This window comes from Rhamphochromis longiceps, linkage group LG9 (genome assembly GCF_057381845.1).
Source record: "Rhamphochromis longiceps isolate RC_006_pf linkage group LG9, R_longiceps_female_GT1.1, whole genome shotgun sequence".
Taxonomy (NCBI): Eukaryota; Metazoa; Chordata; class Actinopteri; order Cichliformes; family Cichlidae; genus Rhamphochromis; species Rhamphochromis longiceps.
Window position 1 is genome coordinate 35712806 of NC_140565.1, and position 71034 is coordinate 35783839.

The window sequence follows — 71034 nt, forward strand, 5'->3', positions numbered from 1 at the left end:
AAGCCAATAAAGTTGTGCGAACATAAGAAGAGGGCAGCAGCAGCTCGATGCTTTGTTTGACGCCTCAGGGTCCAAAATTAAAGGTGCATTTAGTTATTTGTGGCCACTAGAGGGCAGAAAAGCCCAAACATGCTGATGGATAAACGGGTCTAATAATTACAGGTGTTGGTTTTTATTATCTTTATTCAAATTCCCTCTGACATGTGTGAAAATGCAGATATGTCAAAATACAACGTGAAACAGAAGAGAGACTTCACACAGCTTTGAGCTGCATTCACTCCTCACGCCCAGCGTCTGCTCCTCACAGAACTTAGTTTGAGTTCTTTGCATGTTTCTGTGATTTATTGAAGGATAATCGATGTTTAAAGACAGCTCAGAAAAAACGTTCAAAATTCAGCTGAGACGTGGTGACCTTTCTTCTTTAGAACCTCTGCAGGTCTGTGCATGCTGAACATCAGCCTCTGAGCCAACCGCTGACTGATGGGGATGCCACAGCTCCACGCTGATCACAGGTTTCAGCTTTTTAAGCACTGACCACACCACAAACATCCTCGATGACCAGCCTCTCCCACAGATCCAGGAGCGTTCTGGAGTCTGTGCATTTTCCAGCCTGATGGAGCGCCGCGTCTCGAGGCTAAACTCAACACTAAGCGGCTCTGAGATCAGAAAATTAACAATTTGCATCCGAGGCCAGGAAACTCCCCGGTCTTTAATCCCATTGAGAATCTGTGCTCAGTCCTTAAAAGGTGACTAGAAAAGTCTGCAAACTGATCATCTGGGTTTTCTGATGAAGCAGGAGTGGATCCAGCAAACCAAAAGATGTGTGGCCACGACCGTGGGAGGCAGCTGGAGCGCTGCTGGTGTTCAGAGGCCAGAACTATCTGTTATAAACTTAACAGAGCTGCAGCAGACTCAGCATCATCCCTGTGACTGGTCATCAAACTCTCACCTGCACCATAAGGAGCTGGTGACAGAGCTGACGTAGAAGTTAAATAGTCTTTTTATTCCATTTACACTTATTCATATTTTCCAGGTTCACTTCCTGCCCCGCTCAGAGCAAAGCGAGCGTCACTAACAGCAGGAGATCAGAAAGCATTAAAGGGGAGGTGGGTGGAGGTGGACGTGGTTGCAGAGCAGCAGCACCTGTATACAGGCTGAAGAAGGTTAAATAATCTGAGATTAGCAAACCTGAAACACACAATAAAGAAAGCTGAGCTGCTGTAAGACGGCACCGAGAGGCTCCGGTGATTTATGTTTCATATTTTTATAAAGCACAACCACCACTAACTGAGCTGTCCCTCTGAGTCCATCAGAGGGACAGCTCAGAGTCAGACAGGCTGAGATGGAGGAGGGAGGATGGTGAAGATGGAGCTGCCAGGCAGGAGGAAACATCTGACATCATCTACTGGAAATGCTGTCAAACCTAAACGACGACTGTTCTCAGCGAGTGACAAAGTAAATCTGTGATGTTTGTGCTGTTGCTCCTTTAACTGAACCATCATATATCTCCTGAACTGAGTTTGCAAACTAACCTGAAGTGTTACTGAGATCTTCATCATTCCTTTAAATAATCGCTGATGCGCAATCTGAATGTGAGGAAGATCTGAGCTATTTAAACCAGGTGACACATTACATCAGGTAAATCCTCCAATCAGGACACAGAAAGCGTTCTGATATCAGACTGAATGATCGGCTCACTGCAGTCTGACTCAGAGGGGAGGCTTAAATGGGTCCTAGCAGTGTAAACTCACTACACTTCTATCAGAAACTGATGCTGAAAGCTGAAAATTGGTGCCAGGTGTGGAAAGTGCAGCTCGTCACGCTCAGAGGAAATCCGACAAAACAAAAACTAAACTTTATCCCAACTAAACCTGCAGGAGAAGCCCAGCAGAGCTCCGCGTCGCTCTAATTGCCAATTAGACCTGCAGGCTGTGCAGCCTCTGGCACTCCATCTCAGCTGAGCCTCCTTAATAACTGCAGCAATTACCCGAGGCCTGCTCATTAGGCCCAGCTTCTTAACTCACAGGTACATCCTCAAAAAGTTCATGTCTCAGCACATTTTAACCTTCAGGTTCAGGTTTTGTTTTGCAGGAGAGAAGAAAAAGAGAAAGTACCCACGCTGTTTAAACCAGGAGGGACGTGGAATAATCGGCTTCACCTCCTGCAGCCGCCCTTCAAACGCTCCCTGAATGCATCACTGAGATCATCTCCGTCTACACCTTGGACAGGTCGCCTGCTGATTACTGGAGATACAGATGTTGTGTTGCAGCACCTCCTATTGGTCAGATACGACAGTCACAGGGAGTCTGCGTCCATATTCAGAACGATTCTCCCAGTTCACCTAAAAATATCATCAAAGAGCTCGAAACCTTTCCCTGTGTGAGAGTGTCAGAATTAAAATGCTGTTTAATAATAAATAAACCTGTGATATGTCTGAACGCGGTGATTCACCTCGTGCTGGGTCACCTGAGCAGCAGTTTGTTCCTCAGGTGTGATTGGATCTTTGTCTGGAGAGGAGGAGGATCCTGCAGATGGACCTGAAATCTGCTGTCTGTTATAACCAGGCTAAACTTTAACCTGAAATGGTTGAAAGCACCTGAAATATCTAAAAATACTAGAAGATTCTGACCTTACAAAGCAAAAATACAAACAGATGAACGTCTTTTCTTAGCTGGATCATCCGTTTGCTCAGACTCTGGGTGTCTCCATCACTGTGAGTCAGCTGCTCTCACAGCCTGTTCTTATCATGAGAACTTATCCCAACAACCCCCCTCCTCCTCCTTCTCCTCCTCATGATTTAAAAGTAACAAAAACTAAACAAAACCAGCTCTTACATTCATTTACCTTCTGCGGGCAGTAACAGAGGAAACCGCTCAGCTTTTATAGATGAAGAAACCGCCGTCACTCTTATTTATTAGATCCCTCTGCTGGTGAAGGTCAGACTCATCACTGCTGCCAAACACCTGCACTGTTATTGGACCGGAGACGTCCTGTGACCACGTTTAAAGTTTCCACGTTAAACAAATAGAAAGAAAAAACTAAAGTGTTGGATTTCAGCTGCAGCAGCAGAAATATTCCACACGATCAAAGACCCACAAACAACACATCACGTTTACATTTACTCTCATTATAAACAAACACAGATGCAAAGGCACGTCTTTAAAAATGTTCATGAGAGAAATCAAAGTCCACGGAGGTGTGAGGAGCTCCTCCCCCTCACGGACAGGCACAGGTAGGTGGAGGAGGGCGGTCCCTACAGTCTCCTGGGTGATGTCATGATATGAATAATTGAGCAGAGCCAGGCTGAGTGCAAAACTGCTCACGGATGATCTGAGGACTCAGCACGCTGATGTTTCAGGTGACGCGCCGACTCTGCTGAAACCCGGTGCAGACAAAGAGCCGCAGATCCACAGACACGAAGCCTCTTTGTGCCCGAGCGCACACGGGCGCGGCGGCTCTGCGAGCACAAACAGAAGTGCTGGGAAATCAAGTCTCGCACACAGAGCGCCGGCCCCGGAGATTAAGCGGCTCATCGGTGTTTGTCTGCACGGCGAGGCCCGCTCAGGTCCTGAAACAGCGACGCGCACAGTTTTGGAAACAACAGCTGAGCGAACCATCGCTGATGCATTACAAGTCTCACACTTTAAAACAGGCACCGGCGCCGTTCTGCACTTCTTAAATCAACAAATGTTCATATTTTTATGTAGAAATGTGTAAAATGTCATTTTTTGGAGAAAAGATAAACTCTGAACGCCCTTCACTTCCCCCTGGGCCTGTTCAGGTTCAGCTCTGCTCCTGGATCCAGGACCTTCAGCAGAGAAGCCAACAGTGACGGGATTTGGGAGTCTTCGTTCTCGTTTAGCCACCACTAGTGAGCCCACTGAAACTATTAGAATTTAAAAATACGCTCATGTAAAGTGTTAAAAATAAGTCGTGTAAAATGGTGATTTGGTGCTTTATAAATATTTCAAATAGGACAAAATGCTGATTTTACAGCAGCAACATTATTGTATCTCTAAAGTTTAAACATTTAATAAACTTTGTGTCTGCACAGAGTGGATCAAACAAATTGAATCATCATAAATACTTCATTTTATATTGATTACTTTATTATTATAGCACCAGGAATACATGACAAGGGGAGTATTCTGATGCAAACTCGTGGCTGTAGTATAAACAGTATTCTGGAGATGGTACAAAACGATTACTCATAACATTGTGCTGTAAGGACACGAGGAGGAAACAGGAGCTGTGTGAGGCTGGATTAAAAAGAGCACAGGCCTCAGTGACACAGGTTGTGGCGTTGCAGAGGTGTTCAAGGATAACAACAACACAGCTGCAATGTTCTATAACATTTTTCTCTTATAACTTTATTATGGATTAGGTGCAAGAATTTTTAAGTGTGGATGATTAAATAATACTTTAACGCAACAGTAAACTGTGCCTTGTTCTCAGACGGGCAGCAAGTGGAGAGTGACAGATGAGATGAGGAGACGAAGGAGGAAGAGAGGCACAGAGTGAGTCACAGAGTGAGGCACAGAGTGAGTCACAGAGTGAGTCACAGGGTGAGGCACAGGGTGAGTCACAGGGTGAGGCACAGAGTGAGGCACAGGGTGAGGCACAGGGTGAGTCACAGAGTGAGGCACAGGGTGAGGCACAGAGTGAGGCACAGAGTGAGTCACAGGGTGAGGCACAGAGTGAGTCACAGAGTGAGGCACAGGGTGAGGCACAGAGTGAGTCACAGAGTGAGTCACAGGGTGAGGCACAGAGTGAGGCACAGGGTGAGTCACAGGCAGAGCCCAGTTTATTTTCTACAGTTTTTTGGTTTTTAAAATTGGTGAAACCACAAGGCAACAAATCTTTGCATTTTATTATTGTTCAATCAGCTCCTATTTTAATGTCTGCAGTCTCAGATCAGCACAGCCCCGCCCTGCAGCACCATCAGCAGCAGCAGCAACATTGTACCCATCAGGTGAAACACAGGCTCCGCCCACACTCGCCTGGATACGTCTGAAAACGCTCCGCGTCCACACTGGTGTTTTCAGTCGTTTTCACAGAGTTGTGCGTCCACGTCGCACTGCACTCTGTCCTCCTGCGACGTAAAACTTTCATGAACTAAGATGAGCTTTAAACAACGGGGCTACGTGCGGTGATGCTAGCGTTAGCCACGTTACCTTCACAGGTGGTCAGGCAGGTGCACACTGGGAGGTCCAGCTCTACGTTTCACTGCACCTTCATTCTTCACATGTCCGCGTGGAGCCCAGTGTAAATCCCGGGGCTGAACGGCCTTTGTACAAACACAATGAGTGGAATCGCCCTTTTAAGTGCCAGAAACCATTTAACTCGTTTCTCTTTTCGTGTTTTAACAAACATCTGTTTTTAATATGTAATTCAAAAACTGTGTTTGAGACGAGGTTTTCAATGTTTAATTCTTCTTTTGTGAAATTCATTTTCAATTTGAAGTATTTATTAATGGATTAATAATTCATTTTAAAAATATATTTAAAAATAATGTTTTTATTTAAAATAAAATTATTAAATAAGAAATTACTTTAGTAATGTTGGAATAAATAATGTAAAAATGAATTCATGAATGAATTTACAAATGCAGAATTTATTGTACAATTCATTATTTAAGCACAGATTTCTTTATTTCGATACGTGTGGCTCTTGTGGTCCTCCATACTCTTACTCGTTGATCTCATCCTCCTCGTCCTCAAAGTTCTCCTCGCCGTCGTTGGCGGTGGCTTCCTGGTACTGCTGGTACTCGGACACCAGGTCGTTCATGTTGCTTTCCGCCTCCGTGAACTCCATCTCGTCCATGCCCTCGCCGGTGAACCAGTGCAGAAACGCCTTTCGGCGGAACATGGCCGAGAACTGCTCAGAGATCCGCTTGAACAGCTCCTGGATGGCGGTGCTGTTGCCGATGAAGGTGGCGGCCATCTTGAGCCCTCGGGGAGCGATGTCGCAGACGGCCACCTTCACGTTGTTGGGGATCCACTCCACGAAGTAGCTGCTGTTCTTGTTCTGGATATTCAGCATCTGCTCGTCCACCTCCTTCATGGACATGGGCCCCCGGAAGACGGTGGCCACGGTCAGATAGCGTCCGTGGCGAGGGTCGCAAGCCGCCATCATGTTCCTGGCGTCAAACATCTGCTGGGTGAGCTCGGGAACAGTGAGCGCTCGATACTGCTGGCTGCCCCGCGCTGTCAGAGGAGCAAACCCCGGCATGAAGAAGTGCAGCCTGGGGAAAGGAACCATGTTCACGGCCAGCTTGCGGAGATCTGCGTTGAGCTGTCCGGGGAAACGGAGCGAGGTCGTCACGCCGCTCATGGTGGCTGACACCAGGTGGTTGAGGTCGCCGTAGGTGGGGGTGGTGAGTTTAAGAGTGCGGAAGCAGATGTCGTAAAGGGCCTCGTTGTCGATGCAGTAGGTCTCATCTGTGTTTTCTACCAGCTGGTGCACCGACAGGGTGGCGTTGTAAGGCTCCACCACTGTGTCCGACACCTGACGGACCAAAGACAGACGGGACGTGAGAAGAGGCGAGTCGGTATTTATGTTTATTAAGCATCCGAACAAACACGTTGGGAAATGTGGGACAGACGGACAAAATTTCCTCCTCCTACCTTCGGTGAGGGCATGACGCTAAAGGTGTTCATGATCCGGTCGGGGTACTCCTCCCGGATCTTGCTGATCAGCAGGGTGCCCATCCCCGAGCCAGTGCCCCCTCCCAGAGAGTGAGTCAGCTGGAAGCCCTGCAAGAGAAGTTTCGTCTTACAGTAAACGGTGAGGAGACAGACAACCGGTGCAAGGATGGAGCTCAGTGTCATGAACAAACATGCTGTTCACAGTTTATCCTAAAGGCACCATCACTAGAAAACTGACATTCTTGAACAACCCCAGAAGTCAGTCCACGTTACCAAAATTTCACTAATGAGACAACGGATGGTGTCCTGGGGGGCGTCCTCGCAGATCAGAGCATCGCTGAACTCCTGCACAGTCTGAGGTGTGACCTGGCAGCGTTGCAACGACCGAAACATAACGTCCCAACGGTCTATACGTTATATTTATGATGAAGAACTGAGACTGGATAAAATATTTCCAACATCATGCAACATGAGTCCAAATAGATTTGTTAGCATGTAGCGCTAACGTGAACTAAATTCAGCTGAAATTTGAGTCCAAATCATAAACGTGAATCTGCCGGTGAGGAAAAACACAGTCTCGAGAAAACTTTAATGATCCTGCATCTTGTTGTTCAATGAATCGTAAAAACTAAAGCAGGAACGCTGAAGAAGAAAAGGTTTAGCTCCACCCACTGAGGTTAAACTCAGCCAATAAGGCTGCGTCGGTCACATAAAGATGACTCACCTGGAGACAGTCGCAGTGCTCGCACTCCTTCCTCACTATGTCCAGGACAGAGTCCACAAGCTCCGCCCCTTCCGTGTAGTGACCTTTGGCCCAGTTGTTCCCTGCACCTGTCTGACCTGCAGACAGCCAATCAGAAAGGGGAAAATGCATCTGTGAAATGTAAACTGATCACTGCGACAGATGGACACACACACAGTTGCTGGTGGTGACCCATTTCTCAGCTAGTGGACAGTAGGAGTGTGTGTGTGTGTGTGTGTGTGTGTCTGAAACCTCTGCTTCATCTTCTGCTCAGACATAGTTTATATAAGAGACGCTGCAGACGTGTCAGTCTGTTTACTCGGACGATTTAATGCTGGAAAGTTTCGCTGCAGCTCGCCGAGCAGGAATTCTGTGCTCGGCCTCGTCAGGTGGGTCAAACACTGCTGCTAAATAAAGACCCGCAGCTCTGCAGGATCAGGATAAAGGATGAGACTAAACTACTTCATAAGTTTAGAGCTGATTGGCGTGTTCTGATTGTGTCTGCTGAGGTTACCAAAGATGAAGTTATCTGGTCTGAAGAGTTGTCCGAAGGCTCCCGAGCGCACGCTGTCCATGGTTCCCGGTTCCAGGTCGACCAGCACGGCCCGGGGGACGTATTTATGCGCTGCACACAGAGGGGAGTGGTTACCTTTGTGCACCAAAGTTGAGCAGGAGTCTAAGTGATCTCATCACCCTGAACGGAAGGTGACTCACTCTCCTCTGCACTTACAGGAGGCCTCGTTGTAGTAGACGTTGACTCTGTCCAGCTGCAGACTTGAGTCACCCACATAGTTCCCTGCGGGGTCGATGCCGTGCTCGTCACTGATCACTTCCCAGAACTGAGCGAGTCACAGAGAGAGAGAGAAGCATTGGTGATTCAGCAACTTCCTGACTCTGTGGTGCGTTCACTGACTCACCGATGTCCAAGGTTAAATGTTTGCTCTAAAACCTTCACAGCTTCCTCCTGAAGGCCAAAAAGTTTAGTTTATAAGAACATAAAAGCTGTAAGAAACAGACTCTCCCACATTTTACTGAAGCCTGAATGCAGCACGCGTCACCCCCTGATTTTAACCATTTCTGTAAATTAAACGGACTTGATCTGACACCTCATACTGCAGCGTGTGAAAACCACCGCAGCTAACTCAGAGCTCTGTTCAATGGGAAGAGGGCGGCTAAAGATGTGTCAAGGACTTCAATTTAATTTATACAGCATCAAATCACAACAACAGTCGCCTCAAGGCGCTTTATATAGTAAGGTAGACCCTCCAATAATACATACAGAGAAAAACCCAACAATCATATGACCCCCTATGAGCAGCACTTTGGCGACAGTGGGAAGGAAAAACTCCCTTTTAACAGGAAGAAACCTCCGGCAGAACCAGGCTCAGGGAGGGGCGGGGCCATCTGCTGTGATTGGTTGGGGTGAGAGAAGGAAGACAGGATAAAGAAATGCTGTGGAAGAGAGACAGAGGTTAATAACAGATATGATTCAATGCAGAGAGGTCTGTTAACACATAGTGAGTGAAGAAGAAACACCCAGTGCATCATGGGAGTCCCCGGCAGCCTACATCTATTGCAGCATAACTAAGGGAGGATTCAGGGTCAGCTGGTCCAGCACTAACTATATGCTTTAGCAAAAAGGAAAGTTTGAGGCCTAATCTTGAAATTACAAATAAAATTAAAATAAATCTTTACTTATAAATGAGCACAGGCTGTGATACCTCTCACCTAATGAGCTTTGTTTAATCAGTCTGAGGTTCTTCGTAGGTTTTTTTTTTAGCTTTCTATGCACTAAAAACCCAAAACAAAACAAAAGAAAGAAGAAAAACACTAAAAAAAACCCACTAACTCAATCTGAGGGACTAACTCGTCCCTCAGATTGAGTTAGTGGGTCTGATGGAGATTCTGATGGAGGCTAAAAGCTCGGATGGCAACAGGGAAGGAAAGTGTGAGAAAATGAAAGAACAAGCCAGTAAATTCTAAGGAAACTGGGAGATTTTAGAGAGTTGAGTGGCTGCACTGAGGTGAGAGCCTCACGCCTTTAATCTGTTGTTTTCAGTGATTATTTTTGAAAGATTTTCTGAGGTTGCTGTCAGAGCTGCAATCGTTGAATTGAAACTAGTTCAGAGTGCTGTAATCCTGCTGTACTCCACTGGGTACCAATCCAACTGGGACAGTTTATCTTGTTCAAAGTGTCAGACACGTTCTAGCGTCTCCGACTCGATGAACGAAGCTGCCGTTCTTTGAGTTACAACCTAACCTGGACACCTTGTCAGTAAGCTTACACAGAGGTGGAGGCTTTGCTCCGTTATTGCACCAACACCACCCTGTTACACATCAGTGTCTGTGCTAACAGGAAGGAGGCACCGGCTTGTTGCAATAAACGAACAAAATAACCAGGAAGAACCACAAAAACTCCACAATTTACCCTTCACAGTTTTAACGAACTCAAAAAGATTAACAATCTGTGCGTGTTCATCTCTGACTTCCAGCCGAGAGAAGAGTGTGTGTCTGTGTGTAAGTGTGTGTCTGTGTGTGGATTCCTTGAATAGTCTCTGGGTGGCTCACAGAGTTCACTTCTCTCTCCCTCACCACATGTACTCTAGATGAACTTTTATTATTCCCTCTGTATTCTACTCTGCACTCTACTGCAGCGGGTTCCAGAGGCGCATCCCACTCGCTGCTACGTTTGAAACATTTTACTTAAATAAAAAGTAACGAGTGTGATTCACGTCTCCTCTGCTGTTCCCGCACTAACCCCACGGTAGTGATAATGTACGTGAAGCCCTCGCGGTGTCTCTGATTGGTTTGTTCACAGTCGTTTCATGACGCCCCGCAGGTGCGAAGCTGTGAATCAGCGTGGCGCGGTCCCTACCTTGGTCCCGATCTGGTTCCCGCACTGTCCCGCTTGGATGTGAACGATCTCCCTCATGGTTCCTCCGCGTGTGTCCGCTGAAGCTCTGCTGCGAGTCTGCGGAGCGGGAGCGCGCGTCCTGCTTCATCTTCTCCTCCTGTCAGGCGCGTTCACGTCACCACGCCCTGGGGGGGAGGAGTGGGGGTCACGGTCCAGTTTGTCCCAGTCAGCATGAACCTGTGTCCAGCAATGAGCTCACACTCACAGCAGAGCCCACTGCGTTTAAAACACCACCCGTCAGGTAAAACACGCGGACGCTCTCGGGCAGGCTGTGATCACTGTGGACAGTCTGCGTGAAACAGCTGGAGTGACGGAGGCTCCTCGTGGTTGTTCAGAAGAACAGCTGATAAAGGGGAAAGAATTTAAACTTACTACGAAATAAATGGCAGGAATTTATTTTGAAAATCTGACACTTTAACGCATCCTTGCGCATCTCTGTAAACTGCGGCTTTTATTTTGTAACTCCTACAATCTGATCACGCCGGTGAAGTACGTGGAGGATTTCATCCGGATATCCTGACATTTAAAATCATTTTTAAAATTCTTTTTATTGTGAAACTCTGACACGGCTGCGCAGATGAATTATCGTATAATTATTTTGAAAATCTGATACATGTTCAACTTTAACATATATCAGGTTTTCAAAATAATTGCTTTGACAGTTAAAGCAAACACTCATGAGTAAACAGGTGTCCGCGGAGCTGGAAGCTGATTGAGCATGCGCAGACCGTCTCTCAGAGTGGGATGATGATGATGAAGCACGGTCAGCTGTTGCTGAGGCCAGCAGCAGTGTCAGTTTACAGCAAAGGCTGTAAAACAGGAGCTTTGCTCCGTGACCGATCCTCCTTCAGACACAGTGGCGGGGAGGAAGAGGAGGCGTGACCTACGTCACTCAGGAACCTGCAGCCGCATATGAAACAAAGAAAAGTGTCTGCACCACAGCCTCCACACATCCAACTCTGAAGGTCTCCTCCAGCCAACATGAGGCGCTGAGAGGTTTGGGTGTGCTGCCCCCTGCTGGAAGACTCGGAGAAACACAGGGAGCAGAATTAGCAACAGGAGACATTTTCTACATCCTGTCTGAAAAAACCAAAGTAAAGCTGTAAAAATGAACATAAAGCCAAGACAAAAACGGGAGTTCCTCTGATGTCCAGCAGAGGCAGCAGTGAGCCAGTCCTCAGACTGCCACGTTAAAACTTTACAGCAGAATTAAACATGTTTACAGCCTGATACACAAACTGTCCCCTTTATAACACCTGTGCAGTACGAATGCTTTAATAACTCACCTGTTTCAATTGGAGTTTGCATTATTAGGGGCGTGGCAGCTCGATAACCAGGTTCACCAGTGTTACCATCACCTCGGAGTCTTTGTGGAGGGTAAAGTTCTCCTTCTGAAATGCGTCTGGTGAGATTCGAGGCTCTGTGGACTTTGGAACAAACCTGATCAGGGACAAGCAGATTTCTCCTGGACCCACTGATACACTTAAAACAAGCCAAACTGTGACAGAATGATGGAGGGTGGTTTCAGAAACCGTCCCATCCATCACAGCTTCAGACCTGCAGCAGACATGCAGCCTAAAATGTTTATACTTCAGTTTTTATTTTGTCACTTTTTAAAAAAGGAACTTACATATTCAAACGTTTTTATTTTCAAACACTTTTAATCAAAAACCGTCGAAACGTCTCACAAACACAGACTCTTTATCTCAGCGGTCCAAAGCTCCTCCGTCCTGCGTCGCCTCCAACACCATCACAGGTCAGAGAGGAGAGCCTCCGTCAGACGGAGCACAGGCGCGCTCAGCTTTGTGTCCATGTGATGAAACACCTGAAACTGTCCAGCTTTACTTCCTCAGACTGGCGCCGAGCAGAGCGTCTACGCCACGGCGGGGATAAAGTACTGCAGCGACATGTCTTCATGCAGCAGAATCAGGTGGAGGACGCTCTGATGGACGATGTCTGAGGAGGACGAGAGAGAAATGTGTTAAACTGTGACGTGGATTAGACCCCGGTGGGTTTTGTCCTGAGTGCGAACATGTGAGGGGAGACTCACTGCACATGGCCTTGCTGGGGTTGACCTGCTGCCCCACGAGGAACTGCTGCAGCCTCCTGATGTCCACCCTGGCCTCCACCATGCTCTCCGGGTCCCTGCTCTGAGACGGGCCGCCATCCTGGGAGGCGTCATCGCCTGGAGGGACGGAGGAGCAATGTATGAAAAGTATGGCCCACAGCTGATACACTGACAATCAGTAATTATTAAATATAAACGAGGCTCTCAGCAGCAGGTGGAGGGTGAGACTTTAGGCCCCGCCCCCCAGAATTAACTGGTTATCAGGGATGTGACGTGATGACTGAGCTCATCCGTCAGCAGGTCTGAGCTGCTCGTGGAGCTAAAGCGTGTTTTTACCCCACGGAGGGTTTCCCAGGTCTCTGAAGTGAGTCGTCACGGAAACCAGATCGGTCTCAATCTTCAGGTTCATCTCGCCGTTCAGGTTGGCTTCGATTACCTGACACACACACACACACACACACACACACACACACACACACACACACACACACACACACACACACACACACACACAATAATGTTCAGGCGTTGGTTCTCCTGAAGATTCAGACGTTAAGGTCTCTTTAAAGTTGATTTTTCATGTCTTTGAAGGTCATCCAGTTTTGGAAGAAAGAAAGTGACTCTGTTGATCTGATTGATTTGGTTTCATTCTATAATGATGGACTTAGTTTTCTATGAAGGTTTGAACTTTGTTTAAACAAGAGAGAAAATGTTGATGCCTGCTGGAGAAAAGTGTATAAAGTGTGCAGTGAAACATCTATAATAATTCACTGCTACTTCACGGATTTCACCTGTCACGGGTTATTTTTAGATCGTAACTCCCGCGATAAACGAGGGGCTGCTGTATTTCACTAATTCAGCGCACAAACACTAGGTGGCAGTGGTGTTTTCCTCTTGGAGTTGACTCAGTGTCAGAGTCACTGCTGGAGGTGTTTATGAAAGCTGAAATGAGGCTTCTTGAAAAGTTCCCATTGGTCACAGCGAGGATTTAACACAGAGCTGTAACGCCTGCTGACGTCTTAACACCTTCACTTCCTGTCCGACTGCAGGTAAAGAGATGAAAACACTCCAAATATTTCAGCATATTTCATCTAAACATCTAAAGCGACATAAGGCTTCAGGTTCTGTGTGATCACCTGTCGCAGGTAACACGAGGTTTAAATATGTAATTATTTTCATCTGACATCTTGGCTTCTCGGGAAAAGATGACATAAACATCGTGTTCACATTCAGTTCAATATTTCTACATCGAGCCGGGCGGAGGGCTGACATACAGGAAGACGCCTTTTCACGTATTTCAAAATAAAGGAGTTTACCGTTATGCTAAAAACATGCCGGACAGTTTGTTACACAAACGCGGCGACAAATGTGACTGAAATGACCCAAATCCAGAGAAATAAAGCTGCAGCTCCTCTCTGCATGAGTCCGTGTTTGATCTGAACATGTTTAACCTCCTACCAGGAAGTTGGAGAGGTTCTTCATCCTGTCCACGATGTTCTTCATGGTCTTCAGGGGAGGGAGGTAGATGCTGACCTGCAGTGACACAACCGTGATGAAAAGGCAGCTCTCATAAAAAGGATGATTTGGTGTTCGGCAGCTTCACTTACATCAAAGTCCGGCATGCTCGGCTCTTTGAACTCGTGCCACAGTCTCCGCGGGATGACGTCAACGGGGACGTCGTGAGTGACGACTCGACTGACGCTGGACAGGGTGGGCTGGGCGGCACAGAGGAAGAGGGCTCAAGTTTCTCAGATTAAAGGTTCAAATGAGTTTTAAAAGCAGCTAAAGATGAGCCAGTATGAGCTGTCTTGGCTTCTATATCTGACTCGTGTTTAGTTTCCTCTCAGGGTTTGGGCGACACCTCGGCTTTATTGTTTTCTGGCCTTGGTTCACACTGGAGTGCCACGTTTCTTCATGACTGAATGATTAATCTAACTTTGATAAACCTGTGGCTGGATTCTGGTTCGGAGAGCCGACCGTAGATGAATGTATCCCCAGACGCAGCGCATCTCCTGATGTTATGAATAATAGGCTAAAATTAAACGTATGATTCGAGCTGTGGCAGAGACAAAGACGTCTCAGGTGAACTTGTTGCTGACTGTGAGTTGTTCTCAGGCGCTCTCACCAGCTCGGCGGCGATGGTGAGGCAGGGGCAGTGCTTCTTGGTCAGTTTGACTTTGACCGCCTTGGCGTTCTGGACCGTCTTCAGGGCTCTGGACAGATTCTCCGGAGTCACCTCCAGACAGATCTCGTTGTCCTCGGAGGACACGCCCTCCATCTGGTACTCGTCGAAGAAGTTGGCCTGCGCGAGGAAGGACGGGATCAGGGTCATTTATTACGGTCCTGATCATCTCAGACTCGTTCCTGAGTTTATTTTCTTAGCAGCTGGAAGCCGAAGCGTCGGCTCTCACCTGTGACAGCTCACACCACATGCTGACGCCGCCGTTGGCCACTTTACCGGACAGAACGAAGAACAGGTTGTCCGGCGTCAGCCGCAGGACGCACATCTTTGTCAGCTTTGAGATGGTGGTGACGACTCCTGGTGAGAAAGATCAGAGGTGTGAATCAGGAGAAATATTTAATCAGTCACACGCAGACTCGGTTAGTTTTAATAATAGTTTACTTCAATCAGATCTCTGATCTGCACTTCTGAAAAACTTGATCGCGATAAACACACTAAAAACAATAAATCTACAGTTAATATTACAACTGTTGAAAACTAAGTAAAACTAAACATTTCAACAGTAAAACTGACTTTAAACAAAAATTAGCTGAAAACTTGAAGTGGAAAACTTTTTACAGAGCCGGTAAATAACAGATTACTCACGCAGCATAAACATATAGCTGATATTTTTGTGGTAATTAATCATGACTCATTAGGCCTGCACCAGACTCCATGTAGATTTTGTTAAATTTAGATAACAGTAACCAGTCTGCGGCTCTTTGAGCACATGCTGTAAGCCGAACTACAGACTTTTCCTATTATGTCAGAAACGCTAAAGAAAGAACAAAGTCCCGCATCGGGAACTTTTAATTAGATGTAATTTTATTTTTTACAGTTTGTGTGCAGCATTTGGAGGGAAGCTAACAGCTTAGCTTCGGCTCTCGGCACAAACAGATGTTTCACACTCACGGGTGAAGTGGTTCAAACAGGCGATGTCGATGATTTTCCCCCGAAACTTCATTTTTTCGTCCCGACAGCAGAATTTAATCTTCCGTTTTGACTTCAGGCGGGGAACTTTTTGATTTGTTTGGTCCGTCTGTGTCTACGGTCCGGCGGAAACAATAGCCACCTGGAAGCTGTTAATTGTTCCGCCCAACGAAAGAAGAAAACAACCAGCAGTGGCCCGGGGACCACAACAGGACCCCTTAAATGGTCTGTACAGAGGCAGAAAACTGTAGCAGAGTCACCGGTTCCTGGTGCGCTTTATATTTTTACTTACATACTGAAATCAGACATTTTACGCTGTTCATCATCTTTTTGTAACTGAGCTACAAAATAACTTCACAGGCATGTTTGGCAGCTTTCACTTAATTTCAGCTTTTTGGTGAAAACTTTCAGAATGTTTTTCACACAAAGATATGATGTCTCGTTTTTATATGTAACATTTATACACCCTCGTTGTAGACCAAATAAAACACAAAAAACCCTCAGAAATAGCAGCCTGTGCATGCTGCGGCTCCTTTTTACTTTGTGATGTAATATTAGGATCTTATCAAAAAATTATACTCAGACAATCCTGTAAAAAACAGGCTTTAGAAGTTTAGGTTCCAGAGAAAAAAGTCAACAACTTTTAAAAACCTTATTGTGGGCCAAAAAAACAAAACAAACATTATATATATATGGAGTGCTGCCAGACACTCCACGAGCGTCTGGCAGCACAAATGAACCAGCTGCTAGTTAACGAGAGACACCCGGAATGGCTAACCGAAGGTCGAACGGTCCTGATCCCCAAGGACCCCAAGAAGGGACCGGTCCCCTCCAACTACCGACCAATAACCTGCCTCAGTACTACATGGAAGCTCCTGTCAGGCATCATATCGGCTAAGATGAACAGGCACATGGGTCAATACATGAGCGGGACACAGAAAGGAATTGGCAAGAATACCAGAGGCGCAAAACACCAGCTACTGGTAGACAGAACAATCAGCCGAGACTGCAAGACCAGACTGACCAACCTGTGCACTGCCTGGATTGATTACAAGAAGGCCTATGACTCAATGCCCCACAGCTGGATACTGGAATGCCTAGAATTGTACAAGATCAATGGGACCCTAAGAGCCTTCATCAGGAACTCAATGGGGATGTGGCATACAACACTAGAGGCCAACTCCAAGCCCATAGCACAAGTCACCATCAAGTGCGGGATCTACCAAGGAGATGCTCTGTCCCCACTGCTGTTCTGCATAGGCCTGAACCCCCTCAGTGAGATCATTAACAAGACTGGCTACGGATACCGACTACGGAACGGAGCAGTTGTCAGCCATAGGGATGGGTATCGAAAACCGGTTCTTGTTGAGAACCGGTTCCCACTGTTTCAAATCCTTGGAATTGTTTGCCATTTTTGCAAATGATTCCCTTATCGATTCCAGTCGCCCCGAATGACGTCACCACGTTGCGGAGCGTCATTTACCTGGCAGGAAACACGGCGCCTAAGCGGCTCAAACGCTCAAAAGTTTGGTTATACTTTACGAAATCGGATGACAACAGGGCAACTTGCAATACTTGCAAAGTAGATACTTCATTTAAGGGAGGAAACACTACGAATATGCAAAAGCATTTGCTCACAAAACACACGATGACCTTAAATGAATGTCGTGTTTTTAATTCCGCTCCGGACTCGTGAATCTCAACCCAGCAGCAGCGGTAACGTTTGCACGTCCTCTCCCGTTAATGCGGCAGGTAAATAAGATAAGATAGATAAGATAAGATAAGATAAGATAACCTTTATTAGTCCCACACGTGGGAAATTTGTTTTGTCACAGCAGGAAGTGGACAGTGCAAAAGTTATGACGCAAAAATTAGAATACAATAAGAATAAATACAGTACACAGCTGTACAGAATAGAATAAAATAATATACTAAATACAGTAGAATAAAATAGAATAAAAATATACAATAAGATAAAAATAGAATACGAATGCTATATACAACTGAGTAAAAATACAACGATGCCAGAAAAGATTATTGCACTTAGTGTTATTGCATATGTATGGATGTGTGTGTTTGTTCAGTTAAAGTCTTTGTTGTGGAGTCTGACAGCAGTGGGGAGGAAAGACCTGTGAAATCTCTCCGTCCCACACCGTGGGTGCCGCAGTCTCCCACTGAAGGAGCTGCTCAGTGCTGTCACAGTCTCCTGCATGGGGTGGGAGATGTTGTCCAACAGGGATGACAGCTTAGCCGCCGTTCTCCTGTCACTCACCACCTCCACTGGGTCCAGAGGGCATCCTAGAACAGAGCTGGCCCTTCGGATCACCTAATCAACTAACAGTGCATATTATGTTAGCGCAATCTGCCTTATTACAAACCTGCCATTACTGTGCATTTAGTGACCATGATGAGAGAGGCAGACAGAGTCTGGCTCAGATGCTGGCAGTTCTCGCTGCAGTCTACCGTTAGCGTCTCCTTTCAGGCCAGGATAGACGAACGTCACCGAGCAGTGACTCAGTTTGTGGTAAAAGGCTTGAACCCATTTGCCACAGCAGATGCCCCCGATTTTAGGTAAGTGAATGTGTTAAATTGTAGGCAGGGAAATTACTGGATATTCTTGTGTAATTGCTACTGAATAATTTATGTTATACTTTGTTATTGCTACAGAAGAATATTTATTTTATTATTTTACATTTACAATGTTTTTTCCCGGGGACCCTGTGACACCCCATTGAAGAGCCGTAGGCTGGATCTCTTAAGATCTCACTGTTGGGTTTGTAAGGCCATGTTACTCCTAAATTTCTATCTTGTTCAAAGAGAAGATATGAAACAAAGTTCTAAGCTAATTGAACTTAGTGTTCTCCTTTTTTAAAAAGAATCGATAAAGAATCGAATCGTTAAACAGAATCGAAAATGGAATCGGAATCGTGAAAATCTTATCAATACCCATCCCTAGTCAGCCACCTCCTGTACATGGATGACATCAAGCTGTATGCCAAGAGTGAACGAGACATCGATTCACTGATCCACACTACCAGGCTATACAGCAATGACATTGGAATGTCGTTCGGACTGGAGAAGTGTAGTCGGATGGTAACAAAGAGAGGGAAGGTAGTCAGAACTGAGGGGATCAAACTACCAGAAGGCAACATTGCAGACATAGAGGACAGTTACAAGTACCTGGGGATCTCGCAGGCAAATGGGAACCATGAAGAGGCCGCTAGAAAGGCTGCAACCACCAAGTACCTGCAGAGGGTCAGGCAAGTCCTGAGGAGTCAACTGAACGGTAAGAACAAGATCCGGGCCATCAACACGTACGCCCTGCCTGTGATCAGGTACCCTGCTGGGGTAATAGGCTGGCCAAAGGAGGAGATAGAAGCCACTGACATAAAGACAAGAAAGCTCCTTACCATGCATGGAGGGTTTCACCCCAAGTCCAGCACCCTGAGGCTGTACGCTAAGCGGAAGGAAGGGGGCCGGGGACTGGTGAGTGTCAGCACCACAGTCCAGGATGAGACAACGAACATCCAAGAATACATTGGGAAGATGGCCCCAACTGACCGAGTGCTCAGTGAATACCTCAGGCAGCAGAAACCCAAGAAAGAGGAGGGAGACGAGGAACCATCATGGAAGGACAGGCCCCTGCACGGTATGTACCACCGGCAGATAGAGGAGGTGGCTGATATCCAGAAATCCTACCAGTGGCTGGACAAAGCTGGACTGAAAGATAGCACAGAGGCACTAATCATGGCAGCACAAGAACAAGCTCTGAGTACAAGATCCATAGAGGCTGGGGTCTATCACACCAGGCAAGACCCCAGGTGCAGGCTGTGTAAAGATGCCCCAGAGACAATCCAGCACATAACAGCAGGGTGCAAGATGAAAAAAAAAAAAAAAAAAAAAAAATTGACAGCGTCTCTACCACCTCAGACGCTTGAGAGACTTCCAACTGCCCTCCAAGGTGCTCAGGAACTTTTACTCGTGCACCATAGAGAACATCCTGGCGGGAAACATCTTAACCTGGTTCGGGAACAGCACCATGCAGGACAGACGAGCTCTACAGAGGGTTGTGCGGTCAGCTGAGCGCACCATCCGCTCCGAGCTCCCTGACCTGCACTCAATCTACAGCAGGCGGTGCTGGACCAAGGCCAGGAAGATCGTGAAGGACCTCAGCCATCCCAACAACAGACTGTTCTCTCTGCTGAGGTCAGGAAAGCGATTCCGCTCCCTGAAGACCAACACAGAGAGACTGAGGAGGAGCTTCTTCCCGCAGGCGATACGGTCTCTCAATCACACCACCACACAGTACTGACCCACACATATGGTTCTTACACACACACTGGACTTTCTGGACATTGTTTTTGCACAACACTGGTCACTATATTCTTCATTTCCGGTTAATACTTGTACAGCTGCTGTTATTGTGTATATATTTATTTATATTTATATTTCTTCATACATTCTTATATAGTTCTATATTGTGTATTTTGTTGTACAGTTATTTTATTTTCAACTTTAATTTATATATTTTATCTTTATCTTATTCTTCCCAGTTAAATTTACCCTTCATTCTAATTTGTGTTGTACAGTTATTTCATTTTTAACCTTAATTTATATTTTATTCCTTCCTAGTTAAATTTACCCTTTTTAATTTTTCATATTTATTTCCTATCTTATTCATAGCCTTTTCCTTTTTTGTTTTCTTTAGGTCACGAGCAGTTGTCCAAGCATTTCACTACATATCGTACTGTGTATGACTGTGTACGTGACAAATAAAATTTGAATTTGAATTTGAATTTGAATTTGAATTTGATGCTAGCAGGCAAGGCATACATGGAACGCCATAACCAAGTGGCCAGCATAGTGTACAGGAACATCTGTGCCGAGTATAACCTGGAAGTCCCGAGGTCAAAATGGGAGATGCCCCCAAGGGTGGTGGAGAATGACCGAGCTAAGATCCTGTCTGACTTCCAGATACAGACGGACAAAATGGTGGTGGCTAACCAACCGGACATAGTGGTGGTAGACAAACAGAAGAAGACGGCCGTAGTGATCGATGTAGTGGTTCCGAATGTTTCTAAAAATAAGCAACTAAAATATTTGTGTCTCTTTACCAGCTGAGAAAAAAACACCTCAGTCAATCACAGTCGGCTGCAAACACACTTCCTTCCTTCCGTCCTGTGTGTTTGCTGACCTTTCTTTGTGTCAAAGTTCATTATTTTCTGTTAGAAAAATAAAGGCTTGATTCTTGTTTATTCTCTCACCAAATTAAAATGATCTCCTGTAATCTGCAGGCTCATTTGTTGTGAAACAAAAGCATTCCAGCTCTACAAGCTGCTTACGGATCTGGATTGGAGTCAGTTTGGAGATTTTCTCTGAGCACAGACGCTGAGAGGGCAGAAGCACTTCAGGTCATCTCATAGAAGTGTGAATAAAACAACTGATTTTCACTCCAAATGTTGTTTAAATGAATCAGCAATTGAAGGGCCAACAGAGACAGCGATGCGTAATAGGAGGAAAACCCATCAGACTTGCATTTAAGAACTGGCTTCGTATTTTACACAGGTTGCTATTTGCCCTTTTTAAAAAACAAAACAAAGCTTTAACCCCGACTTGTCCCTTCCTCATCACTTTAGACCAATTTAAAAATTTCCTTTTATCTCCAAAATTTTAGAAAAAGTGTTGGCCAACCAGCTTCCAGTGTTTCTACCTGCTTATTGCATTTGAGATGAGTTTCTGTCAGTTACTCAAACAGCCCTGCTCAGAGTTTATGATCATAATTTAATTCACAGATATGCAGGTGAATATTTGGTTCTTGCTCTGTTGGGTCTTTCTGTTGTCTTTAAGCAATGGCTTGCGTATCTCTTGACCCATTTAAGGGGCCCAAGCCCCAGTTTAGGAACCCGCTGACTCTACATAAAGTACGTAAATCTTCTCTGAAATGTGGCTGAGGTTTCACAGTAACGTTCACACTTGATCTTGATTTGCATACCCTTGGTATGTTGTTCTTTGTTTGTAATTATGGGTCAGATGTGAAGCTAAAACCCTTCTTGTCTCATTGATATCAGTTTTGTTTTGAGAATAAAGTTATTCCATCTGATCCCTGCTATTTATTCGTCTCTGTCTATCTTTTTTTTTACCCTTTTTAAATTATTTTTGCAGCATTCATTCGTTTTAATTGGATGCCTACATGATCCTTCATCCTATTGGCTCTCTGCTCTTTATTGGTGACCAATCACAGGCTGTCATTCTTCATGGATTCTCCGTAGTTCCTCTCAGCTGCCTCTGGCTGCAGCAGCTTTGCTTCAGCGTGCTGTCTGACTGTTTGAATCTTTGACTTCACGATGGCACCGCTGTCCATCCAGGCCGGAGTGAAATACGCCAAAACGCTGCTGCCAGAGACTCTGATGAGGTGAGTTTTTTAAATGTTATCAAAACTTAAAGTTGAGTTTTATAAATTCAGTTTAGTTATTGTAAATCTGGGGATTAGACAAATATTGGCAATTTCACTCAAACCAGCTGTGCGTCAAATTGTATCCAGGACATTTTTAGACTTTGCAGAGGAAGCTGTGTGTGTGCAGAACTGCAGAAGAACAATGGAAGCCACTCAGTAAATAGGATTGCTGAACCTTTGAAATAGTGAAAGCAGCTGAGAGGGTTTTTATAGATGTAAGTCTGAGGTTATTAAAACCTCCGACTTGACTATAAGATTTCAAACTGTAATGCAGTGAACTTTGAATGACCTGCAGGTCCGTGTCCACAGTCCAGACCATCTCTCGACACATGCTGCCCCTAAATCAGCCTCGCTGTTTCAGAGTGTGCACATACAGCCGGATGCGGCGGCGAAGTTTGACTGCGTCTTCTCTAGATGAGCTCCTGGAGCAGGTAAAAACAACCTGTAAACTCTCTTAGACAATAAGCAGTAGTGTGCATAAGTCTTGAGCCAGCTCTCATTTCTTCATATTTTGTTAAGAAAAGGAGAAACAGGTGCAAACATGGAAAAATATTAAATAAGGCAAAAACAGTTTGTACAATTTAAACACACTTTAAATTCAATATTTGGTATGATTACCTTTATTCGTCATTACAACCTGAACCCCTTTGGTCACCTTTTTAGTTTCTTTAAGCAGTCTTTAGGAACAGTGCAGCGTTCGATACTATTGACCTTAATATTTTACTACGGAGATTAAACAGGATGTAGGTATTAAAAGGTGTTTGAATAACTTTGATCATGAAAATCTTCTTCAAACACCAAAGTTATTTTTAACTTACACGCTTGGACCAGTTCTGTTCACATTATACATCCTTCCCTTGGGCACTATTATTAGAAGGCATAGCGTACATTCTCACTGCTATCCAGAAATATCCTGTCTCAGAGTGACGCGGAAAAACTAGTTCATGCATTTATTACTTCCAGGCTGGACGACTGTAATTCATTATTATCAGGAAGTCCTAAAAACTCCCTGAAAAGCCTTCAGCTGATCCAAAATGCTGCAGCAAGAGTCCTGACTAGAAACTAGAAACTAGGGACTAGAAACAGCAGATTTCTCCTGTAGTGGCTTCCCTTCATTGGCTTCCTGTTTATTAAAGAATAAAATTTAAAATCATTATTCTTACATACAAGGTCTTGAATAAGCAGGCCCTTGAACACCTCACAGCTTATTTATGAATCTGTACCATCAACATCGTCCTGATGCATGCTTTTTTTTTTCTTTTTTTTTTTGCCTGTCCCGTTTGGATCTTTAGCCGTCAGAATTGGTGTCTGAAGGCCAAGAAAGATGCCAAGCGGATTTACTTTACCAAGTGGATCATCATGGCCATATTGGTCCATTTGATAGACCTTTATTATAATTATGTATTTATTTTATTTTCATTTTTTAAAGACGGGACAGACATGACTGGGGGATAGGACAGGGAGAAAGAATGAAAGAAAGAGAGGGAGAGAAAGAAAAATAGAGGAGAGAGAAGAGACGGTGAGAAAGGGGGGAAGAAAGAAAAACAAACAAAACACCTGGATCACCTGTATGGAGAAAAAAACCCAGAAGAGAAAACAAACAACAAAGAGCAACATAATAAAAACAACACCATCACAATAAACTAGCTAACAATAGATAACAGTAGATACTTTAATAATTTCACCTGTTGAGAAAGAAAAAAGAAAACAAGCAGAAGAGAACAAGAGTAATAGAATAAACAACATCACAATGATATATGGGAATATGACAGTAAATACTAAATGTTAAACATTATTGTGCAGCACATAAGATCAACAGAACACAGTGTGCTTTGAGGTAGGAGCCAAAAAGGGTGTAGTTTGTGGGTGTGATCACCCGTGTGTACACCTGTGAGCATGGACGCGCTTGTTTTTTTAAAAGGTTCCTTCATGTAATGATCTGCTAGAGGGTGTGGGGGGGCCACAGCCCCGTCCTCCAGTGGTTGTTGATCAGTGGTCATGAGAATTTGCATAATTAAGATTAAGGAACTGACCTCACAGCCCATTGTTCCTTCAGTGGGCTGGTTTCAGTCATTATGCAAATGTACTGTTTATAAGAATGAAACCTGCAGTCAGCTGAGACTGAAGACGTCACCTGATGATGACAAAACGTTTCTCCCACTAATACGCTACGTCCAGATGAACAGATTTAATTTTTTGCGATACCATCAACATCTGTATAATGAGTGAATTGCTAAAAGAGATGACATACCATGCATCCAAAAGAGAAAGTGGGAGGGTAGGTAAGGGAATTTTGAGGACTTCAAATTCTACTACAAGGCATGAGTTCAGGTTGAAATGGCACTGGAATTATAGTGGAAAGCCTAATGATCAATGGTAACTTTATTTTTCTCAGTGGGAAACTTCAGTATGTCCACACAGCAAACAACATAAAGATTAAGAGCAGCCAAACCTTTAAACAGATCTGTTTACCCTAACCTCCTAACCCTAACACCTTCAGACAAATTACCATGTTATCATGTATTGTAGTGGCGTAATGGCAATGCAGATTGTTTATTTACTTGGGAGTTCACCTTGTAATCGGAAGGTTGCCGGTTCGAGCCCCGGCTCGGACAGTCTCGGTCGTTGTGTCCTTGGGCAAGACACTTCACCAGTTGCCTACTGGTGGTGGTCAGAGGGCCCGGTGGCGCCAGTGTCCAGCAGCCTCGCCTCTGTCAGTGCACCCCAGGGTGGCTGTGGCTACAATGTAGCTGCCATCACCAGTGTGTGAATGTGTGGACGACTGGTTGTGTAAAGCGCTTGGGGGTCTTTAGGGACTAGTAAAGCTATACAAATACAGGCCATTTACTTGTCTGGAGATTGAACAAGTAACACAAAAAATGATTCTGTCCTACACCTCCAGCCTCCAACATCTCCTTCTCATAATGGACGTGTGTCTTGATCTGGAAGAGAAGAGAAGACCCTACTTGACCCAGGGTTTTCAAATCAAGTGGTGGTCTAAGGAGCTTGGAAAGAAAAGTGTGAATACGTTTCACCTGTCATCTGAAAAGCTTCTTCAGTTCTGAAGATGCTTGAATTGAGGAAGCTGAAGAAGCTTCTGGAATGAGAGGTGAAACATCTTCAAGCAACTTAAAGAAGTTCAGACGCTTTTCTTTTCAAGCTCCTTAGACTGCGATGACCTGGATGACTGAAGACCTTCACAGACATATTAAGTGGTGGCAGTTACTAAGTATAAAGAGCAGCTTGTAAACATTGTCATTATAATAGAAGTGGGTAAGAATAAATCAGCAGAAGATATATGGAATGATGTGGTCACCCAGATTCATAAAGCCCTCCAAAGAACAAAACCAGGTAGAAAGTTTATGGACAAGCAAGGTAGTGAGTGACACTGAGAGAAGAACATAGCATTCCTGGAGACAGGAAATCATTCAACAAAGTGCCTCACGAACTCATCTGACCTGCACCTTGTCCCTGACATGTGTCACCATGCACCTGTTAATCAAAGTGGCCACAACCCTACTAATGGTAGCTTTAGGCCTTAATTGAATTTGAACAGGTGAATCATAAAAACATTGTCATCCTGTACAGTTGTTATGAAGAGACGAAGAAATCATCAGATTCTGACTCTTTGAATTGATTCTCCTGTTTTGTGTCCCAGGCAGCGAGGGTGTTCATGATGTCCTACCAGTTCCTGACTCTGGTCCTGGAGGAGGATGGGACTGTGGTGGACTCAGAGGAGTTCTTCCAGTCACTGCCCAATAGCACACTGCTGATGGTGCTGGAGAAGGGGGAGATGTGGACAGAGAGCAAGGTGAGAGCAGAGATGATGTTCATCACTGCGGCTGAGTGTCTGTGTGCATTTATGAAGTGAGATGATCTCTCTTCACTGAGCCCAGGAGGGAAGTTCACACACTTCAGCAGCATGAAGAACAGACAGGAAACAGACAGGAAATGGATCAGAACTTAAATAAATAATTCTTCTTAAATACGTGTTTTGTTGCCCAGAATAATGTAGCTTGTTTTTAAAAACACATAAAGTTAAAAAGCCGTTTACCCAAATCAAAATTTTCTGAACATGTTGGTGTTTCAGATTATTCCATGCTTTCGTCAGCCAAAGAAGAGTGGGATTGCCAAAGTGACCTTTGACCTCTACAAACTGCAGCCTAAAGACTTCCTGTGCTGCCTCGCCATCAGGGCCACAGTGTATGAGATGTACACACTCTCATACGACTTCAGATTCACCAGGATCAAACGCATCCTCAAGTAAGCCGAGCCTGATCACAGTAACAGTCTCAGCAGTGTTGTGCAAAGCCTGACTTTTTTCGTCTTTTCTAGTTATATGTAGTTCATATTTTCAGTTTCCAGTCTGAATTGTTCAAAGCTTTCAAATTCATAACTGGCTAAGTTAACTTCTTGTGTACGTTTATATTTCTTACCTTTTCTCCAATTTTGACACAGAACTTTATGAACACTTTGCAGAAACTATCCAGTTATTACGAGGTACTTGCAAATAAAATTTGACATGGAAAATGTTAGGGTGTGCAGAACTTCTAATCCAGCTCCAACACAGGAGAACAGTTAGTGTCAGCACCACCTCCACAAGTGACTGTGGAGGTCTATTGTGTGGGGTGGAAGTCCTCTGCATCGCTGCTGCAGATCAAGGAAGATGGTGGTTCCTTTTTCTTTGTTTATTGGCCCTCCTGACTCTTCTTAACTCGCTGGTCATGCCTGGTACATAGACTTAAACTAATAACGCACTCAGGAACAATCCAGAATGGCACTCTGGCAGCTTCAGTGCAGATAAATCTGTTTCATGCATATAACTATGCATGGAGTTCATGTTTAATGTGGTGCACTCTGGCGGTGCTTCCAGATACTTGCTGTGTAGCAACACAATAATGACTTCACACAGCTTGCGTGAAGTCAAAAAAAGCTGTGGTTACGGCACTTCAGCATGTAGCCAGTGCTACAGTATCGAGCATACACAAAGTAAATTCAAATCCAACAATTCATAGAAAGATGTAAAAAAAGAGAACGAAAAGTAGATGAGTTAATTTTCAAAAGTAAGGACTGATCAGTCAGTGACATTTAATAAAGTGGAAATGTATCTTTAATATTGTCTTGAAAATTAATTAAAGTATAAATACTTCAATAAGTACTACATAGTTTAGTGCAGTCTACTTTAAGGTAAACTGGTCAGTGTGCAGTGATGTGTTAAAATATACAGTAATAAGCAATGTTGGACTGGTACAGAGCAGCTGTGGCGTTCATGGTCAGTGTTTGGTTACATCAAGGGTAGCAGACCTCACTTTAAATTTAAGGTGATGATGCTGATCAGAGTCACTGAATTCCAACTTTATGCTAGCTTTATTCAGTGTAGGCACTGGAAAACAGCCATAGTACCTCATGTAACATTGCTTATTATGAGTTTATTTGACTAAATTTTTCTGTCTCTATCTTCAGCTCGCTGTTGTGCTGCGTCACCTCTCTGACCAGACTAGCCGGACAACTGCTGCTCTGCACATCCTCCTCACTACTGCAGTTCACCGGAAATGCCTGCCGCTAAAGCCATGTCTCTTTGTGTTCAGCTGTTCATTCAGGCGGGTGTACTACAAAGGTGTTTAACACGCCCAGGCTTTCTTTGCGTTACCTCCCTCGACAAATCTTAGGGCCAAGACGCGGGGCAGCCCAAGCAGAGGAGCCTAGACATCCCTCTCTCCAGCCTCCAGTCTGGGGTGAGATTCAGGCATGTCCCCCAAGAAGGACATGCCTGGAATACCTCACTTAGGAGGTGCCCAGGAGGCATCCTAGTGAGATGTCCAAACCACCTCAATTGGATCCTTTCGTTGTGGTGAAGTAGCAGCTCTACTCAGAGCCCCCCCCAGAATGACCGAAATCCTCTCCCTATCTCTAAGGCCTGCTATATTCAAAACATATTTTCCCAGAACAGAATCTAAAATGACTTTAAACATGTAAATAAAATAATCAGTGAAAATGTAGCCATCCAGCTGAATTTGAAACCAATGCTCTGAGCATAACCTGCTCCCAACCAGGGTACGTGTTCATCATCAGTTACCATGGTGATTTAGCCAGGTAAAAAAAGAGCCAATTTCATGACACAGGAAACTCTGACTTTTGAGCTCCAGATAGCTCAAAAGAACATTAATCTGGCTTTGTAGTACACCCCTCTGCTGAGGTGGGACTGACTGTAATAAATGATCAGACCCTCAGTTTGTGTGTTTGAGACAAACTAGAGAAAACTTGTGTTTGATTTCCTCTGCCTGAATAAAGATCGTGTTTGAATTGTCTACATATGGATCACTTATGTGTGTGTTTCCATGGAAAGCTGAGAGCATTTCTAGTCTTTCTATCAGATCAGCGTTTTTTAAGAATGTTTCGTCTGATTTCAGCTGGAAAGATTTTTGTATTGAATGAGATTAAATTTGTTTTTGTAAATCAAATATCTGACTAATAAATCAACAACTCTGTGCCTGTTTGTGTTTTTCCATAGCACTTCATCCCCACAGACTGGAGTTCTGTATAGTGCCTCATCACTAAAGGGACAACTCCACTAGAGTTTAAATATCTGGGACGCTCCACCGTTAAATTTTAGAACTGAAGACGTTTCTTGGATGAAATCAACTGGTCCTAGCTAAAGATCCAACTGCTGTATTTCACAGGGAGGGAGAAGACGGAGTTCCTGTTCCCATTTAGAGGCAGAGTCGCCCTCTACAATGTACGCAACAGACAATAGAGACATTTTTTTATTTTCCTTCTTTTTCTCTACTCTTGTTCTGCTTAACTGATTCATGCTGAGTGCAAACAGGAGATGTATCACTGCTGTAACACCTGTAACATTCAGAAGTTGCCTCATTGTTCTGACACACACAACAAAACTATTAACTACACCACACACTAACTACACAAGATTTGCGCTAAACGTCGCAAATCTCTCACATCTCAAACACGCTGTCACTCCTAAAATTTCCCCCCATTTCTTAACAACTAGATGCCACGTTGCCATACCATTTTTTGATTGGTCGACATGGTACTTTTTTGGACGAATAGGAAAGGAAGAGGGGGGTGGGGGTTTGTTTTTGCTCACATACGGGGAGCGCTTTCGAGTCTTTATTTCTTATAAAACGCTGTTTTTACCGTTTCTTCCCACAGTAAATATAAACAACGACAGTATTCAGGAAGAAAACCAAATACTGCAGATATTTTTATCATAACTCTGGTTTTACGTGGCCGATCAACACAATTTAAAAACTGGTATAAAGTCCTCACTTTTTCCGTCAATTGTTCCGTCTGTCCTGCTCACATCTCCAGTGGTTGTACACGTTGTCATTAACGTGGCTTCACTCCACATCAGCCGCTTTGCTAGCTAAAACACCGGTGTCGGCACATAAGGACACTGTCATAGCCTGTCAATGACGTTGATTGGCTGCGTACACGAATGTGAATTGCATTTTTGGCTGGACTATGGGATAAGGTGGCATCGTTCTAATCCCATACGGGAGCAGCCAGTCACTCACTGAGTAACACTGCAGAACAGAATTGTTAAAGTATTAATTTTAATTTCAATTCAGGTTAGATTTTTTTTTGTGCGCAGAGGCCTGCCAGCAGCGCGCAATTGCACACGTGCGCAGTTTAGAGGGAACATTGGTGACAAGGCGTCTGGTTTCGTGTTCCAGGACCCGGGCCTGTAGGTAATGGTTAGGTTAAACCGTGCAAAAAACAATGCCCACCTGGCCTGTCTGACGTTCAGGCGCTTAGCCGCTTGGAGGTAGGCCAGGTTCTTGTGGTCCATCCACACGACAACAGGATGTTCGCTCCCCTCCAACCAGTGCCGCCACGCCTCCAGCCCCAACTTGATGGCAAGAAGCTCCCGGTCGCCCACGTCATAATTCCTTTCGGCCTGAGTGAGACGATGGGAGAAAAAGGCACAGGGGTGTAATTTACATTCCTGGCGTTGAGAGAGAACCGCCCCAACTCCCGAATCAGAAGCGTCCACTTCCACCACGAATGGCAGGGCGAGGTCAGCCTGGGCCAGGATGGGGGCCGAGGCGAACAGGCTCTTGAGACGGTCGAATGCTTGCTGAGCTGCCGGAGACCACAGGTACGGTTGTTTGGGCAATGTGAGTTGTGTGAGAGGCAATGCTACCTTATTGAAGTCCCGGATGAAACGTCTGCAGAAGTTGCTGAATCCCAGAAAACTTTGCAACTTCTTACGGGTGCCGGGAACAGGCCACTCCAACACAGCTTTGACCTTAGCCGGGTCCGCTCGCAACCGGCCCTGTTCAGTGATAAAACCCAGAAAAGAGACAGTTGAGGCATGAAATTCACATTTCTCCGCATTACAAAACAGCCGATTCTCCAGCAGGCGGCGCAACACCAGTCTTACATGCTTAACATGCTCAGCTCTGGATCTGCAGAAAATCAGAATGTCGTCAAGATAAACAAACACGAAGTGGTTCAAAAAATCTCGTAGAACATCATTTACCAGGGCTTGGAAGACGGCAGGGGCGTTAGTGAGTCCAAACGGCATTACCAGGTACTCGAAGTGGCCCAGATGGGTGTTGAAGGCCGTCTTCCACTCGTCCCCCTCGCGGATGCGGACCAGGTGATAAGCATTGCGGAAATCAAGTTTGGTGAAATGGGTGGCCCCTTTAAGGAGTTCAAAAGCTGAGGCGTTCAGAGGTAGGGGATATTTGTTTTTGATAGTGATTTTGTTTAGTCCCCGATAGTCAATGCAGGGGCATAGGGTCTTATCCCTTTTTGTCAACAAAAAAGAAGCCTGCGCCCAAGGGAGCAGTGGAGGGGCGGATGATGCCAGCTGCCAGGGAGTCCGTAATGTAGCGCTCCATAGACTCGCACTCAGGTTTCGAGATACTATAGAGTCGGCTAGTGGGCAAGGGGGTGCCTGGGAGCAAATCAATCCCACAGTCGTACGGACGAGGGGGGGGGGGCAGCGATTGGGCCCCGTCTTTGCTAAAGACTTGTCCTAGATCGTGATATTCGGCGGGCACGGTTGACAAGTCGGGGCGAGTGGGCGGCCCCGCAGGATCGTCTGACATGCAACCCGGCACCGCAGAGCGTAAACACTGCTCATGGCAACGGGTGCTCCACCCCACGATACATCCCTTGGCCCAATCAATCTGTGGATTGTGTCGCTGGAGCTGGGGGAATCCCAAAACTAAGGGTGTGTCAGGTGCCTTGAAGAGAAACAGGAACATCTGCTCAGTGTGATTGCCGGAGAGAGTGAGTGTGATTTCTTGAGTGCGGTGAGTGAGAGCAGCTAAGGGTCTGCCATTAAGCACTGACACTTGGAGCGCTTCAGGGAGAAGAACAACAGGCAAACCCATTTTGTGGGCAAAGCCTCATCCAAAAAACTTTGTTCAGGTCCTGAGTCTATTAGTGCATCACAAGAACGGGTGTGGGAAAGAAACCATAATTTAGCGGGGCAGCTGAGGTGGAGGAATGTATTAACCGGTGCACCCGTCAGTATCCCCACCTTTACTGACGGGCTGAGTCTTTTAGCTGTGAGGGACAGGCGTCCGCGAAATGCCCCTTCTTCCCGCACGCAAAACACTCACCCACCAGTTGTCTTCTGCTCTGGGTGAATTTAGTCCGTCCCAGCTGCGGTTCCTCCTCTCTCCACTCGAGAGACGGGAGTCCAGTCGGAACTCCTACGCCCCCTACTGACCATCGCCCATCTCCAGTCCGCCTGCCAAACTCCCGCATATGGTCGTCTAGACTGATACACATGTTAACCAGGGCGCTTAACAATTTAGGAAGCTCTTTAGTGGCCAACTCACGTTTGACATTCTCATTTAAGCTGTTTAGGAATGCTCCTCGGAGCGCCCTCTCCTCCCAGCCAGTCTCCTCGGCCAAGATCCAAAAGTAATAATAATAATAATGGATTGGATTTATATAGCGCTTTTCAAGGCACCCAAAGCACTTTACAATTCCACTATTCATTCACTCTCACATTCACACACTGGTGGAGGCAGCTACGGTTGTAGCCACAGCTGCCCTGGGGCAGACTGACAGAAGCGAGGCTGCCATGTCGCGCCATCGGCTCCACTGGCCAACACCAGTAGGCGGTAGGTGAAGTGTCTTGCCCAAGGACACAACGACCAGTACAGAGAGCCCAGGGATCGAACCAGCGACCTTCCGGTTACAGATATGCTTCCCAACCCCTTGAGCCACGGTCGCCCAAAAAGTCCACAGAGAAGTCTGCCACGCTCCACCGGCCCTGCTTTAAAGTAAACATGCGATGAGCAGCGCTGTCAGGGTTAGATCCTTTGTCAAACACACACCAAAATTTGCTCAAAAAAATCACTATATGAGATGGAGGGCTGGGCACTCAGGGCTGCTTGAGCCCACAGCAGAGCTCGTCTGGTCATGAGCTCAACCATGAGGGTGATTTTGGCAATATCAGAGGCATAAGCTTGAGTCTGCTGCCTAAAAATCAGAGAGCATTGAGTCAAAAATCCCTGGCTTTTGTCCAAATCTCCACTGAATTTTTCAGGTACAGGTAATGTGTGTACCTACATTTAGAAGCTCTACTGGTGGTTGTGGTTGTGTAGGGGGCTCTGGTGGTTGAACGGGTGCTCTAGGTGTAGCAAGCAACATACCTTTCAGTTCAGATACCACTTGTAGTAGCGCGGACTGCTCCTCGGCAACATGCTGCAGCATCTTTTCATGTTGTTCCAACCGTACAGTTTGAAGCACGAGCTCGCGCTGGATGGGAATTGAGTCCGCTGAGTCCATTGCTGGCTGGATTGTTCTGTCACGGGTAATGGGAAAATACGGACTCAGTCACGGAGCTCTGGATGCGAAGCACACAGTGCGTTTATTTACAGTGCCCAAAAACAGTCTCAAAACACAAAGTGAAGTGCAAACTCCAACAGTGATCCTCTCCAAACTTCCAGTGGTGCGCAGGTGAGTTTCCAAAGTGATTATCCGAATGCGTGTCCTCCTCCGAGAGCTTAATTCCACGGGCTCCTCCTCTCCAACCTCCTGCTCTGTGTCTCTTCCTCCTATAAACGAGCGACAACAACATGTGAGAAGGCTAGCCGGCTAAAGCTAAGTTGCAAGTAACAAACACTTTTAACTACCGAGCTTCAAGTACAATCCAGCGTCAACTGCCGTCTGGACACACAGTTAAATGCCTCAGCCCACGACGAAGGATGATTAGTGACAGCTGGGTGGCAAATTAGGTGCAGGTGTGTCAGCCGCTGGGTGGAGACTGTCGTGTTATTCAATTATACGCGGGTCCACTGTACGATTGATAACCACACTTTATTTTCTTGTTCTTGCTCTGCCCCCACATAACATAACATTCTATACAAAAACACACCGGTCTCGCCCTCTAGCTGCCATCAGCCTAACTACACTGACCGGCTGCATTAACATCTACTGTACAATGCAATTACACCACATCTCCCCTTTCTAGAATCAATGGGTAGACTACCATTGACTCACCAGAACTTAGAGGGTTATTCTGCCTCTGTGGCTGGAAGGTCTGGTCCTGTGCTTACCTGTAAGGAATACTATATAACAAAAATCTTAACTCTAATTAACCCGTTAAGTAACACAAAGTCTTACATGCTAACACGTCACACCACCTGCATTTCCCAACTTCTGAACATGCATATTTGAAAATGACAACCTTTTAGCTTTTACACTTTTACCCATATTGTGCAAACAATACTACGAAAGAGGGGTATTCTTGTGTAAAACTGTCCTTTCCATCTTATCCGTCACAAGTCCAATCTGGTTGGTCTCACAACCACTCTTCCGGATCTGGTTCTGGGTGTAGATGGAAGCTCTGGAGAAACTGGCTCTGGCATGTCCGTGGAGCACTGCTCCCCGGCTTCTGCAGATTCTGGCTCCCCATTATTGCTCTCAGTTTGGTCTGGAGAGTGTTTCATGGGAACAAGATGCCGACGATTCCGCCTAATTGTCCCACGAGGTCCCTCCACGAGATATGATCGTGGTGTGGAGTGGCTGCCAATAACGGTGCCGCTGGCTCTCTGGTCTGTTATCCACACTTCTTGGCCTGGAGTGAGCGTGTTGAGGCTGCGTGCGCGATGACGAAGGTTATATGACTGTGCCTCTTTAGTCCTCCTCTCCTTTTCCCTCCGGGTGACAACCACACTATCAGGAAGTGCGGGGTCAAGCAGAGATGGCAGTATTGGCACTGTGGTGCGAAGCCGTCTCCCCATCAAGAGTTGGGCTGGACTATAGTCATTCTGCAGTGGGGTGGCTCTGTAAGCGAGCAGAGCCAAGTGTGGATCAGCAGCTTTCCGCAATAGATTCTTGACAGTCTTAACTGCTCGTTCGGCTTCACCATTGCTTTGGGGATATTTCGGGCTGCTTGTGATGTGACGGAAGCCATACACTTTTGCAAATGTCTCAAAAGCTGCCCCCGAAAACTGTGGCCCATTATCTGTTACCAGCTGCTCGGGGATCCCATGACGTGCAAAAATCCCTTTGAGATGATGGATCGCGTCCTCTGACCTTGAAGGTGTGAGAGGGGCAATCTCAACAAATCTTGAGGCATAATCCACAACAAGAAGGTAGGTTTTCCCTCTCAGCATAAACAGATCGGCTCCTAGCTTTTGCCACGGCCGCCCCGGATACTGTGATGGCATCAGCGGTTTTGTGTGGTTTTCTCTCACTTGGCAACATGTCCGACAGTTAAGGACAAGCTCATTTATCTGCTGGCTTAGCCCTGGCCACCAAACCGACTGTCGTGCTCGCTGTCTGCACTTAACCACTCCCTGGTGACCGTGCAGTCTGGTGAGCACATCATTTCTCATAGTTGCAGGTATAACCAACCTGTCCCCTTTGATTAGCAGACCATCATGTACGGTGAGGAACGCCCGTTCTGCCCAGTACAGTCTTAGCGCTGGTTCGCTGTTGAAATGTGTGGGCCATCCTTCCTCACACAGCTGCATCATGCGAGCACATACGCTGTCCCTCTTCAGCTCTTCTCTCAGCTGCTCCAAGAAATTGTTGCTAGCTGGCAGATTGTCCATCAACATGTCCACGTAAATATTTGTGCTCTCCAACAACTCCTTGTCTTGAAGTGTTTCTTTTGCTTTCACTGGAGATCGTGAGAGCGTGTCAGCTGTCCACAGGTGTTTGCCTGGTACATGCGAAATCGAGTAGGAATATCGCATGAGGCGCATCCTAAAGCGTTGAATTCTGGGAGGGAGCGCATCCAGAGTTTGTGCCCCCAGCAGACTTAGCAGCGGCTTATGGTCTGTCTCCATTTGAAAGTGTTTGCCAATAAGAAAGTTGCGGAACCGCTCACAAGCCCAGGTCAGACCTAAAGCCTCCTTTTCAACCTGGGCGTATCTCTGTTCTGTTGCAGTGAGGGAGCGTGACGCGTAGGCAACGGGTCTCCACTCCTCATCCCGTCTTTGAAGCAACACACCCCCTAAGCCATACGATGATGCGTCTGCTGACACCTTGCAGTCACGGCTTGGGTCATACATGGCCAACACTGGCGGTGATGTGAGTGCATCTTTCAGGTTCTGAAATGCTCTAGCCTGGTCAATGTCCCATCTCCAGCAGTTTTTCTTAGACAGTAAGTCTCTTAGAGGTTTGTCCTTCTCTGCGAGCTGTGGGGTAAACTTTCCAAGCTGGTTAACCATTCCCAGAAAGCTCCTTAACTCACTCACACTTTGTGGCTCCTTCATCTCCCTCACAGCCTGGGTCTTGCTTGGGTCAGGGCTGATACCGCTGGCTGAGAGAACATGCCCTAAAAACGTCACCTGCTGTTTCGCGATGTCGCACTTGTTATTGTTTAGGGTGATGCCAGCTTTTTGGATCCTGCCCAGCACAGCGTGTTGGCAAGAGTCATGCTCCTCCTGCGTTCTGCCCCAGACCAGCACGTCGTCCATGTGGCAAACTACCCCTTCCATACCATCTGTGACCTCTGTGACCATCCTGTTCTGGAAATGCTCCGGTGCTGAAGCAATCCCGAAGGGCAGTCTCTTGAAGTAATAACGCCCAAACGGTGTGATGAAAGTGGTGTATTTGGCTGAGCTTTCCATCAGAGGTATCTGCCAAAACCCCATGTTAGCGTCCAGCTTGCTGAATATGCTGGCACCAGCCAATCTGCCCAATGTTTCGTCCATCGATGGCAGTATGTACTTCTCTCGACACACAGACTCATTGAGGTGTGTAAGGTCGACACATATGCGTACATCTTCTGTCTTCTTTGGTACCACCACCTGTCATGGTCCTGGGTCGGTGACCCAGCGCTTTTAGTTTGTTATCATTTTCTAGTTGATGATGATGGTTTGAGTTCTATGTTATATTCGGTCTGCCCTTGAGTCTGCGTCTGTGTCTCTGTCTGTCTATGATGTCACCCCGTCTGTTTGTGAAGCTGTCTGTTTAGTTCTGTGTCTTGTTTGGTTCCCCGTGTCTGAGTTTCCTGTTTTATTGTGAAGGTCTCTGTCTGATGTGAGTGTGTTCAGTTTACATTTCCCCTGTCCCGTCAGCTCTGATTCCTCCCAGCTGTGTTGCCCTCCTGTCTCTCATCCCCTGATTACTGGTGTGTGTATTTAAGCCCTGTGTGTTCTCCTGCCTGTTGCCGGTTCGTCTGTGTTACTTCGTGTCAGTCTGTGTCCCACAGTGTCCCACAGTGTCCTGGTCCTCGTCCTCGTCTGCGCCTCTCTGCTTCTCATCCCCTTTGTCGTATGTTCCCAGGTCTGTTATTTTTTAGTTCTCCCAGTTTAGGTGTCTTCAGTTATTTGTTATGCCCCACTGCTTGTTTGCCACTACACCTCTGTAAATAAACCTCACCAGCATCTCATCCACTGCCTGCATCTTGGGCCCTTCTTCTAACTCCACACGGCTTGCCTCGGCAGCCGTGACAGTACAAACCGGCCAAACATGGACCCAGCGGCATTCGCACCTTCCAAGGAGCTTCGGGAGGAATTAATCGATTCAGTTTCAAGATGGACTAATCTGTGGCTAGAGCATGAGGGGGAGGAATTTCGTCATGCTCTGGAGGCCCGACTACAGCGGCTAGTTTCCAATCACCCCTGGCTGCTGGATTCAGTTCACCCACTCCTACAGGACTTCATCCTCAACACGCTTCACCTTAACCCCCCAACTGCGACAGCTGACCTGTCTGGCTTACCGGAAGATTCTCTCCCCAGTCCACCAGAGGACTCTCAGTCGGACAAAATGCCGCCCGATCAGTCGGCTTCTCCCTCCTTCCGGGCTAAACGGCGGTCACGCCGCCGTCATCCTTCGCTCGCCAAGCAAGCTCTCGGGGTCAGTGAGAGTGACGGTTTCATGTACATGCAGCCCCCCAGTGGCCAGCTCACACCAGCCCAGGCTTTTTACAAAGCACTGGGAATCATCCTCATTCCACCCAGCCCATCCACCCCACAGCAGGAGCAGCCACTTCAGAGCTGCCTCATATCACCGCCCGCTTCCCCTGCCGCTCTCGCCCCTTCTCCCAGGCGGAAGCGACGTCCACGCGGCCGGCAGTTACCGACAGATTCTGTGAGTCAGGAACGCAGTGTTTTTTCTGCTCCATCTGAGCCTGCATTCATGAACACTCTGTCAGTTATTCCTGAGTCTAGTAATTCAATGCCAGTTAACTCAGGGTTATTCAAATGTGAAAAGAGTAATTCAGAAACGGTTAATTATTTGTCAGATACTCCAAGGTCCGTTAACACCTGCTCTGAGGATTTAAAGGACTGCTTTCATTCTGCCTCTTCCAAGTCCTGTGTTATGCTAACCAGGGCTTTTAATCTGAAAGCCCTAGCCCTGCATTGTACAGTAGATGTTAATGCAGCCGGTCAGTGTAGTTAGGCTGATGGCAGCTAGAGGGCGAGACCGGTGTGTTTTTGTATAGAATGTTATGTTATGTGGGGGCAGAGACAACAAGGGTGGGGAGGAGGAGAGAGAGAGAAACACACACACAGGCAGGTCGCCCGGGAAGGACCGTCCGACCATGACACTATTTCTCCCGGCTAAATGATGAACTTCTAAATTTGTGGCACGCCATTTCCTCTCCAGCTTACGAGTCATCTGCTTTAGGCTACGTGTTTGAGAATTATACCACAGAGTCAGGTACTTCTGATTTGAGACCTTATTTTTCACAGGAGCTACAGTATCCAGAGTCGTACGTAGTGAGGAGGTGAAATTATTAACAAGATAATCGACCTCTGTTGGAGTAGCGTTCAGATAGCTGCTCTGCTCTGCGTTGGTACAGGGCATTGAAGATGATAACAGTGGGTGGATTATATTCTTAAACTTAGTTACAGCGCTTTCAGAAAGACATCTACTTTGATAAAGTCTACTCTCCACCGCTGTGTAATCAATTATTGTAAATGTAAATGTTATCAGGAAATGATCAGACAGGAGAGGGTTTTCAGGAAACACTGTTAAATGTTCAGTTTCTATGCCATATGTTAAAACAAGATCTAGAGTGTGATTAAAGTGGTGGGTGGGTTCTTTTACATTTTGAGAGAAGCCAATTGAGTCTAATAACAGATTAAATGCCATGTTGAGGCTGTCATTTTTAGCATCTACATGGATGTTAAAATCACCCACAATAATTATTTTATCTGAGCTCAGAACGAAATCAGATAAAAAGTCTGAGAAATCAGACAGAAACTCTGTGTAAGGCCCAGGTGGACGATAGATGATAACAAGTAAGACTGGTTTCTGAGTTTTACAGCTGGGGTGGACAATGTTAAGCATCAGGCTTTCAAATGAACTAAAAGTCTGTCTGGGTCTTTGGTTGATTAATAGGCTGGTGTGAAAAATTGCTGCCACACCTCCCCCTCGGCCTGTGCTTCGAGATTTCTGGTAGTTAGAATGACTCGGGGGTGTTGATTCATTTAAACTAACATAATCATCCTGCTGCAACCAGGTTTCTGTAAGGCAGAGTAAATCGATTTGTTGATCAATTATTAAGTCATGTACTAACAGAGACTTGGAGGAGAGAGACCTAATATTTAATAATCCACATTTCACTGTTTTACTCTTTGGTTCAGATGTGGATACTGTATTGTTCTTTCTTTGTAATTGTTTATGTTTAAGTTGTTTGTTGCTGGTTTTTAGTTTGTTTTTTGTCTGTTTGGGAGCTGACACAGTCTCTGTGGAGATGTTTTTTTTTTTTTTGGGGGGGGGGTAGCAGGAGGAGAGAAGCTGCAGAGAGGCGTGTAAGACTGCAACTCTGCTTCCTGGTCCCAACTCTGGATGGTCATATTTTGGGGGGTTTAATAAATTTGTCCATATTTCTAGAAATGAGAGCTGCTCCATCCAAAGTGGGATGGATGCCGTCTCTCCTAACAAGACCAGGTTTCCTCCAGAAGGTTTGCCAATTATCTATCACCACAAAGAGGTTGTGTGGCTACATCATCTTTCAGATATGGTCTATTTTTGGACACACCTTTGTTTCTTGCTCTATGTAGTTGTTTGTTTTATACCAAGCACAGTGAAGTATTTCAAAAAGCAGTTCAAACCAGTCATGCATCTCTGTCATGCTGCTGACTGTGGAAAATAACTACAGTCACGCTGGCAGCATGTTTGTACCATCTGCCTGCCAACTGACAGTCAACCGAGACATTAACAGTAATTAACAAAGGAAAGAACCAAGAAGAAGGCAAGATAGCAGACCTGCTGTAAATGATGTTAGAGATAAAATTTGCTGTAGAAAGAAAGAACGAGGAGGACTGTGAGACAAGCATCAACATTTTTGCATTAAAACTTCACACGCCACCTTAAAAACTCAAAGTGATCTGACCTAAATTTCTACTGAGTTCAAGATCTTTGAATGAGAACAGGGCTTACACCGATCACTTTACATAAAACTGCTGACAACTTGAGACTAAACCAACTCAGATCTTTATCAAGAGGTGCACATCTCATTATTCTAATTTGTTTTTTTACAAACTGATAATCTTACTTCATCATTAAAATAACATTTGTGGTCTCTGCTTCTCTTTTTAATCTATAATATACTTTTTAAATTATATTTCCAAAGATAAGAAAACATTTATTATTAGATGAAAGATAGACTCTTTCATTTTCGCTCTTTGCTATCTAAGCAGAAGCATTACTCGTCTTCACCCAGCCACACACGTTTTACATTTCTCATGTCTATCAAAGACTAAATCACTGTTAAAGCATCAGTGGCATGTAAGCAAATAATTCTTTGTTGACACGTCTGTTGTTCTAAGTGTTCACTTCATCAGTGTCAGTGTTACCTGAGAATTTCCCATTTAAAGACTGAAAGAGCTTGGCCGACTTCGAATCTCTGTGATGAATGCACTGAAAAGAAACAAAGAAGTTTGTGCAGATATTGGTGTATGTCTTGATCCATGCTGCATCAGGTATGGAAAGGACTCTGTTCATGTTTTCAGTGGGAGAAATGTTTCGTCATCATCCTGGTGACTTCTTCAGTCTCAGCTGACTGCAGGTTACCCCAACCTTATACACAGTACTTTTGCACAATGACTGAAACCAGCGCCACTGACTAACGATAAACTGTGAGCTCAGTTTCATCATCATTAATATTTAAATTTTTCATGGCCATTGATCAGTGGCCATGAGTACCATTCACACAGAGGTGAAGAATTGCTGCAATCACAGCATTGTAAGATCCAAGGTGTTCTGGAGAACACCTTGGATCTTATTGAGAAGGTGAGAGATTGGAACTGTGTCTTCATTCCACCTACTTCACACACAAGGGTCAGTACTACAGGCAGAAACATGGGTGTGCCATGGGCTCCCCAGTTTCACCCAATTTGTACATGGAAGAAGTGGAAAAGAGGGCTTTGCTATCCTACCCTGGAACAACACCAAGTCATTGGTTCAGGTATGTGGATGACACCTGGGTGAAAATCAAATCTCAGGACGTGCCACATTTCACGGATCACATTAACTCAGTGGACCGACACATCAAATTCACCAGGGAGGATATGAACAGTGGCAGGTTAGCCTTCTTAGACTGTGAGATTGCCATCAGTAATGGGGGACATCTAAAAGCTGACGTGTACCGTAAACCTACACATACGGATCAGTATTTAAGGTTTGACTCTCATCATCCACTGGAGCACAAACTGGGCGTCATCAGGACGCTACAACACAGAGCGAACACCATCCCCACAGACACAGCAGCCAGGGAGGCATCCATCCATTTTCTGCTGTTTAACCAGGGCTAGGTCATGCAGTCAGCAGTTAAGGCAGACAAGCCCAGACCTCCCTCTTCCTGGCCATTTCCTACTGGGAGCACACCAGACGATTTACTCTATCAAGTGTGTCCTGTGTCTGCTCTGGAGCCTCTTCCCTTTGGGACATGCTGAGAACACCTCAGCTTGGAGATACTCAGGAGAAATCCTGATCAGATGCCCAAACCGCCTCACCGGCTCCTAGTGATGCCCACGAGTAGCAGCTCAACAATGAGCCCCTCATGCTGTCAGCCCAGCCATGGTTTTTGTGAGGTTTCTGGTTATTTTATGAGAGTGTTTAGTTCTTGGCTTTCTACTGTCAGTGTAGAGCTTTAGTCTCATTATTGTTTCTATGATGTTTTTCCTGCCACTCTGAAGTCTCTTGAGTTTTTTCATGTTTTGATATTTATTAGTCTGGCCTCCTTAGTGTCCACTAAATATTGATTAATTATTCCACCAGGCATTCATTATTATTATTATTATTAGTATTAGTATTATTATCATCAGTTTTTGTTTATTTAAAGACATTTATACCTTGTTCCCTGCTTTTTAGAAACTTGCTTCTATGAGCCTGGCCTGTATTATCTGATTTTAAACTGATCTACATGAATGCATATGAACAAAAACAAAAAAAGAGTAAACAATAGAAAATGAAACTATTCAATGCCACTGATCCAGACAGATGAACTCACAGCAACTGAAACAAACACACACAGGATAAGAGAGAAACAAAAAGTTAAATACCTGCTTTATTTGCACAGCACCATTATGTCATGAGAGCATTACACAATGTACAAAAAGAGCCGTGTTGTTTCCAAATACCATTTGACTGAAGGAACCAAATTGAGTTGTCGAGGGCAGTGAGAAGCTACAAATGCCTTGACCAGTGTTGTCTGCAGGTGGAACCTTTGGCCTGACTTGGTGGAGAGGAGAACAAAGACGAAGGGGGGGGGGGGGGGGGGGGGGGGGGGGGGAGCGGGTGAAAGAAGTCCAGGCCCTTGTAGCAGAGGTCAGGGGCACCTGAAGGGTGAGGTGCATGAGTTCAAAATTTACAGCAACTTCTTGGAAAAGCAAGACATTCTGGTAAGAGAAAGAGAGGATCAAAAAGCGAAATACCTCTGCTTTGTTTGCACAGCACCATTGTGCAATGAAGCGGTGCCAAAAAGAGCCGTGCTGTTTTTCTGAATGCCATTTGACTGAAGAAACAAAACTATTAAATGTCTGACAACTGATATCACAATAAAAAATCTAAAAACTGAAATAAAATCCCCACGGAGAACTTACAAACATAGAAAGGCGCTGCACAGACTGAAATGCTGTGAGGCAGAGCTAATTACTGAGCCAGGATTCTACACCTATTACTATTACATCCACATGACTGTAAGTTAGTTACAAAGCACAGTGTTTTATCCTGAGGTCATTGTCCATCTGGACTCGCTGATTCTTTATTCTGTTGTGTTTCTATGTAAAACACACAAAGATTCAGAGACCAAACTACGATATGATACATTTGAAATCCTGTGCTATACAAATACAGGTATCTGTACTGTGACACAATAAAAAAAAAAGCTGTATCAACACCGGCCAGTGCTCAGGCAGGCTTCATATCCCTGTATGTGATGGTACAGTTAGTATACGACCTAGGCAGAGGAACAGGAAGTAGCTCAGACTGGAAGGAAAACCAGATGCAGTGTGTGACCTTTGCTGTGGGTGGCACTTGAACATGCTGTGTGGAACTGAGACGGTCCAACGGTTATAAGAATTTGCTGGCAAACCATGAATGATGAATAATGAAGTGGGTGAAGTAAGAGAATGGATGGAGACATGGAGCAGGTAAAAGTGAGAAGCCTAGACAGCTCCCGCATGAAGGCAGTAGACAGGACAAGCTGAGAAAATTAAACTGGGCAGAGCCTCTGTTCGCATTCATTTTTGGTCCCAGCATTAAAGGTTATTAATGTATTAATGTACTAACTTAAACCAAACATTAAAACACTTTCTAAGGCATCTTAAATATTAATTATTAAATATTCCACCAGGTGTTTCTTTTATTTGCTAATTTTATCATTTCTTTTTACATTAAGACCCTGTTCCCTCTTTGTTTAGAAGCTGGGCTGTGCGCCACCCTGTATTTTGATCATCTGATTTTAAACCGTTCTACATGTATGCATATGATTGAAAAATGAAACTAAAACTATGCAGTGCAACTGCAAACAAAAAGCAAAATACCTCTGCTTTGTTTGCACAGAGCATTGTGTGATCGAAAGAGTTGCAAAAAAAGAGCCGTGTTGTTTACCTGAAGGCCATTTGACTGATCAAACCAAATTATTAAATGTCTGAGAACCAATGTTCCCTCTAATGTTTCCTGTGTCACACACAAACTCCCTGAGCGAACCCTTGGACACTGTGAGCGACATTAGACGTGTGCACTGTGGTCACGCCAGCATCGAATCCATCCAAGTTACATGTTTATTAAAATAATCAAATTACAGCATTTCTGTTAGACTACTTTTCATTAACTGCTTTAGCCCACTCACAATGAAAATCTTTAAAAAAAATCTTGTTCATGACCTGTGTAGCATGTTAACACTATTGGAAGTAAAAATAACTTGAACTCCAATTTTGAAAACACAACTTTCTTTCTTTCTTTCTTTCTTTTTTATAAAAATCTGACTGTATTATGAGTCTGTGGTCTGGGAGAGAGTCTGTAACTCTGTCTGCAAAATACAGGATATAATGACCAATGTTGGGCAATTAATTATATAGTTACTTCTTCAAAAAAGTAACTGAGTTTTGCAAACAACAAAGTTTTGCAGCTGTTTACCTAAAAATGCAGCCAAGGTGTTTTTTAAATAAACATTTCAAACTGTTTATAGAACAATCAGCTGTTCTGCATCAAATCTGATGCCACACAAATTATTTGTGCCACTCCAAAAAATATTTCTGTCCACTATGAGATGAAGGAGAACAACAGCCTGATACCTGCAGGCCTGACAGCAGCAGATGTATCACTGCTGTAACACCTGTAACACTCAGCAGTCGCCTCATTGTTCTGACACACAACACTACACACTAACTACACTCTAACTACACACTAACTACACAAGATTTGCGCTAAACGTCGCAAATCTCTCACATCTCAAAACACGCCGTCACTCCTAAAACTTCCCCCTTCCTATAAAACTAAATGCCATGTTGCCATACCATTTTTTGATTGGTCGACATGGTACATTTTTCCACCAATAGGAAAGGCTGGGTTTTTTTTGGTGTTGTCTTTGCTCACAGGCTTTCGAGCGTTTTCCTTATAAAACGCTGTTTGTACCGTTTCTTCCTGCAGTAAATATAAACAACGACAGTATTCAGGAAGAAAAACAAACATTGCAGATATTTTATCATAACTCTGGTTTTACGTGGCCGATCAACACAATTTAAAAACTGGTATAAAGTCCACACTTTTCCCGTCAGTTGTTCCGTCTGTCCTGCTCACATCTCCAATGGTTGTACACGCTGTCATTAACGTGGCTTCACTCCACATCAGCCGCTTTGCTAGCTAGTGATGTGCGGATCGATCCTGAAATATCGATTTCTCCGATACCAGTCATTTATGTTCTAGAATCGATTCTCACATTAAAATATCGATATTTTAGTAATTTAGGGTAAATTTGTAGTTTATCATTAACAGGAACACAGTGGAAAGAAACTATAACATTCGGATTGTCTACATTCAGAATCAGAATCAGAATCAGAATACTTTATTGATCCCTGGGGGAAATTATTTTTTGTTACAGTGCTCCATTTTAAACCAACATTAAGACAAGACAGACAATACACTAACTAAGAATAGTACAATATATACATATATATACATACATACATACATAAGTCACTTATAAATAAATAGTTGGAAAAGAAACATGTGTAGTTGTAGCAGCAAACAGTGTGTTAAGTGGATGCGTTGTACAGGGAGATGGCCACAGGCAGGAATGATTTCCTGTGTCGTTCAGTGGTGCTTTTCGGTAATCTCAGTCTCTCACTGAACGAGCTCCTGTGACTGACCAACATGTCATGGAGTGGGTGGGAGGTGTTATCCAACATTGTCTTTATCTTGGACAGCATCCGCCTCTCCGACACCACCTTGAGGGAGTCCAGCTCCATCCCCACAACATTGCTGGCCTTACGGATCAGTTTATCGAGTCTGTTGGCATCTGCGACCCTCAGCCTGCTCCCCCAGCATGCAACAGCATAGAGGATCGCACTGGCCACAACAGACTCATAGAAAATCCTCAGCATTTTCTGGCAGATGTTGAAGGACCTCAGTCGCCTCAAAAAATAGAGACGACTCTGGCCCTTCCTGTAAAGTGCTGTGGTGTTTTTAGCCCAGTCCAGTTTATTGTCAATGTGTACTCCAAGGTATTTATAGTCCTCCACAATGTCAACACTGACCCCCTGGATTGAAACAGGGGTCAAGTGTTTCCTGGTCTTCCTGAAGTCCACGATCAGTTCCTTGGTCTTTGCCACGTTGAGCTGCAGATGATTCTGCTCACACCACGTGACAAAGGAGTCGACCACAGCCCGGTACTCTGTCTCATCATCCCTGCTGATGCATCCAACCACCGCAGAGTCATCAGAAAACTTCTGAAGATGGAGGTCTCTGTGCAGTGGCTGAAGTCTGTGGTGTAGAGGGTGAAGAGGAAGGGGGAGAGGACAGTCCCCTGTGGTGCCCCTGTGTTGCTGATCACCTTGTCAGACACACACTGTGGGAGACGTACATATTGTGGTCTTCCTGTCAGGTAATCAACAATCCAGGACACCAGAGAAGCATCCACCTGCATCGCTGCTAACTTATCACCCAGGAGGGTCGGCCTGATGGTGTTGAAAGCACTGGAAAAGTCAAAAAACATGACCCTCACAGTGCTCGCCGGCTGGTCCAGATGGGTGTAGACACGATTGAGCAGGTAGATGATGGCGTCCTCAGTTCCGAGACGAGGCTGATAAGCGAACTGAAGGGGATCCAGATGTGGTCTTACTATGGGTCGCAGCTGGTCCAGGATGAGCCTTTCCAGGGTCTTCATGATGTGGGAGGTCAGTGCCACGGGCCTGTAATCCTGGGGGCCACTGGGACGTGGCGTCTTTGGTACAGGGACGAGGCATGATGTCTTCCACATCACCGGGACCCTCTGCAGACTCAGACTCAGCATAAACAGTTTATGAAAGACTCCACACAGCTGGGGGGCACAGGCCTTGAGGACAAGGGGACTCACTCCGTCTGGTCCAGCAGACTTGCCTGAGTGAAGTCTCCTCATTTGCATCTCAACCTGGTATTGAGTGAAGGTGATGGGTGGGGGAGGGGTGTCAGGACTCTCACAGGAGGCAACATGTGAAGAGAGAGGCTGGCACAGTGGTGTGGCTCTGGATTCCAGGCTGACTGCAGGTGAGGTTGTGGGGGTGGGAGCAGACACTGTGGTGTCGAATCTATTGAAAAAAAGATTCAACTCGTCGGCTCTATTCTCACCTCCCTCAGCTCCCCTGCTGTTGGTTGGCCTGAATCCAGTGATGGTCTTCATGCCCCTCCACACCTCTCTCATGCTGTTCTGCTGGAGTTTCCACTCCAGCTTCCTCCTGTAATTGTCCTTAGCCTCTCTGATCTTGTCCTTTAGTAACACCTGGACCTTCCTCACCTCCTCTTTGTTGCCCCCTCTGAAAGCCCTCTTCTTGTTGTTGAGGAGGGCTTTGATGTCCTTAGTCACCCACGGCTTGTTATTTGGGTAACAATGAACAGTCTGAGCTGGAACAATGGAGTCGGTGCAGAAAGTTATGTAGCCTGTGATACACTCAGTAAGCCCATTGATGTCCTCGGCGTGAGGCTCACAGAGTGTTTCCCAGTCGGTCACCTCGAAACAGCCCTGTAGTTCCGCTATTGCCTCCTCTGACCACCTCCTAACAGTCCTGGTGGTCACAGGTTCCCTCCTCACAATTGGCACATAGCGGGGGGTGAGGTGAATCAGGTTATGATCTGACCTACCAAGTGGGGGGAGGGAGGAGGAGCTGTATGCATCCTTGACGTTAGCATACAGTAAGTCTAAAATTTTCTCTCCCCTGGTGGGACAGTCCACATATTGTTTGAATGTTGGTGTATTGTCCAGTGATACATGGTTGAAGTCACCCGAGATCACAATAAAGGCACTCGGGTGCTGAGTCTGTAGCCGAGCTATGGCAGAGTGGATAGTGTCACATGCAGCTGTGGGGTTAGCAGAGGGGGGAACATAAACAGCCACCAAGATGACGTGAGAGAATTCCCTGGGTAAATAATACGGCCTGAGTCCAACAGCACACAGTTCAGTGTCCGGGCAACAAATCCTTTCTTTGATTGTTATGTTGGCAGGGTTACACCACCGGTTGTTAACTAAAACAGCAAGCCCACCTCCTTTACGCTTACCGCTAGCGATGCTGTCCCTGTCCGCCCGAACAGTGTGGAAGCCTTCCACGGAAGCATTCTCATCGGGAATGACCTGGTGCAGCCATGATTCGGTGAAACACATCAGGCTACACTCTCGGTATTCCCTCTGACTCCGTACCAGTGCTGAGAGCTCATCGATTTTAATTGCCAACGATCGCACATTACCCATCACGATAGACGGCAGACACGGTTTAAACCTCCTCCTCGCTTCGAGCCTCCGCTGTCTCACCGTCACCTTTTTTCTTCTCTTCTGTCCTTGACCTCTGCATCCCCGATGTGTTTTCCTCCAAATTTCAGCTGGTACTTCTACAGGCCTGGCCAGCGAGCCGGCCGGCATCAGGGCGATCAGCTGATCTCTGGAGTAAACAGTCCGTGCGTGTAGGAGATGTGCCGCGGTCCCGTTCCATGATAAAAGTAACAGTTCCACGGCCACCAGAAGAACAAAAACTCTCTCAATCCACATGATTGAGTAAGAGATAGAAAACGGAGGAAAATACAAGTCAGAAAAAAAAAAGAATACGTAAGAAAAAAGAGCTAAACTAAGAGAAAAGCAGGAGCGACTGTAACAGGCTGCACGCTGGTTGGCGCATGCGCACTAACTCAAAGGAACTACTTCCTCTTCCGCCTTTCATAGTCATGTGCGAAATACGGCTGTGCAAATGTCTCGCAGCCCCTTGGCGTGCGCACTCACAACAATGGCTGAATGTAATTGTGCAGACGTATTTTACCTCCACAAACAGCTGAGACGTGGTTTGCGATACATGTGGCAAAAACGTGAGGTGTTGTAGCCATACTTGCCAACCTTGAGACATCAGAATTAGGGAGACATTAAAAAGGGCTGTTGGGGGGGGGGGGGGGGGGGGGGTGATAAATACATTTTACAGTGTTTATTTATCGGAAAAAATACGTTAAATGCCACCGTTATTATTGGCCGGCCTGGAAACAGCGGGGGTGTCCAAATTCAGAGGCTGCTTCCACCTTAGGACCCGGCCTTCGCGGTCTAAAGAAAGCCGGGTAGTACGTCACGAGCTCCCTCAGTGGAGTGAAACTCTGCCGTCTGCTCCTTGCTATCTAAAATATAACAGGACACTGACGTAAACTCTCGACCGTCTCACACTTTGCTTAATTCATTTTCTGTTTGATATTTATTCAGCTGTGTGAATCCCTCGAGAACCCTCCATCGGGATTAATAAAGTTAAATTTAATCTAATCTAATAACTTTAATCTCAGCCAAACAGATCTACTCAAGAACAAATAAAACACTGAAAAAGCCAAACAATAACATTTTTAAGTTATCAAAGTGGCTTATATATCATGTTTAACCCGAGTAGCGAAAGACCGCGGGGGTTTGAAGACGATGTGTCAGTGTGATGAATCGCTGTGCGGCAGGCAGGAGTTGGACCCAACTCCTGCCTGCCGCAGAAGTTGGCACGAGGTTTAAACACAACGAACTCAGCTTTAGTGCTGGCAGGGGAAAGTCATACAGAAGCAAACTAAAGTAAACTGGAAAATGCCAAACTAAACACACAGGGAGACCCACACAGCATGAGAGACAACACTGACTCAGAGAAACGCAGGGTTTAAATACACTGGGAAGTAACGCGGGGAATGAGACACAGAAGGAGAGCACAGCTGGGAGAAATCAGGACTGACGAGACAAGGAAGCAAAGCAGGATACATTCACATAAGACACAGACCTTCAAAGTAAAACAGGAAGTATAACACAGAGACGCACACTTGACTCGGTGCAGACAGCAACTAAGAAACACAGAGACATAAACCATAAGGCAGAGGACTCTAAGAACCAAAATACACAGGGAAATACTCAGCTTGGAACACAAGGAACTAGACTCGAGGGAGTAACGAAAGACCAACCATGAGAACATAATTCACAATACAGAGTGACAGAAAACACGAGAAACTCAAACATGCAAAGACACAGACGTACACTGAACAGAGTGTATGTCTGTACAAAATACAAGAATCACAAAGACCTAAAAACGCTGGGTCAGGAGACCCAGGACCCTGACAGTTGGTCAGCTCAGATATTTGAAGTTTACACTTCAAACATTCTTCAAGCATTTTCACCTGAAAATATGTTAAAAGTTATTTTGCGACCCAGAAAGAGAAATAAGAGTAATATTAAAGCTAAGTCGCTGCCGCCATTGTTGGAAACTGGAATTGGCTGGGCCGCGCTATGAATTCTGCAATATGGTTTTTCAATTTTGTTGTCCAGGTGGAAATTCGGGAGAATGTTGGCTCCGGGATTCTCCCGGAAAAATCGGGAGGGTTGGCATGTATGGTTGTGGCAACATCACTAACCTTGTCAAAAACCTCAGAGTAAATCACATCACAGAATATGAGGCGCGTATGTTGAGGCGAACTGAAGAGGAGGACAGGGACAGGTGCTGCTAGGGCGAGACAGACGTCTCTCACGGAGTCCTTTAGTGCTGCAGGCAGGCGAGGTGTTCGAATAATGCACAACTTCAGGTTTTTATTTCTATATGATGAACTCTGCATTATTACGTGATAAGAACAAGAAACAAGAGAGACGATCAGCTGATCATTGATCAGTTTCATGATTGAAGTAGCAACAGGAGAGGGAGGGGAGAGAATGAGAGAAGAGGCAGCTGTGCAGCAAAGACAGAATAACTCCAGCTTTGTGTCTTTTTCATTGTAGCTGAAGTCTGGGACGAATCGCGTTCCTTTTCCCCTCAATACGGATGTGTTGTAATTGGTCCAGCCCCGAGTTGATCGTGACCAACTGGCTAATCCACCACCTTTCATTGTTTATACCGTTACAAAGACAAACAAACATAAAAATGAAAAATCATCATCGGCCCACCGGGCAAATGTCCGGTATGCCCATCGGCAGGTCCAGCTATGCGGTCAGCTGGTGGGTAACAGGCATCTCCGAAAACGTCAGAGCACTTATGCAAATATGTGATGTCTTGATGAATCGAGCAGATACTTGAAGTTTACGCAGCACCATTCTCGCATGAAAATATCTTTAAAGTTTATTTTGTGACACAGACAGAGTTATATTTCAAACTCCGCCAATCTGTGTTCCTCCGCCACTGCCTCGTTTCATCATTTCGAGCTGATTGGAGACCAGAACAGCCAATCAGATAATTTTGCATCCAGGTCTGTGATTGGCTGGTTTTGTGGCACAAATATAACAGTGTAGAGAAAGAGTTGAGCGCGCACGGGCAGAAATGTTGAGAGCGCGAGCAACACATTGCGAGAGCAAATGAAAAACTGAGCGAGAGGGGCTGCTGTTGTGTGTGTGGATAATAGCAAACACTGAAATACATTTTTTGCACGCAGAAATGAATTTTTTTCACTCAAATTTAGCTTTTCTTCGCTCAAAATAAATTTCTCCTCAAAATACAACACTTGTACCTGCAAACTTTTTTTACGTGCGCTCAGAATAGTGGCACAAAAATAACGCCATACGGGTCTAAGAGCCGTTTCGTTTGCGACCGACACATCACTAATAAGGACGCGTCATAGCCTGTCAACGACGTTGATTAGCTGCGTATATATGAATGTGAATCACATTATTGGCTGGACTATGGGATAAGGTGGCATCGTTCTAATCCCATACAGGAGCAGCCAGTCACTCACTGACTAACACTGCAAAACAGAATTGTTAAAGTTTTAATGTTAATTTCAATTCAGGTTAGATTTTTTTTCTGTGCGCAGAGACCTGCCAGCAGCTTAGAGGGAACATTGCTGAGAACACATATGTATTTAACTTTACATCGTCAAACGAAAGGAGAACATTCAAACTATGCAGAAGGACTCTGCCCAGATTCATGTACTGTGATCACTGTGGAAATTCTCTACATAGGAAATTCTGTAGTGTTAGAACAGATGTATTTGTGCTGTACTGAAACCTGGTGTGATGTGAAACTATCACATGGATTAAACTGGTTTTCAGGCGTAACCCTGTGTTTACAGGATAACAATAACACGGTCTGTGTGCCAGGAATCAGATAAGTTAGGTTTCATTTACTCATTTACAGTATATATATGTTTTTAAAAAGGTGTGTTTTCCTGCTCAGACCAGTTTTGCAGCTCCTATTGTTCTCTCACATAGCGTGCATGCCACTAGACTTGGCAGGACTGTGCCCTGCTTCGTATATAAAGATGCTGCAGGTGGATGTGAGCAGCATCTCTGGAGACAGAGGTGGGTTTGGAGGATCATGGCGTCCACTCTGATGCTCCTGCTTCAGCTGCTCCTGGTCTCACTGGTGTCTGCTTCTCATTTTTTTGGGGGAACCACGACCTACACCTACAAAGGAAGAAACCCTGATGGCTCATTTAATGTGAGATACACAACGTTTAACTGTACTTAATAATAATGACAGATAATAAGTGAAGCTGTGACAGAACAGGAATCTCCTCTTTTCACACTGATTATTCTGACTTTTATTTCCTTCTGTGCACAGGTCTGATTATTCTGATAGAAGAAACAGAAAATGAAGTTAAAAATGTAAAAGGTGTCGCTTCTTAACTTATCCATATATCTTGAAACACATTATTATTTTTAAACGCACGAGTGCACACATGTTGTCTTTTATAAAAGTTTAAACAAATAGTTAACTTTTTAAAAAAACTGAATAAAACTAATAAAAGTCCGTTGTCACATAGTTGTTACTGAAAGATGCTCCTCAAAAAATGTATTATTTATTAGTAGTAGTATTGGTAGTTGTAGTAGTTGTAATAGTATTGTGTGTTTCACTTTCTTCACCTCTAAATCCAGAGTGCTTTGACTAATCAATGGCTGCAGACGTGGCTTCCATGACCAACACTTGTTGTGTTAAAATTGTGATCACATGATCAAACACAGATACAGAACCTTCTTCTTGCAGATAACATGGAGTGACAAACTAAAATCTGACTGAGTTGCTTGTATGTTTTAAAGGTGGAAATTCGGGACAGGGACACCTATGATGGATGTTACTACTCCCTCTACTGGTATTGTTCCAGTGGATACTGTGGCTACACCTCCACAAGTCAGAGAGGCAGACTGGACAGCAGCACCAGTGCTCCACTCTTTAACAGACAATGGTGTGAAACTGAAACCGTCACCACGCGGGTCGTCCCGAGCAACAGACCTTTTGAAATGCGGTGAGCATTTTTCATTTTAAGTATGAAGATACTGTTGATGTGCTTCATTGTGTGTAATTATTGGTTATTAATTTTTATTAATTATTATTCATCTAAAGTCACCACAGTCATTAAATCTGTCTGATATTATGATAAAACAAGAGCTTGGTGGGTGGATGACTTTGTTATTTCCAAACAAACCAGGGCAGCGAGCTGCTGCTGGATCCCCACACGGACCTATTACTGGAGCCATTCATGGTACTTGAACACTCTTGTGGATTTGGGAGAAAGATCCGACACTGGAAAACCAAACAGAGCACCAGAAGTTGCCATCCTACCTTTCCTCAGGTAAGCTTCCTGAAGTTTGATTTCTCTCACTGGGCCCACGTGCTCATTTCAGATTTGACAGCATTTTTAGTAGATAAAGGCGAAAACATGAGCTGAGCTGCGGTTTGGGGAAGGCCTCGAAGGGGACTGGTGGCGGCTACCAGGCCTGGCAGATCCCCATGTACTAAGCAGAAGTGAAGAATGGAAAGAATTGAAAGAATTAAAAAAGGAGAGGTAGGGTGGGGCACAAAAACAAACATGCATTAGAACTGGAAGGGGTGTGTTTGGAGGCGAGGTCCAGCTCCTGAAATTCAGATAATTTATCTCCAATTAAACTATGAGCCTCTAAACAGCAGAATTTGAAAATGTCATCATGTGGTAAAACCTGCTTCTCTGAAAAAGGAAAACAAGAAGTTCTTGTTTTTTATCAACTAGCAGACAAATTAATTTTAGTTTTCATTCTATTGTCTACATATTTTTCTTTCTACCTTCTTGATCAGTTTTACAAGATAATACAAGATAATCATGCCAGTGCTTGACTCATGTTACTGTGTGAGACACTGACAGAGACTTTGTTAATGTGTTTATTGAAGAGTTCCTGAAAACTGCCCACGGACATACAAGCTGATGTCCTTTGATCCTGATGGAGACAAAGTCAGATGCAGATATGGAAATCCAGGAAGTGCAGAGTGCTACGGCTGCACCCAACATTCAGGCTTCCACTTACACCAGGTTAGCTGATGTTCTAATGCACTGTACAATAACTCACTTGTGGTTTTTCCCTTTTAACTCCAAAATGTCCCACTGTCAGGACTCCTGCACGTTACATTACCAGTACACTAATGCTGACCCGTTAGTGAATGCATTTGAGTTGGTGGTGGAGGATTTCCCACAAGGACACATCAGTCTGAGATACTCCGATGGATCCCAGTCCCTCAGGTCTCCTCTGTCCGCTCCTACTACAACTACAGCTGCACCCACAACAACTACAGCCGCACCCACTACAACTACAACAGCCGCTCCTACTACAACTACAGCCGCTCCTACTACAACTACAGCTGCACCCACTACAACTACAGCTGCCCCCACTACAACTACAGCTGTGCCCACTACAACTACAGCCGCTCCTACTACAACTACAACAGCCCCCACTACCACACCATGGTGGTGGACTACGGGCAGACCGCTGCAGGCGACCTCTCCTCCCCTCAGTAAACTACCGTTGCAGTTCTCTTTCGTTGGTAAGGCCCATTGTTGTCTCAGTGTTTGATGATGTGATGATGCAGCACACTCCGCTCTGCTCTGTTCTCAGCATGTTGCTGCTTTCATGACTCTGCACATGAAGACAGTGGTAACTGTGGTAGAAACAGCTGATTGCAGCAGACCTATTTACTCATGTGACCCACAGTTTATCTTAAAAACTTAATATTCATTTTACCTGTTTGCACTGAATTCTTCAGCAGCCCAAGAACCAAACTCCACTTCACGTGTTTGTTTAAAGCCTTAAACTTTTGCTATGCAGACAGCTGCTTCTTCCTGTTTGGTAATGGATGCTTATTTGTTACTACTCTAACTGTACTCCAGTGGATCCACCTGCTCCTTCATGCCAGGAGGGACTATACTTGCCCCAGTTTGTGCACCCAACACCTGCACACGGACAGCGCATTCATGCAGAGGTCAACAAAGAGGTGGAGATCAAAATCAAAGCACAGGCTTCATATGCAGCGTGAGTGAGACAAAGCTTGATTAAGGAGGCCTGATGGCAGCGAAGCATTATTATCACTTCAGCAGGAAAGCTCAGCTCAGCATTAATGAGCTAATCCTTGTTTCCTTCTGTGGTTTTCTTACAGAATACAAGATATCATCATGAGCGGGCCAATGAATATGACCAAGCACAGAACCACACATAATGAGTTTGTGCTTCGGTGGACGCCGTTCTCCAGCGATCTGGGAGATTATTTCCCAGTGTGCTTTGCTGTTGAATCGGCGACAGGGTTAGCCTCGGTTTCATTCCTTTAAACACAGAAATAGTTTGGGAGAGCAAAGTCATGATTGGACTCTTTGTGGGTTTTTCAGGTCAGCAGTGACCAGTTTTCCAGGCAATACCCACTCTCATAACCACGGCACCCCGACTTCACAGTAAGTGACTTTTTGTTGTTTTTAGTGCTTTAAAAAAATGGATTTTCTGTCTAGGTGTGAGAAGTTTAAATAAATGTGCTTTTGGAATAAATAATGCCACTATGAACAAATTATAAAATGAAGCTCTCCTCATTTGACCTTAAGCTTTACAATTTCAAGAGTATTTGAAGAAATAATAAAAAGGAAAATTATTTAAGTCACACATTAAGTCAACTTATCATCGTTCTGTCTCTTCAGGTCCGGCATCTATCAGTCCGAGATGAGGTGTGTCATCTTGAAAGTTGGAACAGAGGAAAGTGAGTCTAAAGTTGTCTTTGATATCAAAATTTAAAAAAAATAAATAAATAAATAACAAAATAAATAACTAAAAATAAAAATAGAAAATATGTCAACTTTTTGGACATATTCTCAATTTTCTATTGTCAATATTTTTTTTTTAGACTTAACTCATTCTTTTTATAGTTAATATTCTAACTTTTTGACAATTGAAGTTGGAGAATTTTGACATATTTCTGGCAACATTAAAATAAACTGAAATTGTAAATCTTTAAATCTGTTGTGTTGGATTGCATTAGGTTTAGCTTAATGAAGAGTCCTTTGAATGGGTATCATAAGGTAAATTCTAAGTCTGTATGTTTTCTTACATCATAACATATTTTATATGTTTTTAACTTGTTTCAGTTAAAACCAACGTGATCTGCACTGAGTCTGAAATGAGAGTAGAGGTGGAGAAATCGTCCCTCCGTGGACTCCGTGAGGATCACCTGCGTCTCAGTGAGCCCAGCAACACCCTCTGCAGCCTGGAGAGATACTCCAACAGCACTCACATCATCGGCGTCATCCCTCTCAATGCTTGTGGCACTCAGATCGAGGTAACCAGAGCTCCTTTGTATCTATTCTGTTGTTGTTGGTTTAGATATCAGAACGAGGACTGACAGAGTGATGTTTGACTCTGCAGGAGGACGAGGAACATCTCATTTTCAAGAATGAAATCACCACAGTGGATGACAGCGGAGCTCTGATCACCAGGAAACATAACCTGGAAGTAGAGTTCTACTGTCAGTACCCCAAAAAGGGGAACGTGTCACTGGGCTTCACAGCACACAGGACGATTGTGGAAGTGTTTGATAAAGGCTTCGGCACGTTCACCTACCAGTTTGAGTTTTACCCCAACAACCAGTTCAGAAGCATCATTGATCCCAGTTCGTACCCTCTGGAGTACGACGTAGGGCAGAAGATTTACATGGAGATAGATGCGTCCTCCATAGTCAACGACACCGAGATGTTTGTGGAGTCCTGCAGAGCCTCACCGTACGACAACCCCAATTCCCAGCCAACCTACTCCATCATTGAAGACGGGTACGCATGTGCTGATGGAAGTGAAGTGTATATTATTTAGGGCACATCAGTTACCTCAACATTTGATCATTTGGCCAAGTTTGATACGAAAACCCACCATTGGATCAATATATAAAAGAAAAGAAGGAAACCCAGAGTTTTACCAAAGTTTTCTCTTTTCTTTGATTCTGAAATGCTGTAGAAACCCTGTGATGTCTCTGCTTCTGTAGCAGCTTTGATTGTAAGACATGGAGTTACAGCAGCTGTGTCGTCTTTGTGCTCGGCTCTGATTAGGTGCCCCGTGGACCCAACTGTGATGATCCATGAGACCGACAACAAGAGACAGTTTAGATTCTGCATCGAGGCCTTCAAGTTCATCGGTTTGCACGATCAGGTAAAGAACTGTAGATATCTAGAAGCTACAATTTCTAAAAGCACTAATAAATATGCCCAATTTGTGTTTTCTCCTTGGCTGGGATGGAGAAGCAAAGGTTTGACTGCAGCTCTGCTCTTGTTCCACTAGAGGGGGCAACTGTACGTCTTCTGATATACTGACAGTGTGTCCTGTTTCACTCAGGTATACATCAGCTGTTCAGTAATGATGTGTGAAGCAGGGAATCCCAACAGCAGGTGCTCACAGGGATGCATCAACTCAAACCATCACCACCACTCCCACCGCCGAAAGAGGGACTCTGCCATCCAGACTGCAGCGCACTTCGTTTCCCAGGGTCCTCTGCGCTTGAAGAGGTCAGCAGACACCAGCATGAGTGCAGGTATGGAAACACAAAGTGCTTCTTAACATTAGCTTCTTTGTTTGACTTTCACTAAAGTGTGAACAATGCTGAGGTTCTATTGTGGTCTTCAGGGAACAACCTGAACCTGAACCTGAACCTGGTCTTCATCGCTGGATGTCTTCTTGCTGCTGTTGCCATGATCTGTGGAGTGCTCCTGTACAGGGCCAAAATGTCAAAGGTCAAATACCAGCGTTTGGCCTCGAGTGAAAATTAAGACAGCAGTGTAATCAGAATACCAGTTCCTGCATTACTTTTCAATGAACCTCATTTTGCTGTCAGAGTTTCGGTGTTTGTGTATCTGCTCATGTTTAAATCAATCATGAATTTAATTCTTTATAATTCAGCTTCATTTGTGTAGCGTGAACTCACAACAACAGTCACCTCAATTAGCTTTATAATGTAGGGCACAGTCCCAGCTGTTACAGCTGTATTTGTGTTTGCCAGCTTTAAGAGAAAACAGACATAAAACAGACTTTGAAAGATGAATCTTTGGATTGTTGTTCAGTCGTGCAGCTTTACAGCAGCTTTTCTTTTTATATGTTAGAGTGTGATTCACAGAAAGTGTTACTGTTGATGTGTGCTCCTCTTTCCTCATCATTTTTGCTTTGAATATCTATGGCTATCATTGGACTGGTTACTATACATCTTTGTTATTAATCAATAAAAACATACGTGTTAGTGCTTCCTCAGTCAAAGTGTTACTCTTCATCACATCATATGGCGCATATACAGTGCCTTGAAAAAGTATTCATACCCCTTGAACTTTGACACATTTTGTCACCTTACATCCACAAACTTTGATGTTTTTTATTGAGGTTTTCTGTGACAAACCAACACAAAGAGCACAAAATTGTGAAGTGGTACCAAAACGATACATGGTTTTCAAAATTTTAAGCAAATAAAAATTTGAAAAGTGTGGCGTGCAATTGCACTCAGATCCCCCTGCGTCAATATTTTCACTGCGAGTCTTTTGGGGTATGTCTCTACCAGCGTTGCAAATGTAGAGACCAAAGTTTTTGCCTATTTTTCGTTGCAAAATAGCTCAAGCTCAGCCAGATTGGATGCAGAGCGTCTGTGAATAGCAATTTTCGAGTCTTGCCACAGATGCTCAGTGGGATTTCTGGACTTTTAATGGGCCATTTTAACACATTAATATTCTTTATATTTCCACACCATGTTTCACAGTGGGAATTGTGTGTTCAGGGTGATGAGCAGTGTTACTTTCCCGCCTCATGTAGCGCTTGGCATTTAGGCTCAAAAGCTCAACTCTGGTCTTGTCTTACCAGAACATCTTCCACCTGATTGCTGTGTCCCCTACATGGCTCCTGCCAAATTGCATGTGGCATACTTTTTCCATTTTTGGATGATGGATTGAACTAGTGATGGCCTGCTTGAAGCTGACGCTCCGGCGCGAGTCTCATAAAAACCAGCACACTGATTCAGAAACACTGTGTCGAGGCTTCATTCGTTTGGCCAGAGTCACGTGATCAGTGGCGTCCAAAGCTTCATTTGGAACGATAATGCTTTGGCACCTGATTCAGTGGTTCATAAGGAAGTGAATCATTCGGAGGATTTGTCGAGTGTTTTGATGGTGAGAGATAGCTAACCATGGATCATTCTATTGAGAAACAGGGAGCCAGCGAGGAAGAGAGGAGGTTCCTTTGTGTGGGAGTATTTTGAGTTGATTTTGGTCAATCCGGTGTGTTTGCCAGCTTTGTGTTCTTGTTGATTGCTTTTGTTTTGTGTGTGTTTATTTTATTTTAAAAAGTGAAAAACTTAAAATGTCAAAAATCTGCTTTTCATAATCTAATTAAATAACTTTCACTTGTTAGGATTGAAAATTCTTGATTTCTCTCACTAAAATAAGTGGTTATAATCATTTTCATACACACATTGCAAATGTGCTCATAAGAGTTGGCACTCAGTCTTTTGAAGGTCAGAAGCCTCGTTCAGCGTGACTGTCCGACGGATATATTGTAGGAATGAGTTAGAGTGCAGAGTGGGATTGCAAACATGCTTACATACAAGGATAATGGTTAGAATAAGTCTCTGGGTCAGAGAGTCCCGAACATGATATTCTAAATCAACTTTGAATCACTAGAAGAACAATGGATAATAACATTAGATTATCAAGGCTAGGCAGGGAAGTGTTTTCCTTTTCTGTCTTACAGAGGAGGGAGCAGACACCAGACCCCTTGTGGGGGTTTGAACAGCCGATTCCGCTTTCTTAATTCTTCGATAAGTCAGGGCCAAGCCAGCTCAGATCAGCAAGAACCCTGTTATCATGGTTCCGAATAGGTAGATATCTTCAGCGTCCTCGATCGACAGTCCCGCCAGGCACACGATCCTCCAGTTATACCACCCGTCCATCGTGTATCCGGCAGGGAAAGTACTTCCAGGACACTCAGGCTCACCTGAGCCCAGACTTCTCATTAAGAAAAGGGTGTCAATAGCATTCAGGGACCAGTTGATCAAATCCATAATTCCTCTTTTAGGTTTTAGAGAACAGACTGCGAGAGAGTGTTCCAGGGAAAAGTACTACAAAAAACCCCCACGAGACTCGACAAGGACACAAGAGGCTAAGCAGGGAAGCTAAGGGAGAGGAGGAGGAGGAGAGGAGAAAAGTGCGACCGCCTTCGTCAAGAGCCAGAACAGTAACAGTAGCAGAAACAGGAAAAGCACTCTCGTGACTCACCGAATTTCTCTGTAATCCCGGAAAAGGGCTGAGGAGAGGATCGGCGAGGGCGACGTTTCCTTCTGGAAGAGGGAACCAGTGGAGAAATGGAGTCGACCTCCTCATCCTCCGACGCATAGCCGCCAGGAAAAAGGCAGGCGAACGGAAAGGCGAACGAGGGAGACGAAAACCGTGGCAGCGGCGCGGAAACTCTGTCCCGCTGTGGTGACCGCTGTGGAAGCTGCTTTACGGCGAGCTCAGACCGCTGCTGCGTTGGCGTGGTGAGAGAGGGGGCAAGCTCACGTGCCCTGACCTGCCCCCTCCGAAGCAAACTGCTGAAGCCAGGGGCTGGTTTTCACCATTGCTTCCACTGTGCTCAGTCCCACAGACATAGCCCGTAGGCTGTTGGACTGGGATATGCGGTCCAGCAATTTAACCAGCCCTTCCATCTCAGCATCCAACTCCGAAGTGAAAAAGTCTGCGGGGTCCATGTTCTGGTTGCGATCTTCTGTCATGTGAAGGCTGCGTGCAGGCAGGAGTGGTGAAATGGAGGACCCAAAGTGCAGACTCCGGAGACAAACATGAACTCAAACAGAACAAAACTACGAATCCAAATAACTTAAACGGGCAGACAGACCACACAGCATATATGAGGGTAGATCGCAACACTGACACAGAGAAACACAGGGCTTAAATACACAGAGGGAGCTATCAGGGAATGGGAAACAGGAGGGAAACACAGTTGGGACAAATCAGGGCTCACGAGACAAAGGAAGCAAAATCACACACATTAACATGAGACACAGACTTTTAAAGTAAAACAGGAAACATAACACAGAGACTTGACACGGGGAGACAGCAACTATGGATCATAGACAGAAAACCAGAACACTAAAACTAACAAATCCCACACAGAAAACCTAAGCTAAGAATAAACCTATAACCCATAAGGCACAGCTAGAATATAATGAAATAATCAAAATCAAAGAACCAAAAACACAAAACACTGGGTCGACGACCCAGGCACCATAACAACAGTGGAACAAATTCTCTTCTAAAATAAAAACAGGATGACCTGAAATACATCGAGTTTTTACTTTACAAGGTTATAAGCATTCACCCTTTCCAGTTCACAATCAATTCTACCCCCAGGTCAAAAATATGTCTAGGAAAATTGGCCTGATATAATATTACTTATAAACATACCTGTCCAGCTGTCCAGTGATTAATTCCAAAAGTACGTGGAGGCAGGACCTCACAGCAGAAGCATCCTCCATAATGTGTTGTACATTATTATATGAATTTTTCATCTATTGTATTTACCAACATCAAGAAGTCACAAGCAAAGAAAGACCACATCATGGCACATGTTTAAATAAGGAAAGTTTATTGATCACATTTATTTATTAAATAAATAGACATGACAGTTTTTTCACCCCCCCAAAAAATACATGTTCAAAGCAACACAATGGTGGCCCACCGTACTGAGAATTCCACTCTGCAGAGTGGGCAATCATAATGAAGCAGTACATTTTATTTTGTAGATTCAAGCTGCTCTTCATATTTTTGGCCACCAGATGTCACTAGAGAAGACTGTGTTGAAAAGCTTCGAGTAATGAAACCTTTTTCAACACAAGCTTCAATGCTTCAGAAAGCTTTATTTGGCCATCACCAAATTGAGCAGTACTCCTTGAGATGTTCAAAGCTTGGAATATTTTTTTTACCTAATTCTTAAACTTATGTACAACTTTGACCTGATGCTGTTTGTTGAGTAATGTTCTCTAACAAGAAACACAGAGCACGTGTATTTCTAATGTGACTAAATTACACACAGGTGAACTCTATTATCTAATTAGGTGACTTCTGAAGGCAATTGATTGTACTGGATTTTATTTAGGGGTATCAGAGTACAGGGGGCTGAATACAAATGCATGCCACACTTTTCAGATTTTTATTTGCTTAACATTTTAAAAAACGATGCATCATTTTCATACTACTTCACAGTTATGTGCTATTTTGTGTTTGTCTGTAACACAAAATCTTAATAAAAAACATTTAAGTTTGTGGTTTTAAAGTGACAAAATGTGTAAAAGTCCAAGGGGTATGAATACTTTTTCAAGGCATTGTAGGCTACATTCAAATAGTCACATTTTCTCCAAAAGGTTCCAACCTGCAGAGGCTTGCTTGGCTACAGTCAATATTCCATTCACAATCCTTTCAACCTGCAATAATTCATCTTTTATGTAGGGATGGGTTCTGACATAAACGGTAGTAACCAGACTGAAAAGCAGCGCACATTTTGATGCTTTATTTCGGTGCTTTTTTTTCCCTGAGATGTCATGCACTTTGGATTCCAGCCAATCATTTTACCTTTGCGAGCGTAGTAGGCGGGCCCAGGTATGTACGTTCTTTTAGAGCAGAGCTACAGAGTAAAAATGCCCAAGACGAAGCGGTCAAAGTCTGGCTGTACTTCACAGCAAAAGACGCAAACTCAGCAGCAACAAGTGCTTTAAGGCGATACTGTGCAAAGGAGGTAACACCTCGAATCCGATGAAACACCTGGCGACGTATAGCATTTTTTTAAAGCCAAGAAATGCGCCGTATTTGATAGCTTGCTGCGAGACCTCACACCGAGCACATCTACTGCGGGTGTGGTGCCTGTTATCAGACCCGGAGTTTGCAACATCCCCCAAAAACACGAAGAATAGAGTCCTGGCCCCTAGCCCTGCCAGTGTAGCAGAAATGATGAGGATGATGATGCAGCAGCAGCCGTTCTTCTCTGCGTGAGTAGCTTAATGTTGTTCGTGTGTAATTTACGTTGAGTAGGCTAACCACGTTATTACATTAATGCATGTAAGGTGAACTAGCAAACACCATCATAGCTACATGCGGCTGTCCTCTTGTTTGATGGCAGATGCTCCCTTCACCCTGGCCAAAAAGGCTAAAATGACCAAAGAATAAGTGGGAAACAGCTGAACATGAGAGGTTTTTGGACAAAGTTTGTGTTTTTTCCATTGTTTAAGCACTGCTTCCAGCCAAGAGTGATGCCATATATGCCCCATAGCTGCAGAAAAGGCTAACATTGTTATATTTTTACAAAAAAACAGCTGAACATGAGGTTTTTGGACCAATTTTGTGTTCTCCAATCTTTAAGCACTGGTTCGAGCACCGTTTAAGCACCGGCACCGTTTCAAAAGTACCGGTTTGGTACTGGTATCGGATAAAACCTAAACGATACCCATCCCTACTTTTATGTAACAGCAGTCCACTAGCTAGAACCTTAATAATAAAAGGTGTTTAATGTGACCACTGGTTAACTGCTAACAGTTAAATGGTAACAAGATTATATTTCTGATGACTGTTTAATACTTCATTGTTGTTGAAGTCTTCTTCACTGTTATGAATGTAAGCTACAGCTGTGAGTGACAGGAGGAGCTTTGTGTGTCTGTCTGTGTGAAGTTGCGTGTCAGCTGCAGGAGGCAAATAGTATTGCAAATATATATCTTAAATCAATATTAATTCTAACTGTTAATTAATATTTGAGTGTGGATTTTTTTGGCAACCCTAGCATGAATGTTATATTCCCAGGTAGGGATGGGTATTGATAAGATTTTCACGATTCCGATTCCATTTTCGATTCTGTTTAACGATTCGATTCGATTCTCTTATCGATTCTTTTTAAAAGGAGAACACTAAGGTCGATTAGCTTAGAACTTTGTTTTATATCTTCTCTTTGAACAAGATAGAAATTTAGGAGTAACATGGCCTTACAAACCCAACAGTGAGATCTTAATGATCCAGCCTACGGCTCTTCAATGGGGTATCACAGGGTCCCCAGGAAAAAAAATTGTAAATGTAAAATAATAAAATAAATATTCTTCTGTAGCAATAACAAAGTATAACATAAATTATTCTGTAGCAATTACACAAGAATATCCAGTAATGTCCCTGCCTACAATTAAACACATTCACTTATCTAAACTCAGGGGCATCTGCTGTGGGAAATGGGTGCAAGGCTTTGACCACAAACTGAGTCACTGCTCGGTGACATTCGTCTATCCTGGCCTGAAAGGAGACGCTACCGGCAGACTGCAGCGAGAGCTGCCAGCATCTGAGCCAGACTCTGTCTCTCTCATCATGGTCACTAAATGCACAGTGATGGCAGGTTTGTAATAAGGCAGATCGCGCTAACATAATATGCACTGTTAGTTGATTATTTACCTGCCGCATTAACGGGAGAGGACGTGCAAACGTTACCGCTGCTGCTGGGTTGAGATTCACGAGTCCGGAGCGGAATTAAAAACACGACATTCATTTAAGGTCATCGCGTGTTTTGTGAGCAAATGCTTTTGCATATTCGTAGTGTTTCCTCCCTTAAATGAAATATCTACTTTGCAAGTATTGCAAGTTGCCCTGTTGTCATCCGTTCTCGTAAAGTATAACCAAACTTTTGAATGTTTGAGCCGCTTAGGCGCCGCGTTTCCTGCCAGGTAAATGACGCTCTGCAACGTGGTGACGTCATTCGAGGCAACTGGAATCGATAAGGGAATCGTTTGCAAAAATGACAAACAATTCCAAGGAATTGAAACAGTGGGAACCGGTTCTCAACAAGAACCGGTTTTCGATACCCATCCCTATTCCCAGGTGTGTCGAGCTGTAGCCGTGTAAAGGAGCGTTCAGGAGTATGGGGGCAATGGGCCAGACACCCCATATATAAGCTATATAAGCATTCAAAGCTTATATAACCTTTGCAAGAGCTTGGTCCGCATAACTGAGAATAACTCGGACCCATTCCCGGTGGGTGTTGGACTCTGCCAGGTCTGCCCTTGGTCACCGATTCTGTTCTCATCTCTGCATTTTGTGGATGATGTGACTCTTTCCTTTTGTGTGTGTGTTGCACTCTGGTTTCCCACAAATACATTTACTACTGTTGTGCAAACTACAAACTCTATAGAGTGCAATGCTACTTTAAGGGCACACAGTCCTACTAGGCAGTCGCCATTGATCACTAAGTTACCTTATAACACTCAAGAATTGTCTTTGATATTAAACCACAAAAATGTCTTTTTAACCACAACATTAACTAGAAAAATAACACATGGTATAAAACCCGTTTCACAGAGTGCATAATACATTAAAGGCTCAGAGTTCAGCAGTCTCTCAGTGGTTTAGGTTAGCTTCACAACACACTATTCCACATTAGCCAAGTCCTCTAGCATTAGAATCATTAACATGTAGCCTTAACTCACAATTTACACACAATTCTCAAAAGGAACCACTTCCTTTACTGAGTTGTACAAATTCTCAAATAAACAACATACTCTACTTGTAGGCTGTGCAATGTACATTCATTTTAATGCACATTTACTAACCCGTGGTAAAGAGTAGAAATGGCACACACATAGAGCTGGTGTTAGCTTCACAACAGGAAGGTTTATTCTTCCTTTGTGCCGCAAAACACTGCTGGATACCACCAGCATGCTATGCGCCCTCTAGTGTCTAGATGTAGAATAGCATTTCAATACCTGAAACTGCCATAATCCAACAAGAATGTTGAATGACAGGTTCACAAATACCAGAGAATATATCAGGGAGGAGCGGCTATCTGCCACAACCGGTTGGGGTGAGAGGAGTGAGACAGGATAAAGACATGCTGTGGAAGACAGCCAGAGATTAATAACAAGTATGATTCAATGCAGAGAGGTCGCTTCACATGCCACTATGTCAAAGTAACTGAGGATCAAGCACAGAAAAACATGAAGGATTTTTTCCTGGCTTCATTTTTTTTTGTCTTTTACAGCACATAAGCACTTTGAAAATATGCTGCAGCAAATCAAAAATGGAAGAAAACCATGAATCACCACACGGATGTTTCCTGTGCAAAGATCGATGCTGCTGAAGTGAAGCAGGGCAAAATGAAAGAGGTTTTATCAGAGACTGAAAAATGATCTTATGAAGTGAGACACAGAGTAGTGAGTTGCACCGCGTTTATTTTACAAGGAAACAAAAGCATGCACGGTGAGTGTCTATGCGAGTGCTAGTCAGAGCAATTCTGTGAAACTTCATTTATACTGATTATTCAGTAATGAACTAAGAAATTAAGAAATCAATCTCCTTATGAATTATAAATTTTTTGATGGTGAAAGTTGAAGTTTTACATTAAATATATATATAACAATTTGTATTTTTTTTCTCATTGCTCATCCGTGTTGGTATAAACGTCAAGTCAAAAATCAAATGGTGAAAGTGTTTTGGGGAAAAAATTTGAAAACTCAAGGTTAAGGTATTTTTTAGAGAACATTTTTAAAAATGCTGAGTTAAAGGCCCTCTTGAGTGCTTAAAAGAACAGGATCCGATAAACTGCATGTTTGAAATCAGTGAGTACTCACTGTATTTAAAGTACTTTAATCAAAGAAGATTATAAAAAGCAGAATAGTGGAGATTCTGTGGAACCACATGTGTTTAAAGCTTTTTGGGATATTGTACTTCCCATAAAAGCACCAAAGTGGGGTAAATGTATGTCTTTGTTTGTAGTAGTTATTTGTTCTTTCCTCCTGTCTTTCTTCTTTTTGTCTTTGTCAAAAGAATTGCACAACCGGAAAAACCAGAACGCTGAGAGAACGTGAAGAAGAAGAAGAAGCAAGCATAAGTCTATTCAACAGTGTGCAACACCATGTGTGTGCCAAAGAGGGTAGCACAGCTATAATAGCACTGCAGGTCACTCCCCAGCGCTGGGTGGATGCAGGTGGAACTGATACTAGATATTAGAAGGAATAAACTAAAAAAACAAGAACAATTAATTAATTCAAAAATAGAAAAAAATAGAAATATAATTTGAGGATTGTAAAAAAGTGATCAATTGATTGATTAACATAAAGACCAGAGTATTAAAGCATAGACAAACACTGACAATTTTTATATCTTCTCCATTTTCACCCCAAGCACTTTCTTCTAAGCTCTTCAGTGCTTCCTAGCTGACATCCACACACTCACCAGAGAGCAACTTGGGGTTAGTGTCTTGCCCAAGGACGCTTGGCATGCAGATCAAAACACCAACCCTCTGATGAGTAGATGACCTGCTCTACCTCCTGAACTACAGCTACCCCACAAACCCTTCACAGCCACCAAACAAGCTCCAACTCAACTCACAGCTCTCGCCCCTCATGATTTTGCTGAATTATTTTAGTTGAATGTTTCTTAAAAAGTTGGCATTGTGTCCTTTTTTCAGAAGAAGGAGGGAGGACAACAACTACTGATGTACTACATTTAAAGCCTGGATCATTAGTAATAGAGACTGTGAGACATACAAATATGAAAACGTAAAACACAGACTTACACTAAATGCAAAACAAAAAAACAACAACATCGATGCATAATCTTTTCTTATTTAGAAAGACTCAATATACAAGATAAGATTTTTTTACTCTTCAGTTTTTCATTTGAAATACAGAATCGGAATAGGAAGGTCTTAGAAATGCGTGTGGTGGAGAGGGGAGCTGTGTGATTGTAGCAGAATGGTTTAAGCCTGCTTTCAATAAGCAACAATAAGCATGCCTGTTTTGAATATGCTAACCTATTACTAGCAGGGACTCTGTGTATATGTCCTTCACTGTCCACTTTTAAATCACGTCTTAAAACCCATTTCTATTCTTTGGCCTTTATCCTCAGTGAGACTTACAGGGAGTGCAGAATTATTAGGCAAGTTGTATTTTTGAGGAATAATTTTATTATTGAACAACAACCATGTTCTCAATGAACCCAAAAAACTCATTAATATCAAAGCTGAATGTTTGTGGAAGTAGTTTTTAGTTTGTTTTTAGTTTTAGCTATTTTAGGGGGATATCTGTGTGTGCAGGTGACTATTACTGTGCATAATTATTAGGCAACTTAACAAAAAACAAATATATACCCCCTCCCTTTCCAAACGCCTTCGATGCTTGTGCCCTACCGGGGAAGATGGCAATTGACTGGACCAGCGCAGACATGCTGCAGGACCGGATGCGCTGTTTACACCGGCTCTCTCTTACCCTTTACCCGCCCCTGTTGCTTGTCTTGTGTTTCTATGGTGTATTGATAGTCATGTGCTTTTTGCGCTGAGGTGTTTTTTCTGTTATCAAACTGTTCTCCCACTAGGAGCTCAGTCTGAGTGGAGTTTTTTTTCTCCTCCTCTTACCTCATGTTATGTATTTTCGTTGTTTTTTTCCTATCAGCCTACCTTTCTGACGTGTCTCCCCAATATGATGTTTGTGTAAAGTTGGTCAGAAGGTTCCTTTGTAAGTGCGCATGCGCCATTAGCGTGCTGCCTGCTGTAACCCTAATTTCCTTCGGGATTAATAAAGTATTCTGATTCTGATTTCAATCATTTATTTTTACCAGTGAAACCAATATAACATCTCCACATTCACAAATATACATTTCTGACATTCAAAAACAAAACAAAAACAAATCAGCGACCAATATAGCCACCTTTCTTTGCAAAGACACTCAAAAGCCTGCCATCCATGGATTCTGTCAGTGTTTTGATCTGTTCACCATCAACATTGCGTGCAGCAGCAACCACAGCCTCCCAGACACTGTTCAGAGAGGTGTACTGTTTTCCCTCCTTGTAAATCTCACATTTGATGATGGACCACAGGTTCTCAATGGGGTTCAGATCAGGTGAACAAGGAGGCCATGTCATTAGTTTTTCTTCTTTTATACCCTTTCTTGCCAGCCACGCTGTGGAGTACTTGGACGCGTGTGATGGAGCATTGTCCTGCATGAAAATCATGTTTTTCTTGAAGGATGCAGACTTCTTCCTGTACCACTGCTTGAAGAAGGTGTCTTCCAGAAACTGGCAGTAGGACTGGGAGTTGAGCTTGACTCCATCCTCAACCCGAAAAGGCCCCACAAGCTCATCTTTGATGATACCAGCCCAAACCAGTACTCCACCTCCACCTTGCTGGCGTCGGGCTGGAGCTCTCTGCCCTTTACCAATCCAGCCACGGGCCCATCCATCTGGCCCATCAAGACTCACTCTCATTTCATCAGTCCATAAAACCTTAGAAAAACCAGTCTTGAGATATTTCTTGGCCCAGTCTTGACGTTTCAGCTTGTGTGTCTTGTTCAGTGGTGGTCGTCTTTCAGCCTTTCTTACCTTGGCCATGTCTCTGAGTATTGCACACCTTGTGCTTTTGGGCACTCCAGTGATGTTGCAGCTCTGAAATATGGCCAAACTGGTGGCAAGTGGCATCTTGGCAGCTGCACGCTTGACTTTTCTCAGTTCATGGGCAGTTATTTTGCGCCTTGGTTTTTCCACACGCTTCTTGCGACCCTGTTGACTATTTTGAATGAAACGCTTGATTGTTCGATGATCACGCTTCAGAAGCTTTGCAATTTTGAGACTGCTGCATCCCTCTGCAAGATATCTCACTGTTTTTGACTTTTCTGAGCCTGTCAAGTCCTTCTTTTGACCCATTTTGCCAAAGGAAAGGACGTTGCCTAATAATTATGCACACCTGATATAGGGTGTTGATGTCATTAGACCACACCCCTTCTCATTACAGAGATGCACATCACCTAATATGCTTAATTGGTAGTAGGCTTTCGAGCCTATACAGCTTGGAGTAAGACAACATGCATGAAGAGGATGATGTGGACAAAATACTCATTTGCCTAATAATTCTGCACTCCCTGTAGTTTCTCTTTTAATTGAATTAGTTATTTAATAAATTATTTTACTTTTCTTTTATTTGGTTTTTATTTATATCTCATGTAATTTTATTTTATAGTTCCAGTGTGCAGCACTTTGTGTCAGCTGTGGTTGTTTTAAAGTGCTTTATAAATAAAGGTGAAGATGATGATGTAAGGAGGCTCTGTCACCTGCCTCTCAATGTTCATTGACGGTTGAATTGCGTCTGTTGTTGCTCGCTGTTTGGTCGGCTTTATGTGAACAGGTGCTTTGATGTGGTATGTATGTGGTGCCTGTTGCACAGAAGTTGTGGATGTTTTGCTTAATCTGACTTGGTTGTCTACTTAAAGGCCTTTTGCTGTGGCATCTCCTGTTGCTGTTGGGCTGGGAAACTTACCACTCCCTTCCTGGCATGCACAATACAATAGACATACGTATCGCGTTGTTCGCAGTATTGTTAGCTTTGGGCCTAAACTATTCTGACGTGGGCTCTTTGCAGGGTAGAAATCACTGGCATGTGATGCTGGGTCGGGAAAAGCTCATCTCATGTCTAAGTAGAGCAGCCTAGCAGGCCAGCTATGTATAAGCTGCCCTTGTCCTATTTGCCGCTCTGCAGGATACAATGCTGCTTTGCTTTTGTTTTGTTTTATTTCTTTTCATGTTATTTTTTGTTTGTTCCTCGTTGTGGTGTTTTATTTGATAGATTGATGTTTATTTGATGAAGCACTGTTTAATGTTTGTAATTTTTTTTGTTCTGAATGGTTGCTTGATTAGTTGGTAAAGGATATTGTTTGTGTAGAATTTAAAGTATAAGTTAATCCTTTTTTGTGCGTGTACAACACTTCTGAGTTCATCCCCTTTGCTTTTGTTTGTGTCCAGCACGAGAGCTGACGGTGGTGGAGGGTCTTTTGGGTGACTGTTCCTCTGTGTGTGGTTGTTTCCAGGTTCTCTTTACAATTGCATGTGTTGCCTCCCTAAGATGATGACCAGAGGGGCAACTAGTTTCCTGTTCAACAACGTGTGGCGCTGTGATAAAGAATAGGAAAAGGGACACACGTTGAGCTGATGTCAGTTTCACAACAGGAAGGTTTATTCTTCACAACAGCTTAGAACAGCTTCAGGTATCACCATACTAACTGCAAAGAAATGGCCTTGTGTTTCAGTCCAGTTCACCATACATGGCCACAGTTCCCTGAGCTAGAGACTGTATAAATCTCTCAATACAACTTTGACAAAACATAAACAAAATATTGCTTAAATCCATTGATAATATCAGATCTACAATGTATCACAATAAACACATTTGTTTTACAAAGATAAACAAAACACA

The 71034-nt window shown here is 44.3% G+C and overlaps 4 protein-coding genes across 4 annotated transcripts; 2 read left to right on the forward strand and 2 right to left on the reverse strand.

Moving 5' to 3' along the window:
• Positions 1–5553: 5553 nt before the first annotated feature.
• tubb6 (tubulin, beta 6 class V) lies at positions 5554–10922 on the reverse strand. Its single transcript, XM_085417665.1, has 7 exons — positions 10509–10922; positions 10265–10428; positions 8120–8228; positions 7904–8014; positions 7372–7487; positions 6627–6755; positions 5554–6507 (listed from the first exon to the last, which is right to left on the reverse strand). The coding sequence occupies exons 2-7, from the start codon at positions 10319–10321 to the stop codon at positions 5689–5691; spliced, it is 1341 nt and encodes a 446-aa protein (XP_085273791.1). The 5' UTR covers positions 10322–10428; positions 10509–10922; the 3' UTR covers positions 5554–5688.
• A 1022-nt stretch (positions 10923–11944) lies between these two features.
• On the reverse strand, positions 11945–15663 carry hus1 (HUS1 checkpoint clamp component). The gene is made up of 8 exons (XM_085417689.1): positions 15505–15663; positions 14783–14910; positions 14497–14673; positions 13979–14086; positions 13830–13904; positions 12708–12807; positions 12354–12488; positions 11945–12259 (listed from the first exon to the last, which is right to left on the reverse strand). Exons 1-8 carry the CDS (start codon positions 15554–15556, stop codon positions 12177–12179), a joined length of 858 nt encoding a protein of 285 aa, XP_085273815.1. The 5' UTR covers positions 15557–15663; the 3' UTR covers positions 11945–12176.
• A 5944-nt stretch (positions 15664–21607) lies between these two features.
• Positions 21608–28436, forward strand: cidea (cell death inducing DFFA like effector a). The gene is made up of 5 exons (XM_085417709.1): positions 21608–21934; positions 22272–22407; positions 25635–25787; positions 26067–26239; positions 27440–28436. The coding sequence occupies exons 1-5, from the start codon at positions 21867–21869 to the stop codon at positions 27540–27542; spliced, it is 633 nt and encodes a 210-aa protein (XP_085273835.1). The 5' UTR covers positions 21608–21866; the 3' UTR covers positions 27543–28436.
• A 23419-nt stretch (positions 28437–51855) lies between these two features.
• On the forward strand, positions 51856–58111 carry LOC146662794 (uncharacterized). The gene is made up of 14 exons (XM_085417642.1): positions 51856–51978; positions 52578–52783; positions 52967–53110; positions 53683–53821; positions 53901–54330; positions 54674–54815; positions 54940–55083; positions 55166–55228; positions 55466–55524; positions 55910–56100; positions 56187–56587; positions 56861–56960; positions 57144–57339; positions 57432–58111. Exons 1-14 carry the CDS (start codon positions 51856–51858, stop codon positions 57572–57574), a joined length of 2481 nt encoding a protein of 826 aa, XP_085273768.1. The 3' UTR covers positions 57575–58111.
• Positions 58112–71034: the final 12923 nt, after the last annotated feature.

Bases quoted from the DNA above. Each gene is read 5' to 3' on its own strand.
- cidea (XM_085417709.1), top strand. From the start codon at position 21,867: ATGGCACCGCTGTCCATCCAGGCCGGAGTGAAATACGCCAAAACGCTG. The intron at 22,408-25,634 runs GTAAAAACAACC...TTTGTGTCCCAG, and splicing joins TAGATGAGCTCCTGGAGCAG to GCAGCGAGGGTGTTCATGAT. The intron at 25,788-26,066 runs GTGAGAGCAGAG...TTGGTGTTTCAG, and splicing joins AGATGTGGACAGAGAGCAAG to ATTATTCCATGCTTTCGTCA.
- hus1 (XM_085417689.1), bottom strand. From the start codon at position 15,556: ATGAAGTTTCGGGGGAAAATCATCGACATCGCCTGTTTGAACCACTTC. The intron at 13,905-13,978 runs GTAAGTGAAGCT...GTGTCACTGCAG, and splicing joins CGAGCATGCCGGACTTTGAT to GTCAGCATCTACCTCCCTCC. The intron at 12,489-12,707 runs GTAAAAACACGC...CCGTCCCTCCAG, and splicing joins CCTGGGAAACCCTCCGTGGG to GCGATGACGCCTCCCAGGAT.
- LOC146662794 (XM_085417642.1), top strand. From the start codon at position 51,856: ATGGCGTCCACTCTGATGCTCCTGCTTCAGCTGCTCCTGGTCTCACTG. The intron at 53,111-53,682 runs GTAAGCTTCCTG...TGTTTATTGAAG, and splicing joins GCCATCCTACCTTTCCTCAG to AGTTCCTGAAAACTGCCCAC. The intron at 54,816-54,939 runs GTGAGTGAGACA...GTTTTCTTACAG, and splicing joins GCACAGGCTTCATATGCAGC to AATACAAGATATCATCATGA.
- tubb6 (XM_085417665.1), bottom strand. From the start codon at position 10,321: ATGAGGGAGATCGTTCACATCCAAGCGGGACAGTGCGGGAACCAGATC. The intron at 8,229-10,264 runs GTAGGGACCGCG...TGACTCGCTCAG, and splicing joins GGAACCAGATCGGGACCAAG to TTCTGGGAAGTGATCAGTGA. The intron at 7,488-7,903 runs GTAACCTCAGCA...GGCTGTCTGCAG, and splicing joins ACCAGATAACTTCATCTTTG to GTCAGACAGGTGCAGGGAAC.